This window comes from Triticum aestivum, chromosome 7D (assembly GCF_018294505.1).
Source record: "Triticum aestivum cultivar Chinese Spring chromosome 7D, IWGSC CS RefSeq v2.1, whole genome shotgun sequence".
NCBI lineage: Eukaryota > Viridiplantae > Streptophyta > Magnoliopsida > Poales > Poaceae > Triticum > Triticum aestivum.
The window spans coordinates 632,253,670-632,324,263 of NC_057814.1; the positions used below are offsets into that span (position 1 = coordinate 632,253,670).

General features: G+C 46.1%; 1 protein-coding gene across 1 annotated transcript; it reads right to left on the minus strand.

Moving 5' to 3' along the window:
- Positions 1-38,041: 38,041 nt before the first annotated feature.
- On the minus strand, positions 38,042-42,332 carry LOC123167940 (uncharacterized). The gene is made up of 4 exons (XM_044585796.1): positions 42,278-42,332; positions 39,525-39,680; positions 39,125-39,321; positions 38,042-38,695 (listed from the first exon to the last, which is right to left on the minus strand). Exons 2-4 carry the CDS (start codon positions 39,673-39,675, stop codon positions 38,159-38,161), a joined length of 885 nt encoding a protein of 294 aa, XP_044441731.1. The 5' UTR covers positions 39,676-39,680; positions 42,278-42,332; the 3' UTR covers positions 38,042-38,158.
- Positions 42,333-70,594: the final 28,262 nt, after the last annotated feature.

The window sequence follows — 70,594 nt, forward strand, 5'->3', positions numbered from 1 at the left end:
AATTGATGACGTCGCTTTGAATGATGCATACTGAATGCAAAAATAGGCTGGTGTTCAAATAGGTTTAAAAAACGTTGAAGTACCCGTGTAACAGATGAGTTCTCGTCCGAAACCCTGATACTCCGAAAGAAATTGTCCAGTTTGTACACGAGGTGCGTCCAGTTTTCGCCGTGACCCTCTCTACTCTTTTGCACATGCTATGCGGGCGAAATGATGATACCCCATTCCAAGTTCCAACATTTTCCGAGTTCATTTTGTAGTGATTTTCAATTTCACCGTCATTTAGCTCTCTAAACAAATCGGTAAATGACTAAAAACAGCAAATGATGTCAGAACATGTTGGAAATTGATGACGTCGCTTTGAATGATGCATACTGAATGCAAAAATAGGCTGGAGTTCAAATGACTGAAAAACAGCAAATGATGTCAGAACGTGTTGGAAATTGATGACGTCGCTTTGAATGGTGTGTACGGAACGCAACAAAGTCTGGAGTTGTAATAAGTTTAAAAAAATGAAGTGCCCATGTAACAGATGAGTTCTCGTCAGAAACCCTGATACTTCGAAAGAGATTGTCCAGTTTGTACACGAAGTGCGTCCAGTTTTTGCTGTAACACAAGAAGTCCGGAGTTGTAATAAGTTATTAAAGATAAAAAAGAGGCACAATGCTCGTTAATTAGCTTCAAGCCTTTCGGAATAGTGCAAACTGCACTGCACATAGCTCCGTGCAGTCTACACTATTCCTCAAGGCTTAAAGCTAAGCAACGTGCAGATGAGCATTGCGCCTCTCCTTCATCGTCTCTGCACTCAGGGCTTATAAACCGCTCCTAGTGCCTCTCTCTTCGCGAGGTGGGACTAAAAAACAGCTTACTAAGAAACTATAGTACCGGTTCATGGCACGAACCGGTACTAAAGGTGCCCGTGGGGCCCCAGCCTGACCACAGCCTGACGCAGCATCATTAGTACCGGTTCGTGACACGAACCGGTACAAAAGGTTGCTCACGAACCGGTACTAATGATCTCCGCCCGCCTAGCCGTTGGAACCAGCACTAATGGACACATTAGTGCCGGCTCAAAATCAAACCAGCACTAATGTGCTTCACATTTGACCCTTTTTCTACTAGTGATAATTCTAATTTGAACTACATCTGCATGCAACGCCTAACCATAACGGTTTGAAAAATCATATTTTTGTGTACTTATGTGCGAGTTAATTCCATGTGCAGTAAATTAGAAGGAATTTTCAAACATATTGGTCTCAAGGCATGGGCACATGCATGGAGTGCCATGGCATTTTTATTCCAAAAAATAAAAAAATGATCAGAAAACATGAAACCCTGCTTGATTTAATGTCATGCCACAAAGATGATATGGTAAAGAAATTGGCATGTTTGACGAACGTTTGGACAGCCACCCCTCACAAACCGGAGCAACTCGCTAGAAGGTTCGTGGTTCCGAGAGGGAACAATGCATGTTTGATGACGAACGGGAGATAGCTTCCTCTTACGGCCTTCAATTTTTTCCTGCGTTTAATGTGCACTAATACAACTGCCATGTGAAAATTTGGAAAATTTCAGGGGTCATTTGACCTTTTAAAGACATTTAAGTGATTTTCTAACCATTAAATGACCGTAATTCAAATTTGAACTTCTACAGGCAAGGCCTAACCAAAACGGTTTGAAAAATCATATTTTTGTGTACTTGTGTGCGAGTTAAAAAATTATCAGACGATGTAAATATCTGGTGTTCAAAAAAGAAAATGTAAAGATCTGGCAAGAAAACCGGCCCCACACGATTGGCACTCTATCTCGTGGCTCGAGGTTTGGTAGGTGATTGGTGGGGATCATTAATCAGACACGGTTCTGTATTGGAAACCGTCAGCTATTATGTTCACACACGGATTTTGTTGCGGGAATCGTGTGTAATTCAAACTACAGTACTCGTGAATTCCGGCGACCGGCGTGTGTACTGTCCCCGTCGATCTAGATTCTGGCCGCCAATAAATACTACCTTGCTCACGTCGTCCCACCTGCATTCTCATCTACATCCTCCCCTCGCTCGCTCGCCCTCTCTATCTCTCTCTCTCTCTCTCAAATCTCTGCCATGGCGCCGCCGGTCTGCCCACGCCCTAACGAGGAGTTGCCGCCCCCTGAGGACGCTCACTCGATTAGCAGCGACGAGGACCCCTACGCGCCGCCTGGCGAGGTTGCGCCGGAGCCCCCAACTTTCGATTGGTCTTGGGGCTAGTACAATCTTTGTCTGTGGAAGTCGCTGCCGCCGGCTGAGAAAGCCAGGCAAGTGGCATTCAAGAAAGAGATGGCGGAGGAGGAAGCCAAGTACCAGGTGGCCTATGAAGCCCATGATGCCTCCTGGAAAAAGGAGGCGGCATAGCTTTGGGGGCAGGCGCGTCGTCGTGCCGAGGAGGTGTACGAAGACGGGTACTTCGCGAGGAAGGTCATAGGCGCTGGCCGCCTCGTCGCTGCGTGGAGGTGGGCCGATAAGCTCCAGCGTGCCACCGACGAGGAGCTCTGGTGGGCACCCAACAAAATGGCAAGATCGGCCGCGCACGTCCGCCAGCAAGAGGCAGATCGGTACGTCAAGCGCTGCAAGGCGGAGGAGTTGGAGTACTGCCTCCGCACTAGGAAGACGCCGCGCACCAGGGAGCTGCTGGCGAGGGGCTGCCGGAATACTGACCCAGGAGGGATTTTAGTTTTAGTATTGTTTGTTTTCAATTTTATGCATTGTACCTAATAGTTAAGTATCATCACGTAGATGTGATGATATTATATATATATATTCTGTGATGAACTAATGAACAATTAATATATATATTATGAATTCCATTTTCTATCTGTTTTTGTATACGAATTTGAATCTAGTTGTTATCATCCACATATACAGAATGGAAAGCGTATATACGCACATTGAAACAAAACATATAAGAATGGAAAACAGAGTACACACATTGAAACAGAGCAATACTATGATTGCTGTGAATACATAGCTATCCACGTCGAAACGACTTTTCAAAATAAAAAGCGTCCATGAGACCATGACCAGCAGAGCTTGCCTAGGGTAGCTCTTGGCTCTGCCTGAACTCGTGCAGGCGTTCGTCCAAGCGGTCGACACGCTCACGGTACATCTGGAGCGCGATCTCGAGCTCCAAGTTGGCTATTTCATCGGAGATCACTAGCTCGAGCATGCGACGGCCATGTTCCTCTACTGCGCCCAGGTGGACACCCGGGCCAAGGAGCCTATGGACCAGCGCGTTGGCATCCAGCGGGCCGCGGACAAGGCGAACGGCAGCACCCATGCGAACGGCCCGGTGGGCGTCCGGTGCAAGTACGGCGCGGCCGGCCTCTCGTGCAAGTACGGCGCTGAGGGGCTCTGCCCACTCCTGGCGAGGAATGGGGGTACTGATGGGACGTGTACCCAGCTGCGACGTCGTGTCGACAACAGGCAAGTACCGATGGATCCGCTCTTGCTATGCAGCGCGCCGCGCCTCTCGCTCTACGGCGCTCCAACGGTCTCGCGTACGGCGAGCCGCAGCCTATCGGCGCGGACACACCTAGCTTGCTCTACGGTGCGCCATCGATCATGTTGTGCGGTGAGCTGCAGCCTGTCGGCGCTGACATGCCTATCTTGATCCGCGGCGCTCAAGCGCCATGCGCTAAAGGTCTGCTCAACCCTGGTGATGACGTGTATCACGGCGTCGTCCATCGGGTTGCTGGGGAGCGCCTCGGCCTCGACGGGCCGTGGCGCCTGCTCGTTTTCCTCGTCGACGAGGTTGATGGCAGAGGCGGCGCTTTGGTGGCACTGGTACAGCGACATCCTAAACAAACGGTTTAAAACCCCTTTCCGCGACGGCATTTGGAACCGTCGCCAAGTGAGTGTGGGCGATAGGGGGGTCCTTCCCACATGACCCAGAAATCGTCGGGGATAGGCCCTCGTGGGACCCAGGCTGGGGCCGTGTGCGATCGGGCGAGGCATGGAAACCCAATCATTTCCATAGGTATGTACATCCCACACGGTGAATCCCAGAAATCATTTCCGTAGGTATGTACATCCCACACGGTGAATCCCAGAAATCAGTAGGTATGTACATCCCACACGGTGAATCCCAGAAATAATTTCCGTAGGTATGTACATCCCACACGGTGAATCCCAGAAATAATTTCCGTAGGTATGTACATCCCACACGGTGAATCCCAGAAAATCATTTTCGTAGGTATATACATCCCACACAGTTCTTTGTGTGGAAACGTTTGTGCAAGGTGGCCTAACACAAACAGTTCGTTGCCGGAAGCCATGTGTGATTGTTAGTTGATCGAACACGCCTACTTTCTAGAAACCGTGCGGGTTGTCTGAGTTCATCGACCACGGTGCCGTGTGAGTAACCGTTTGCAATTGAAAACCCCAATAAGCAGGGTAATTAGCCTGTTATTGATAATCCATGTACTAATCAAACTGATATTTCTTATAAAACATGCCAGATATTTCATATCCGTATAAAAGCAACCCAGATTTCATAATCGAATTACATCAGATAGCTTTGGCACTCAGTTACGCCATTACACAACAGCACCAAGTTTCACATGCAGCATCAAAAACCTTTGGAAAGTAGCATCATACACGGTAAATAGACAGATGAATTTCATCTGGGAAACTGCAGAAGCAGAAGGCAAATATTAAGCCTTCAGTGATGTTGAATGTCCTTGCAAGTTTAGGCCAGTGGCTATGGATAATTGCCCGCCCAACCTTCGGCCTCTTCAGCAGGACTTCAATATTGTATCGTGGGTGTTGAATGAATACCTTCCTCGCCTCTTGACCATGCAGGTGGTTTGCGAGGTAATCATCGGTGAACTGCTTTGAAAAGTACTGAAAACAAAGCTATGCATAAATCGCTGTTGTAAATTTTGTAATGGCGCAAGGGGTAAAAACAAGGTAAAATAGTTGGTACCATCCTATAGTTGACTGATGTCTTCTTCATTGTGCAAACAAAGATCTTGCTGTTATTCGTCGCAAGTTTCTTCATCCTAACAATCTTTCTGAGTTTCTTGACTTGACTGATATTCATGGACATCTCATTTCCCCATATGCAAAATGGGTCGAACAGTGGGTCTAAGCCTCTGACAGCAGGACCTACATGTGCAAGACCAAATTGTAAGAAATCTAAATATTAGAATGATTCATGCAACTGCACAATAATGTGCTATTAGCCAAAGGACCCTGCTTGAACAAACCTCGATGGTAAACCGCAGTGTCTCCCATTGTTTCCCTGCAACACACATAAGGAAGATCTTGATCAGGTTAACTGGGAGTTGCCATACTATCAGTAGAATATGTATTGAGTACAGCCAAATTCGATTGGTGTCACATGCATAACAATACAAAAGTTTACCCATAGCAAATGAAAATCAAATTGCAGAACTGAACCAAATAGTTAAATGGACAGCGGACCAAATGAACCAAAATAGTTAACTAAGCACGACATTGCAGAATAGAAACATGTACTAGAAGATAAGACAGTTAACAAAACAAAGAATGCTTGAGAACATTACAACGAAATGTAGCAATTGTTGGACCAAAGTGTTAACGGAACATTATATTTCAGAGGACCAAACTGTTAACTGAACATCAGATTGCATATTAACATTACAGAGGACAAATCACTAGAAGGCACTGGCGGTGGCCTCGAGAAAACATCACGAACTGTATTTTAAAGTTGACAGCCGCGCGGCGGTGTCGACGGTGCCTCGAAGACGAGGTGCTCCTCCAAGATCTGGCGGTCGACACGCATGTCAGCCATAGTGACCTCGTTCGCGCGTGCAGCCGCATGCTACTCAACTCCACGTTATACTGCGTGTAAAATGGCTGTGGGCGGTGCTTAATTGGAGGAGGGGGGCAGTGATTTCGATGGAAGGTGTCGCTCCGTTAGTCAGGGCATGTGGGACGGGAAAGGAGGAGGATGGTGTGGGTGGGGTGTGGATTACCTGACCATATAGACGAGGTCGCGCAGCAAGAAGAAGGGTCGGCGGCGAGGAGGCCGCGCAGCAAGAAGAAGGGTCACCGGCGAGGAGGCGGCGCTGCAAGAAGAAGGGTCGCCGGCGAGGAGGCGGCGCTGCAAGAAGAAGGGTAGCCGGCGAGGAGGCGGCGCTGCAAGAAGAAAGGGTCACCGGCGAGGAGGCTGAGCTGCCAGTAAGCAGCAGTGAAGGTTTGACTTGGAAAGCAAGGAGGAACAGTGGAAATGTTGCTTTTGGTAGGAGGGAGGGGGCGGGGAGATAGATATTTCCGCGGTGGCAAAAAAAATTTTGCTCGGTGCCGCGAGAAACTGGCGCAGAAGTGTGGTTCAAGCGGGGGCGGTGGACTGTAGACGACGAAGCTTCCTGCGTAAGCCAGACAAGACGGTGCGCCAAGATATTTTATATCGCATCCCACATGATTCTTTCTAGTAAACTGTTTGTGGTATACCTGATTTTTTGATTATGTTTTGAAAGACAAAATGGTGTTACAAAGGGAAAGGATGGTGTTTGAAATGCTAGATCATTTACGTACAGTGAACATGCAACTAGTACATGAGTGTCGTGTTTAAATTTGGAATTATTCCGGGTTCGTTTGGCATTTTTATGCATTAATTGAGTTTCTGGGCATTTAATGTGCATAATTCAAATTTGAAGTATAAGCACATGCTCCAATGCACCAAAGTTTGCTGAAAAATCACATGTGTGTCTTTGGGTGAATTTATAGGTCCCATGCAAGAAATGAGATAAAATTCAAAGATTTGGGTGTCGTGGCTCGGCCGGAATGATTGAGAAACTTGGTTTTTTAATTCCTGTAAATCCAAAACACGGCTGAAAATCATGAAACTTGGCATGGTGTCATGACATGGCACCAACATGCTGCAGTAAATTTTTTGGCCGAATTGGGACAAACTTTGGTGTAAGCTTCTTGCAAACCGGAGCTTCCCTCAAGAAGGCTCCCGGTTCCGAGAGGGAACGTGTCACCTCCATGTGCGAAACAACATACGTACATTGCCTTCTCCCGCTTTAATTCTTTTACACAGGCAGATTAGACAAAATAGAAGTATCATGCTAAATTTTGGAATTATTCCGTGTTCGTTTGGCCTTTTTATACATTAATTGAGTTTCTGGGCATTTAATGTGCATAATTCAAATTTGAACTACAAGCACGTGCTCAAGTGCACCAAAGTTGTTCGAAAAATCACATGTGTGTCCTTGGGTGAATTTCTAGGTCCCATGCAAGAGATGGGAGTGAAATTCAAACATCTGGGCGTCGTGGCTCGGCCGGAAAGATTGGGAAACTTGGTTTTTTAATTCCTATAATTCCAAAACACGGCTGAAAATCATGAAACTTGGCATGGTCTCATGACATGGCACCAACATGCTGCGGTATTTTTTTTGGCCGGATTGGGGCAAGCTTTGTTGTAGGCTTCTTGCAAACCGGAGCTTCCCTCAAGAAGGCTCCTGTTTCCGAGAGGGAACGTGTCACCTCCGTGTGCAAAACGACATACGTACACTGCCTTCTCCCGCCTTAATTTTTTACACAGGCAGATTAGACCAAATAGTAGTATCGTGCTAAATTCTGGAATTATTCCGTGTTCGTTTGGCCTCTTTTATACATTAATTGAGTTTCTACGCATTCAATGTGTATAATTCAAATTTCAACTACAAGCATGTGCTCCAGTGCACCAAAGTTTTTTGGAAAATCACATGTGTTCCTTGGGTGAATTTCTAGGTCCCATGCAAGAGATGAGAGTGAAATTCAAACATCTAGGCATCGTGGCTCGGCCGGAAAGATTGAGAAACTCATGAAACTTGGCATGGTCTCATGACATGGCACCAACATGCTGCGGTAATTTTTTTGGCCGGATTGGGACAAGCTTTAGTGTAAGCTTGTTGCAAACCGGAGCTTCCCTCAAGAAGGCTCGTGGTTCCGAGAGGGAAAGTGTCACCTCCATGTGCGAAACGACATAGGTACACTGCCTTCTCCCACCTTAATTTTTTTACACAGCCAGATTAGACCAAATAGAAGTACCGTTGTAAATTTTGGAATTATTCCCGGCTCGTTTCGCCTTTTTATACATTAATTGAGTTTATGGGCATTTAATGTGCATAATTAAAATTTGAACTACAAGCACAGGCTCCAGTGCACCGAAGTTGTTTGAAAAATCACATCTGTGTCCTTGGGTAAATTTCTAGGTCCCATGCAAGAGATTGGAGCGAAATTCAAACATCTGGGCGTCGTGGCTTGGCCGGAAAGATTGAGAAACTTGGTTTTTTTAATTTCTGTAATTCCAAAACACGCCTGAAAATCATGAAACTTTGCATGGTGTCATGACATGGCACGAACATGCTGCGGTAATTTTTATGGCCGAATTGGGAGAAGCTTTGGTGTAAGCTTCTTACAAACCGGAGCTTCCCTCAAGAAGGCTCGTGGTTCCGAGAGGGAACGTGTCACCTCCATGTGCGAAACGACATACTTACACTTCCTTCTCCCGCCTTAATTTTTTTACACAGCCAGATTAGATCAAATAGAAGTACCGTGCTAAATTTTGGAATTATGCCGGGCTCATTTTGCCTTTTTTATACATTAACTGAGTTTTTGTGCATTGAATGTGCATAATTCAAATTTGAACTACAAGCACGTGCTCCAGTGCACCAAAGTTGTTTGAAAAGTCACATGTGTGTCCATGGGTGAATTTCTAGGTCCCATGCAACATATGGGAGTGAAATTCAAACACCCGGGCGTCGTGGATCGGCCGGAAAGATTGAGAAACTTGGTTTTTTAATTCCTGTAATTCCAAAACACGCCTGAAAATCATGAAACCTGGCATGGTGTCATGACATGGCACGAACATGCTGCGGTAATTTTTATGGCCGAATTGGGAGAAGCTTTGGTGTAAGCTTCTTGCAAACCGGAACTTCCCTCAAGAAGGCTCGTGGTTCCGAGAGGGAACGTGTCACCTCCATGGCGAAACGACATACGTACACTGCCTTCACCCGCCTTAATTCTTTTACACATCCAGATTAGACCAAATAGAAGTACCGTGCTAAATTTTGGAATTATTCCAGGTTATTTTGGCCTTTTTATACATTAATTGAGTTTCTGGGCATTTAATGTGCATAATTCAAATTTGAACTACAAGCACATGCTCCAGTGCACCAAAGTTGTTTGAAAAATCACATGTGTGTCCTTGGGTGAATTTCTAGGTCCCATGCAAGAGATGGGAGTGAAATTCAAACATCTGGGCGTCGTGGCTCGGCCGGAAAGATTGAGAAACTTGGTTTTTTAATTCCTGTGATTCCAAAACACACCTAAAAATCATGAAACTTGGCATGGTCGCATGACATGGCACCAACATGCGGTGGTAATTTTCTTTCGATTTGCGAAGGCCCACACATTAACAATCAACAAAGTCATTTTGGAACAAGTGTTGTCACGTTACAAATCGGAAACACGAGTATTATTGAAAACGTGGGCGTTCGACTTACCAATTACGTGCGGCTGATACGTCTCCAACGTATCTATAATTTCTGATTGTTCCATGCTATTATATTACCTGTTTTGGATGTTTATGGGCTTTACTAAACACTTTTATATTATTTTTGGGACTAACCTATTAACCGGAGGCCCAGCCCAAATTGTTGTTTTCTTGCCTATTTCAGTGTTCCGAAGAAAAGGAATATCAAACGGAGTCCAAACAGAATGAAACCTTCGGGAGAGTTATTTTTGGAATGGAAGCAATCTAGGAGACTTCGAGTAGACGTCAGGGAAGCTTCGAGGAAGCCACGAGGCAGGGAGGCGCGCCCTACCCCTGGGCGTGCCCCCACCCTCTTGGGCCCCTCGTGGCTCCCCTGACCGACTTCTTTCGCCTATATATATCCATATACCCTAAAAACATCGGGGAACAGAATAGATCGGGAGTTCCGCCGCCGCAAGCCTCTGTAGCCACTAAAAACCAATCGGGACCCTGTTCCGGCACCCTGCCGGAGGGGGGATCCCTCACCGGTGGCCATCTTCATCATCTCGGCGCTCTCCATGATGATGAGGGAGTAGTTCACCCTCGGGGCTAAGGGTATGTACCAGTAGCTATGTGTTTGATCTCTCTCTCTCTCTCGTGTTCTTGATTCGGCACGATCTTGATGTATCGCGAGCTTTGCTACTATAGTTGGATCTTATGTTGTTTCTCCCCCTCTACTCTCTTGTATTGGATTGAGTTTTCCCTTTGAAGTTATCTTATCGGATTGAGTCTTTAAAGATTTGAGAACACTTGATGTATGTCTTGCATGTGCTTATCTATCGTGACAATGGGATATCACGTGATTCACTTGATGTATGTTTTGGTGATCAACTTGCGGGTTCAGTTGAACTTATGCATAGGGGTTGGCACGCGTTTTCGTCTTGACTCTCCGGTAGAAACTTTGGGGCACTCTTTGAAGTTCTTTGTGTTGGTTGAATAGATGAATCTGAGATTGTGTGATGCATATCGTATAATCATACCCACGGATACTTGAGGTGACATTGGAGTATCTAGGTGACATTTGGGTTTTGGTTGATATGTGTCTTAAGGTGTTATTCTAGTACGAACTCTAGGATAGATCGAACAGAAAGAATAGCTTCGTGTTATTTTACTACGGACTCTTGAATAGATCGATCAGAAAGGATAACTTTGAGGTGGTTTCGTACCATACCATAATCTCTTCGTTTGTTCTCCGCTATTAGTGACTTTGGAGTGACTCTTTGTTGCATGTTGAGGGATAATTATATGATCCAATTATGTTATTATTGTTGAGAGAACTTGCACTAGTGAAAGTATGAACCCTAGGCCTTGTTTCCTAGCATTGCAATACCATTTATGCTCACTTTTATCGCTTGCTACCTTGCTGTTTTTATATTTTCAGATTACAAAAACCTATATCTACCATCCATATTGCACTTGTATCACCATCCCTTTGCCGAACTAGTGCACCTATACAATTTACCATTGTATTGGGTGTGTTGGGGACACTAGAGACTCTTTGTTATTTGGTTGCAGGGTTGCTCGAGAGAGACCATCTTCATCCTACGCCTCCTACGGATTGATAAACCTTAGGTCATCCACTTGAGGGAAATTTGCTGCTGTCCTACAAACCTCTGCACTTGGAGGCCCAACAACGTCTACAAGAAGAAGGTTGTGTAGTAGACATCAAGCAGTTTCTGGCGCCGTTGTCGGGGAGGTGAGTGCTTGAAGGTATATCTTTAGATCTTGCAATCGAATCTTTTAGTTTCTTGTTTTATCACTAGTTTAGTCTATAAAAGGAAACTACAAAAAAATGGAATTGAGTTTGCCTCATACGCTTCATCTTTTTAATATCTTTCGTGAGCATGATGGAAAGGAAAATTGTGCTGAAATGTTAGGAGAAGAATGCATTAAAATGTTTGGCACTAAATCTTTGAATGATGAGCATGATTGCAATGTTGTTAGTATGAACTCTTTGAATATCCATAGTACTAATGATGATTGAAATAGTCATGATGAAAATGTCTCTTATAAGCATGTCAACTTTTGTGGAATACATAGAGGTTGCAAGTACACTCCAATTAGGGAAAATAGATTTTGCAAGAGGCATAAGTATCTGGAAACTAAATGGTTGCAAGAAAGGCTAGATGTTTGTGCTGAAAATTTAAACTTTCTTTGCCGTACTTGTGAACTTTGCAATGAACGTGATCATTTGAATACGCAATGCAAATTGTTTCATGATCGTATCGTGTCCAAAAATTGTGATGACTTGATTTCCCTTGCACATCATAATTAAATTAGTTTGGTTTTGGGTTATGAAGAAATGAAACGTATAACTAAGGATCTTCTAGAATTTGTCCTTGATAAAGTTCTTCATTTTGATCTAGATGAATTTTTTATGTATTGTGCGGTGAATTGCATTGAAAACCTTATATTGCCAATTAAATAAAGAAAATAAAACAAATAGAAGATGAAGAGAATACTAATGAAAGGGAAGAGACTTCCCAATATCCTCCTATTATTTCTTATGATGAATCAGGTAACGAGGAGGAGCTTTCTATTCAACCAATCTCATTAATAAGGAGCTCAAAAAAGAGGGTTAAACCCACACATGATGTGAAGAAGAAAAAGAAGAGACGGAAAAACAAAGGTAAAAAGGTATCTCTCCCAAATGATGTTGCTCCTATTACGCCTTGTGATGATGATAATTGCTATATTATTGGTGCTATCCATACTATTAATGATGAGAGTGATTATGCTTATGATATGAAAAGGACCAAGCGCTATGTTTGATGAGAATGACATGTTTGAGAATATATTTGCTGCAATTAATGTTTGTCCCAAGCTTGGGGATGCTATGTTTAATGAAGATGATATTTTTAGCCTCCCAAGTTTTGATATGCAAATCTGTTATGATGATAGCATGCCTCCTACTTATGATGATTATATTGATGAAAGTGGGTTTGGAAGAGTGTCAACTTTAGGTAGTAATGATCCCACTATTTTGGAGGATGTTGAATCTTATTGTGATAATTATGAAAGTGGATTTGGAGAGGTCATGAGTTTATTTAGTAATGATTCCACTATCTTGGAAGAGGTTTCAATTGATTATGATGAGAACAAACTTGCTACTTATGATGATTATTGTGATGAAACTTATGCTATAAAAAGTAGTGATGATTATATTTATAAAACTTGTCATGATTATGATTTCCCTTTTTCTGAACATTACTCTTTTAATATGGAAACAATTTATAGTATTCGAGTTTCTTATGATACTCCCACTATTCTGAATGAGAAGAATTTTGCTTATGTGGAGAGTAATAAAATTTCTATGCTTGTAGATCATGAAAAGAATGCTTTAGGTGCTGGTTATATTGTTAAATTCATTCATGATGCTACTGAAAATTATTATGAGGGAGGAATTTATGCTTGTAGGAATTTCAATAATACCAAGCTTCCTCTCTATGTGCATAAAGTTTTGAAGTTATGCTTGTTTTGCCTTCCTATGCTAGTTGATTATTGTTCCCATAAGTTGTTTGCTCACAAAATCCCTATGCATAGGAAGTGGGTTATACTTAAATGTGCTATTCATATTCTTCCTGATGCTCTCTTTATGTTTCAATTCTTATCTTTTATGTGAGCATCATTGAAATCATCATGCCTAGCTAGGGGCGTTAAACATTAGCACTTGTTGGGAGGCAACCCAATTTTATTTTTGTTCATTGCTTTTTGCTCCTGTTTAGTAATAATTAATATATCTAGCCTCTGGTTAGATGTGGTTTTATGTTTTAATTAGTGTTTGTGCCAAGTAGAACCTTTGGGAAGACTTGGGTGAAGTCTTTTTGATCTTTCTGTAAAAAACAGAAGCTTTAGCACTCACGAGATGTGCTGCCATTTTTTACTGGGGAGTGATTTTAGGTTGATTCTTTTTGTAGATGATTAATAGATAAATTCCTCACGTCCACCAATTTATTTCAGAATATTTTGAGTTCCAGAAGTATACGTTTGATACAGATTACTGCAGACTGTTCTGTTTTTGACAGATTCTGTTTTCTATGTGTTGTTTTCTTATTTTGATGAATCTATGAGTAGTATCGGAGGGTATAAACCATAGAGAAGTTGGAATATAGTAGATATTACACCAATATGAATTTAGAATGAGTTCACAACAGTACCTAAGTGGTAGTTTTATTTTCTTATACTAACGGAGCTTACGAGTTTTCTGTTGAGTTTTGTGTTGTGAAGTTTTCAAGTTTTGGGTAAAGATTCGATGGACTATGGAATAAGGAGTGGCAAGAGCCTAAGCTTGGGGATGCCCAAGGCACCCCAAGGTAATATTCAAGGACAAGCAAGAGCCTAAGCTTGGGGATGCCCCGGATGGCATCCCCTCTTTCGTCTTCGTTCATCGGTAACTTTACTTGGAGCTATATTTTTATTCACCACATAATATGTGTTTTGCTTGGAGCGTCATTTTATTTTCTTTTGTTTTGCTTGCTGTTTGAATAAAATACCAAGATCTGAAATTCTTAAATTTTAGAGAGTCTTCATATAGTTACATAATTATTCAACTACTCATTGATCTTCACTTATATCTTTCGGAGTAGTTTGTCATTTGCTCTAGCGCTTCACTTATATCTTTTTAGAGCACAATGGTGGTTTTATTTTGAAGAAATAGATGAACTCTCATGCTTCACTTATATTATTTTGAGAGTCTTAAACAGCATGGTAATTTTCTTTGATTATGAATTTAGTCCTAATATGATGGGCATCCAAGAGGGGTATAATAAAAACTTTCATATAAAGTGCATTGAATATTATGAGAAGTTTGATTCCTTATGATTGTTTTGAGATATGAAGATGGTGATATTAGAGTCATGCTAGTGAGTAGTTGTGAATTCGGGAGATACTTGTGTTAAAGTTTGTGATTCCCGTAGCATGCACGTATGGTGAACCGTTATGTGATGAAGTCGGAGCATGATTTATTTATTGATTGTCCTCCTTATGAGTGGCGGTCGGGGACGAGCGATGGTCTTTTCCTACCAATCTATCCCTCTAGGAGCATGCGTGTAGTACTTTGTTTCGATAACTAATAGATTTTTGCAATAAGTATATGAGTTCTTTATGACTAATGTTGAGTCCATGGATTATACGCACTCTCACCCTTCCAACATTGCTAGCCTCTCTAATACCGCGCACCTTTCGCCGGTATCATACACCCACCTTATACCTTCCTCAAAACAGCCACCATACCCACCTATTATGGCATTTCCATAGCCATTCCGAGATATATTGCCATGCAACTTACCACCGTTCCGTTTATTATGACACGCTCAATCATTGTCATATTGCTTTTCATGATCATGTAGTTGAGATCGTATTTGTGGCAAAGCCACCTTCATAATTCTTTCATACATGTCACTCTTGATTCATTTCCATCCCGGTATACCGCCGGAGGCATTCATATAGAGTCATATTTTGTTCTAAGTATTGAGTTGTAAGTAAATAAAAGGGTGATGATCATCATTATTAGAGCATTGTCACAAGTGAGGAAAGGATGATGGAGACTATGATTCCCCCACAAGTCAGGATGAGACTCCGGACAAAAAAAAGAGGCCATAAAAAAAAGAGAAATACTAAATAAAAATATAAAAAATGAGAGAAAAAGAGAAGGGACAATGCTACTATCCTTTTAGTACACTTGTGCTTCAAAGTAGCACCATGATCCCCATGATAGAGAGTCTTCTATGTTGTCACTTTCATATACTAGTGGGGATTTTTCATTATAGAACTTGGCTTGTATATTTCAATGATGGGCTTCCTCAAAATGCCCTAGGTCTTCGTTAGCAAGCAAGTTGGATGCACACCCACTTAGTTTCTTTGTTGAGCTTTCATACACTTATAGCTCTAGTGCATCCATTGCATGGAAATCTCTACTCACTCACATTGATATCTGTTGATGGGCATCTCCATAGCCCGTTGATACGCCTAGTTTATGTGAGACTATCTTCTCCTTTTTGTCTTCTCCACAACCACCGTTCCATTCCACCTATAGTGCTATGTCCATGGCTCACGCTCATGTATTGCGTGAAGATTGAAAAAGTTTGAGAACATCAAAAGTATGAAACAATTGCTTGGCTTGTCATCGGGGTTGTGCATGATTTAAATATTTTGTGTGATGAAGATAGAGCATAGCCAGACTATATGATTTTGTAGGGATAGCTTTCTTTGGCCATGTTATTTTGAGAAGACATGATTGCTTTGTTAGTATGCTTGAAGTATTATTGTTTTCATGTCAATATTAAACTTTTGTTTTGAATCTTATGGATCTGAATATTCTTTTCACGATAAAGAAGATTACATTGATAAATATGTTAGGTAGCATTCCACATCAAAAATTCTGTTTTTATCATTTACCTGCTCGAGGACGAGCAGGAATTAAGCTTGGGGATGCTTGATACGTCTCAACGTATCTATAATTTTTGATTGTTCCATGCTATTATATTACCCGTTTTGGATGTTTATGGGCTTTACTAAACACTTCTATATTATTTTTGGGACTAGCCTATTAAGCGGAGGCCCAGCCCAAATTGTTGCTTTCTTGCCTATTTCAATGTTTCGAAGAAAAGGAATACCAAACGGAGTCCAAACGGAATGAAACCTTCGGGAGAGTTATTTTTGGGACGGAAGCAATCTAGGAGACTTGGAGTAGACGTCAGGGAAGCTTCGAGGAAGCCACGAGGCAGGGAGGCGCGCCCCCACCCTCGTGGGCCCCTCGTGGCTCCCCTGACCGACTTATTTCGCCTATATATATCCATATACCCTAAAAACATCGGGGAACATAATAGATAGGGAGTTCCGCCGCTGCAAGCCTCTGTAGCCACCAAAAACCAATCGGGGCCCTGTTCCGGCACCCTGCCGGAGGGGGGATCCCTCACTGATGGCCATCTTCATCATCCCGGCGCTCTCCATGAGGAGGAGGGAGTAGTTCACCCTCGGGGCTGAGGGTATGTACCAGTAGCTATGTGTTTGATCTCTCTCTCTCTCGTGTTCTTGATTCGGCACGATCTTGATGTATCCCGAGCTTTGCTACTATAGTTGGATCTTATGATGTTTCTCCCCCTCTACTCTCTTGTAATGGATTGAGTTTTCCCTTTGAAGTTATCTTATCGGATTGAGACTTTAAGGATTTGAGAACACTTGATGTATGTCTTGCATGTGCTTATCTGTGGTGACAATGGGATATCACGTGATTCACTTGATGTATGTTTTGGTGATCAACTTGCGGCTTCAGTTGAACTTATGCATAGGGGTTGGCACGCGTTTTCGTCTTGACTCTCCGTTAGAAACTTTGGGGTACTCTTTGAAGTTCTTTGTGTTGGTTGAATAGATGAATCTGAGATTGTGTGATGCATATCGTATAATCATACCCACGGATACTTGAGGTGACATTGGAGTATCTAGGTGACATTAGGGTTTTGGTTGATATGTGTCTTAAGATGTTATTCTAGTATGAACTCTAGGATAGATCGAACGGAAAGAATAGCTTCGTGTTATTTTACTACGAACTCTTGAATAGATCGATCAGAAAGGATAACTTTGAGGTGGTTTCATACCCTACCATAATCTCTTCGTTTGTTCTCCGCTATTAGTGACTTTGGAGTGACTCTTTGTTGCATGTTGAGGGATAGTTATATGATCCAATTATGTTATTATTGTTGAGAGAACTTGCACTAGTGAAGGTATGAACCCTAGGCCTTGTTTCCTAGCATTGCAATACCGTTTATGCTCACTTTTATCGCTTGCTACCTTGCTGTTTTTATATTTTCATATTACAAAAACCTATATCTACCATCCATATTGCACTTGTATCACCATCTCTTCGCCGAACTAGTGCACCTATACAATTTACCATTGTATTGGGTGTGTTGGGGACACTAGAGACTCTTTGTTAGTTGGTTGCAGGGTTGCTCGAGAGAGACAATTTTCATCCTACGCCTCCTACGGATTGATAAACCTTAGGTCATCCACTTGAGGGAACTTTGCTACTGTCCTACAAACCTCTGCACTTGGAGGCTCAATAACGTCTACAAGAAGAAGGTTGTGTAGTAGACATCAGGGGCCACGCGTCCCCTTTTTTTATTGGCTTGGAGGTGCCGTGCGTGGTAGCTATTTGAGTACGGGAGGCGTGCGATCAGACCCCTGCGCGTGCTCATCGGGAGGAGAGCCCTTTGACCGCTACCCGCCGCGCACCTCCCTCCCAACGTCTCCATTAATGGCGCCCGAGCACCTGTTCTACGGCGTGGCTATATGTCTCACTGGAGTAAGATTTAAGAGAGAAAAATGAAAATCTGCAAAGGAAGTTTTGCATGGATCTTGATGTAAGATCCGACGGACCTACATAGCATCGACTGCGACTTATAGCAAGCATGATGAGTATAAGGACGATGACAGTGGATAATAATTGTCTTGCATATTTAGAAACATAATTAAAAAAAGCCACATGCGGCAACTCCCGAAATACACAAGGGCAAAAGAAGAAGGAAGACAACGATCTGGCTCGCTGATCTCTACTTTCTTGATGCGTTGCTACAGGCCGCGGGAACTAGTCTCCGCGGCGAGTGGCGACGAGCTCTTTCTTGTCCTCAAGATGCTGCTTGAGAGCATCCACGGATTCCTCCACCAGCCTTCTGCGCTCGATGCGCGACATGGCATTCTCGTCCATAAGTTTCTCGACGATGACGCCGGTCCTCTTCAACAAGGTAGTGGTCTGCTCCTGCTGCTCCGCACTTCCGACGATCTTCGCCCTCAGTAGGCCGCGCTCGGCCCGGACCTTCGCATTGCTCTCATTTATTTGCCAGATGACGTCGGTAGACTGTTCAAACGAGGCTTTCAGGTCATCCTGCAACCTCTCCCACCTGGAGATCTGATCCATCTGCCTAAGGACGAGGGAACGCATGCGCCTGTAAGAGTCCTCGCCTGCCCGCGAGGCATTTTCCCAGGCCGCCGCGGCGCGGGGGAACATCTCTGCTGCATTCGCGGCGCGGCGGGACATCTCTTCTACATCCGTGGCGCGGCCGGAACAGTCTGCTGCATCGACGGCGCGGCGGGTCCTCCGTGCTGCTTCGGCGGCGCGGCGGGACCTCTCTGCTGCTACGGCCGTGCGGTGGGACATGTTGGCTGCTTTCGCGGCGAGGCGGGACATCTCTCGTGCTCCCGCTTCAGGCTCGCCTCTCCCTGGTGGCAATCTCTCGACCCAGAGCTAATGCTGGCCATGGCGGATGCAAGGGAACGATGATGAATGACTTGTTTTTTTTACTTTTTGTGGATGGGGAGTTGAGGAGAAATGTGCAGTCATCTTGGAGTAGTAGTATTTATAACCGCGTAGTAATACGCTCCTAAGTGGGAAACCATTTAGGTTTTGATTGGTGTGAACAGGTTTGCAATTTGGAATGTGACGGGACGCGACCTCCCTGTTCTTCTAAAAAAATTGTGACGGGACGCATGCTCAAACTTTACTAACGTTTATAAGTGCGACACTATTCCCGGAAGGCGTAACGTGGGCACGCACGCCTTCTCGGCCACGTACGTGGCGTTTGCACCATAGGGTGCACCGCAATAGGCAATGTCAGCACACGTCTTGTTCCAACAATCGTGCGCGCTCGTTATTACCATCGCGCATGCTTCTTTTAATTAGAATGGGTGTGCCCGTCTAGCGCACACACGTTGATCTATCTAATTGTTTCAGTTTGTTGTGGCTAATTGCAAACAGTTCATCCATGTGAAGTGTATGCCATCAATCGCAGACACTTTGAAATTGCTTACCCGTTTCTGTTCTGTTGCCTAATCGCAAATAGTTAATCCTTCTGAAGCCTATGCCCTCAATCACACACACCTTGATCTGGCTGACCGTTTCTTTTGTGTTGCCTAATCACAAACAGTTCATCAGAGTGAACCGTATGCTGTATATCACACACACCTTGATCTGGCTGCCCGTTTCTTTTGTGTTGCCTAATCACAAACAGTTCATCCGGGTGAACCGTATGCTCTATATCGCACACGCCTTCATCAGGCTGCCCGTTTCGTTTGTTCCGCCTCATCGCAAACAGTTCATTGGACTGAACCGTATGCCCTGGATCAAACACGCAACTAAAATCTGAACCGTGTTTGATGCATCCTCCATTGCAAACGTTTTGCACCTTTTTTGGCGGGTTTTTTACATCCCCGTTTGTGATTGATGCATCGCACACAGTTTCATGAAAGGGTCTCTGATCGTAGTGTCGCGTTAGCAGCATCCTGCAGTAGTGTGGGTTGGCATGCTTGGAAAAGGTGGATGTGCTACAGGCTGCGCTTGTCGCCTCCGTGCGTCGCGCGCCCCCTATGCGCAATATAGCAGGGTGGCGGGAAACAGGTGAGTAAATGGCGGGAAACGTTGCGTGTTCATAAAACGCCATCAATTAATGGAAACTTAGCATAGAAGGAACATCGAACTAGCACAAGAAGTGGATGATGATCAGATGAACACGGACCGCACTAGGGAACCCGTCGGTGATGAATTCATCAATCCAAAAGGGTTGAATACTAGCAAGCATTTTTCCACAACACACACGGCCTATTCCATCACAAATAGGTCGGATGGATCAACTGTATGCCACGTATCGCACATTGTCAACAAGTAATGCGGTAGACCTTCTTTAACATGTGTTAAAAAAACAAGGACCTCGATGTTAAATTAGCTGAGGGAATGGGTCATTTCGGTCAATTCATTTCGGTCATTTGACCGAAATGACCCATCCTATCAGTTAATTTAACATCAACACAACTTCCCATCGAGTCACCCATCTGATGGCTACTCCAGCCTGAGCACACTTAACTTGATAGTTTTCTTACATGAGCTACTGGTGGAACAGCTAGTCCTTGCTGATAGGAATGCCTCTTCGCATCCTTATGGCGTATCCGGATGACCGCCCGTCCCACAATGGCCAATAGATGTTGTGTAGACAGAGCATATCACATACGTATTATTAGAAGCAATCGTGTGTGTTATTATCGGTCTTCGCACACTTTCTGATTACATACCTTTTTGTCGCGTATCACACACATCTTGTTATATTAAACTGTTCCAGTTCTCTTGCCTAATCACAAACAGTTCATCCGAGTGAACCGTATGCTGTACATTGCACAGACCTTGATTAGGTTGACTATTTCTTTTGTGTTGCCTAATCACAAACAGTTCATCCGAGTGAACCGTATGCTGTACATCGCACACACCTTTATCTGGCTGCCAGTTTCTTTTGTTCCTCCTCATCGCAAACAGTTAATTGAGTTGAACCGTATGCCCTGCATCGCACAAGCAACTAAAATCTGAACCGTATTTGATGCATCCTCCATCGCAAACATTTTCCACATTTTTTGACGGTTATTTTACACCACCGTGTGCGATTATGGCATCGCACACAGTTTCGTCGAAGAGTCTCTAATCGTAGTGTCGCGTTAGCAGCATCCTGCAGTAGTGAGTGCTTGATTTGGGGGGGCAGTCCTAATTGCAGAATTAGGATTCTTATGAATTGGGAATAAATTCTAGGGTTCTTAAACATGAGGTGTTGCTACTGTTGACGTGCGTGTATCCCTCTGCCTTCTATTTAGCTAATGCATACGGAAACATGACTTAAACATGATCAATTTTAATCAACTTAACATGCATATTTGGGCTAACCAGGGGCTAAAACTTTCAATCTTGATCATGAACCCTAAACCTGATATTGATCTAAACATAATATCGATCTACTGATCAACAATAAAGGGATCTATTGCAATGAAAATTGGCGACTGATACCATTGTTGGAATAATTATGCATCTATGGGATGCCATTAGCAGGATCAAATTGCATCTACATCACCTCACAACATGAACAGAGAAGGGTTTAGGGAGAAGACAAAAAGGAGGAAGTCTCACATTGTCGCGGCTAATCAACGGGCTAGGGAGATGCCCATCAATTGATGTCAATGCAAGTAGTAGGGATTGCCATGCAACGGATGCACTAGAGCTATAAATGTATGAAAGCTCAATCAAAAGAATCTAAGTGGATGTGCATCCAAGTTGCTTGCTCACGAAGACCTAGGGCATTTGAGGAAGCCCATTGTTGGAATATACAAGCCAAGTTCTATAATTAAAAATTCCCACTAGTATATGAAAGTGGCAAAACAAGAGACTCTCTATCATAAAGATCATGGTGCTACTTTGAAGCACAAGTGTGGAAAAAAGGATAGTAGCATTGTCCCTTTTATTTCTTTTCTCTTTTTTTGGGCCTTTCCTTTTTTTATTTGGCCTTTCTCTTTTTTTGGGACATTGCTCTATTTAATGATGATCATCACACTTCTATTTATTTACAACTCAATGATTACAACTCGATACTAGAACAAAATATGACTCTATATGAGTGTCTCCGGTGGTGTACCAGGATGGGCAATGAATCAAGAGTGACATGTATGATAAATTATGCATGGTGGCTTTGCCACAAATACGATGTCAACTACATGATCATGCAAGGCAATATGACAATGATGAAGTGTGTCATAATAAATGAAATGGTGGAAAGTTGCATGGCAATATATCTCGGAATGGCTATGGAAATGCCATAATAGGTAGGTATGGTGGCTGTTTTCAGGAAGATATAAGGAGGTTTATGTGTGATAGAGCATATCATATCACGGGGGTTGGATGCACCGGCGAAGTTTGCACCAACTCTCAAGGTGAGAAAGGGCAATGCATGGTACCAAAGAGGCTAGCAATGATGGAAAGGTGAGAGTGCGTATAATCCATGGACTCAACATTAGTCATAAAGAACTCACATACTTATTGCAAAAATCTACAAGTCATCAAAAACCAAGCATTACGTGCATGCTCCTAGGCGGATAGATTGGTAGGAAAAGACCATCGCTCGTCCCCGACCGCCACTCATAAGGATGACAATCAAAGAACACCTCATGTTTCAAATTTGTCACACAACGGTTACCATACGTGCATGCTACGGGACTTGCAAACTTCAACACAAGTATTTCTCAAATTCACAACTACTCAACTAGCACAACTCTAATATTACCACCTTCATATCTCAAAACAATCATCAAGTATCAAACTTCTCATAGCATTCAATGCACTTTTTATGAAAGTTTTTATTATACCCATCTTGGATGCCTATCATATTAGGACTAATTTTATAGCCAAAGAAAATTACCATGCTGTTCTAAAGGACTCTCAAAATAATATAAGTGAAGCATGATAGATCAATAATTTCTATAAAATAAAACCACCACCGTGCTCTAAAAGATATAAGTGAAGCACTAGAGCAAAATTATTTAGCTCAAAAGATATAAGTGAAGCACATAGAGTATTCTAATAAATTCCGATTCATGTGTGTCTCTCCAAAAGGTGTGTACAACAAGGATGATTGTGGTGAACTAAAAAGCAAAGACTCAAATCATACAAGACGCTCCAAGCAAAACACATATCATGTGGTGAATAAAAATATAGCCTCAAGTAAAGTTACCGATAGATGAAGACGAAAGAGGGGATGCCTTCCGGGGCATCCCCAAGCTTAGGCTTTTGGTTGTCCTTGAATTTTACCTTGGGGTGCCTTGGGCATCCCCAAGCTTAGGCTCTTGCCACTCCTTTTTCCAAAATCCATCAAATCTTTACCCAAAACTTGAAAACTTCACAATGCAAAACCCAACAGAAAATCTCATGAGCTCCGTTGGTATAAGAAAACAAATCACCACTTTAAGGTACTGTAATTAACTCATTCTTTATTTACATTGGTGTTAAACTTACTGTATTCCAACTTCTCTGTGGTTCATACCCCTGATACTAGCCATAGATTCATCAAACTAAGCAAACAACACACGAAAAACAGAATCTGTCAAGAACAGAACAGTCTGTAGCAATCAGATTTGTTTAAATACTTCTGAAACTCCAAAAATTCTGAAAAACTAGGACAACCTGTATAATTTGTATATTGATATACTTCAAAAAGAATTGGAAATTTATCAGGTTCTGGTGAATTTTAACAATTATTTTCTTGAGCGCAAAGTTTCTGTCTTTTTCAGCAAGATCAAACAATTATCACCCAAGAAGATCCTATTGGTTCTACTTGGCACAAACACTAATTAAAACATAAAAACACATCCAAACAGAGGCTAGATGAATTATTTATTACTAAACATAAACAAAAAGCAAGAAACAAAAATAAAATTGGGTTGCCTCCCAACAACCGTTGTCGTTTAACGCTCCTAGCTAGGCATAAAAGCAAGAATAGATCTAGGTATTATCATCTTTGGTATGCAATCCATAAGTGGCTCTCATAATAGATTAATAAGGTAGTTTAATTTTATTCCTAGGAAAGTGTTCCATGCCTTTCCTTAATGGGAATTGGAATATAATATTTCCTTCTTTCATATCAATAATTGCACCAATCGTTCTAAGGAAGGGTCTACCAAGAATAATAGGACATGTAGGATTGCAATCTATATCAAGAACAATGAAATCTATGGGCACATAATTCCTATTTGAAACAATAAGAACATCATTAATCCTTCCCATAGGTTTCTTAATGGTGGAATCCGCAAGATGCAAATTTAAAGAACAATCATCAAATTCACGGAAACCTAACACATCACACAAAGTTTTTGGAATCGTGGAAACACTAGCACCCAAATCACACAAAAGCATTCATGATCTTTAATTTTAATTTTAATAGTAGGTTCCCACTCATCATGAAGTTTTCTAGGGATAGAAACTTCTAATTCAAGCTTTTCTTCACAGGATTGCATTAAGGCATCAATGATATGTTTGGTAAAAGCTTAATTTTGACTATAGGCATGAGGAGAATTTAGCACGGATTGCAACAAGGAAATACAATCTATCAAATAGCAATTATCATAATTAAATTCCTTGAAATCCAAAATAGTGGGTTCATTGCTATGTAAAGTTTTGACCTCTTCAATCCCACTTTTACCAATTTTTGCATCAAGATCTAAAAACTCCAAATTGGGATGCCTTTTAACTAAAGTTGACTCATCTCCTGTCCCATCTTTATCAAGATTCATATTGGAAATCAAAGATTTAATAGGGGACTCATCAATTAATTTTAGATCTGCATCATTATTGCCCTCTAGCTCTTCCGGTTTGGCGGCCATCTTATTAACTAAGGTGGCCTGCTTATCCGAAATTTGGGCTATTAAGTTTTCAAGATGAGCGAACTGAGATTTCAAACCATAAAATTCCTTAGACATATCATCGAGCTCTTTATTAATGTACTCCATAAAACTTTTTTGTTCTTTAAGCTCGTTTCTGAAGAAATTATTATGCTCAAATTGCAAGGACATAAAACTTCTAACGTTGTTTTCAATTTCTTCCAACCTTCTAAGGTGAGGATCAACGCTTTTTGGCAGAGCCATCGTGACAAACTATCCAACACACAAGCACACAAGAAGCAAGCGAAAAGAGACGGACGGAAAAAGAGGGCGAACAAAACGGCAAGGGTGAAGTGGGGGAGAGGAAAACGAGAGGCAAATGGCAAATAATGAAATGCGAGGGAGAAGAGTTTGTGATGGGTACTTGGTATGTCTTGACTTGAGCGTAGATCTCCCTGGCAACGGCACCAGAAATCCTTCTTGCTACCTCTTGAGCATGCGTTGGTTTTCCCTTGAAGAGGAAAGGGTGATGCAGCAAAGTAGCGTAAGTATTTCCCTCAGTTTTTGAGAACCAAGGTATCAATCCAGGAGGAGCCTACACGCAAGTCCCTCGTACTTTCACAAACAATCAAGAACCTGGCAACCAACGCGATAAAGGGGTTGTCAATCCCTTCACGGCCACTTGCAAAAGTGAGATCTGATAAAGATAATAAGATAAATATTTTTGGTATTTTTGTTGTATTGATGGAAAAGTAAAGATTGCAAAATAAACGGCGACAGAAATAGCAAATTGATAGGAAAATAATATGATGGAAAATAGACCCGGGGGCCATAGGTTTCACTAGTGGCTTCTCTCAAGATAGCATATTCTACGGTGGGTGAACAAATTACTATCGAGCAATTGATTGAAAAGCTCATAGTTATGAGAATATCTAGGCATGATCATGTATATAGGCATCACGTCCGTGACAAGTAGACCGAAACGATTCCGCATCTACTACTATTACTCCACACATCAACCGCTATCCAGCATGCATCTAGAGTATTAAGTTCGTAAGAATAGAGTAACGCATTAGGCAAGATGACATGATGTAGAGGGATAAACTCAAGCAATATGATATAAACCCCATCTTTTTATCCTCGATGGCAACAATACAATACGTGCCTTGCTGCCCCTGCTGTCACTGGGAAAGGACACCGCAAGATTGAACCCAAAGCTAAGCACTTCTCCCATTGCAAGAAAGATCAATCTAGTAGGCCGAACCAAACTGATAATTCGAAGAGACTTGCAAAGATATTAAATCATGCATATAAGAATTCAGAGAAGAATCAAATAGTGTTCATAGATAATCTTGATCATAAACCCACAATTCATCGGATCTCGACAAACACACCGCCAAAAGAATTACATCGAATAGATCTCCAAGAGAATCGAGGAGAACTTTGTATTGAGATCCAAAGAGAGAGAAGAAGCCATCTAGCTAATAACTATGGACCCGAAGGTCTGTGGTAAACTACTCACACATCATCGGAGAGGCTATGGTGTTGATGTAGAAGCCCTCCGTGATCGATTCCCCCTCTGGCGGAGTGCCGGAAAAGGCCCCAAGATGGGATCTCACGGGTACAGAAGGTTGCGGCGGTGAAATTAAGGTTTCGTGGTGCTCCTGGATGTTTTCAGGGTATATGAGTATATATAGGCGAAGAAGTAGGTCGGTGGAGCCACGAGGGGCCCATGAGGGTGGGGGCGCGCCTACCCCCCTGGGCGCGCCTCCCTACCTCGTGGCCGCCTCGTTGCTTCCTTGACGTCCAATCCAAGTCTCTTGGATTGCGTTTGTTCCAAAAACGATCCTCGCGAAGGTTCCATTCCGTTTGGATTTCGTTTGATATTCCTTTTCTACGAAACATGAAATAGGCAAAAAAACAACAATTTGCATTGGGCCTTCGGTTAATAGATTAGTCCCAGAAATAATATAAAAGTGCATAATAAAGCCCATTAAACATCCAAAACAGATAATATAATAGCATGGAACAATCAAAAATTATAGATACGTTGGAGATGTATCATCACTATGTCAATAGGTTAGTACCAAAAATTAATATAAAATGACTATAAGATGATTATAAAACATCCAAGAATGATAATATAACAGCATGGAACAATCAAAACTTATAGATACGTTGGAGACGTATCAACTGCTGCATGTGTTACATGGTGTGTGCTGCTGCTTGTGTCTGTATGTGTGCGCTGCTATGTTTGTGCTGCTGCGTGTGCTACTCAGTGTGTGCTGCTGCGCGCGTGTGTGTGCTGTGTGCCTATGTGTGTTGTGTGGCTGCTGCTGCGTGTGCGCACGCTACAGTGTGTGTGCGCATGTGCGCGATTGCCACTGCATGTGTGTGTGCACTACTGCCCCGCACTGATGTTGTGTGTGTGCGTGCTACTACCCCGCACACACACATACCACATGAGGGGTAAAAGGGTCTTTTCAGGTGTCATTTAGACTAAAAAATGAACGGAAGTGTCATAAAGGGCATAATATTTAGACTCGTTGTTAGATAGGGAAGAAAAAGTTTTTCCTTGTCGAATAAGGAAACAAAATTTAAGATAGTGTTAAATAAGGAATTGTTTCTATTTATAAAACTAATGAAATTATTGAAACTGGAAACTTTGAAACACCTATTAGACCTAGCACTCCTAGATATGAATTGCCTGTTGTACCTGAAGGTTATGTTATGGATGGAGAGGTAGCTAGGGACTTTCTTGCTTGTAAAGATAGAGAGGATCTTAAGAAACTACAAGTCAAGTTGAAAGAAAATCTTTGAATGCTAGAATGAATATGATCCTAAGTTTGCTACTTCACCTATCTTTGTTATTGATAAGGATTATGAATTCTCTGCCGATCCTGAGTTAATTACTTTGGTTGAATCCGATCCTTTCCATTGTTATGAATCTGAAACTATTGTGGCACATCTTACTAAATTAAATGATATAGCCACCCTATTTGCTCATGAGGAAAAAATTCGCTATTACTATATTCTTAAGTTGTTTCCTTTCTCATTAAAGGGTGATGCTAAGTTATGGTTTAATTCTCTTGCTCCTGGTTGTGTGCATAGTCCACAGGATATGATTTATTACTTCTCTGAAAAATATTTTCCTGCTCATAAGAAACAAGCTGCCTTAAAGGAAATATTTAACTTTGTGCAAATTTAAGAAGAGAGTCTCCCACAAGCTTGGGGAGGCTTCTCCAATTAGTTAATGCTTTTCCTGATCATCCTCTCAAGAAAAATGAAATACTTGATATCTTTTATAATGGACTAGTCGATGCTTCTAGCTACCACCTAGATAGTTGTGTTGGTTGTGTTTTTAGGGAATGAACTGTTGAACAAGCTAAAGTGCTATTTAATAATATATTGAGTAATGATAAAAATGGACTTTTCCTGAACCACCACCAAAACCAACTCCGAAGAACAGGGGTATTATATTTCTCAGTCCTGAAGATATGAAAGAAAAAGGTATTAAAGCTGGAGATGTCAAGAATTTACCACCTATTGAAGAATGACATGGACTTAATACTCCGACATAGGTAGTAGACATGGACTTAAAGCTGGATTTGATGAAGGTGATATTCCTCATAATAAGTCTGCTAGTCAATGCTTCCATGAATTTGATAACTTTATAATCAAACAAGAAAACTTCAATGCATATGTTAGTAGACAGTTGAAAAGAAATGCTTATATGCTTGAGCACTTGATTGACTATATGTGTAGAACTATCAATGATCTCAAGTTTGTTAGTAAACATGCTTCCATGGTAAAAATTCAAGTAGAACAAGTTCTTAAGGCACAAAATGATTTGCTTAATGAAATGAATAATAAGATGAATGATCATGCTACCAGAGTTATGGCTAGAGGTGGTAAAATGACTCAGGAACTTTTGTACCCTGAAGGCCATCCTAAGAGAATTGAGCAAGATTCTCAAAGAATTAATACTGATGCACCTAGTCCTTCTAAAAATAAAAAGAACAATGATAGGACCTTGCATGTTTCTAGTGAACCTGTTGTGGACACACCTGAGAAACCAAATGATATTTCTATTTCTGATGCTGAAACACAATATGGTGATGAACATGAGCCTAGTGATAATGTTAATGAGGATGTTCATGTTGATGCTCAACTTAGTAATGATAATGATGTGGAGATAGAACCTGCTGTCGATCTTGATAACCCACAACCTAAAAATAAAAGATATGATAAAAGAGACTTCATTGCTAGAAAACGTGATAAAGAAAGAGAGCCATGGGTTCAGAAACCCATGCCCTTCCCCCCTAAACCATCCAAGAAAAAGGATGATGAAGACTTTGAGCGCTTTGTTGAAATGCTTAGACCTGTCTTTTTGCGTATGTGTTTGACTGATATTCTGAAAATGTCTCCTTATGGTAAGTATATGAAAGATATTGTTACAAATAAAAGAAAGATACCGGAAGTTGAAATTTCCACCATGTTTGCTAACTATACATTTAAAGGTGGAATACCAAAGAAACTAGGAGATCCATGAATACCGACTATACCATGCTCCATTAAAAGGAATTATGTTAGAACTGCTCTATGTGATTTAGGCGCCGGTGTTAGTGTTATGCCTCTCTCTTTATATCGTAGACTTGATTTGAATAAGTTGACACCAACTGAAAATATCTTGGCAAATGACTGATAAATCAACTGCTATACCCATTGATACGTCCATTTTGCATGATGTTTTCCTACTGTTATTTATAATGTTTTTATGCATAATAATGCTTCATGGAGTAATTATAATGCCTTCTCTCTCATAATATGCAAGATTTGCACAAGGAGGGAGAATGCCAGCAAATGGAATTCTGGACCTCAAAAAGCTACGTCAGAGTTACCTATTCTGCACATCTCCAAATGAGATAAAAATTTACGGAGAATTGTATCAGAATATATGAAGAATAATGGAGCAAATAACTACCAGAGGGGGCCCACCAGGTGGGCACAACCCACCTGGGCATGCCAGGGAGCCCAGGCGCGCCCTGGTGTGTTGTGCCCTCCTCGGCCCACCTCCGGTGCCCCTCTTCTCGTATATAAGTCATTTTGACCTAGAAAAACATAATAAGGAGAGCACTTTCAGGTCGAAGCGCCGTCGTCTCAAGGCGAAACTTGGGCAAGAGCACTTTTGCCCTACGGTGGAGCAATTCCGTCAGGGGGGGCGTCCCTCTCGGAGGGGAAATCATCATCAACATCATCACCAACAACTCTCCCATCTTGGGGAGGGAAATCTCCATCAACATCTTCAACAGCACCATATCCTCTCAAACCCTAGTTCATCTCTTGTGTTCAATCTTTGTACTAGAACCTTAGATTAGTGCTTGTGGGTGACTAGTAGTGTTGATTACATCTTGTAGTTGATTAGTATATGGTTGATTTGGTGGAAGATTATATGTCCAGATCCATTATGCTATTTAATACCCCTCTGATCTTGAGCATGATTACCATTTGTGAGTAGGTACTTTTGTTCTTCAGGTCACGGGAGAAATCTTGTTGCAAGTAATCATGTGACCTTGATATGTGTTCGATATTTTGATGATATGTATGTTGTGATTCCCTTAGTGGTGTCATGTGAACGTCGACTACATGACACTTCACCATATTTTGGCCTAAGGGAATGCATTGTGGAGTAGTTATTAGATGATGGGTTGCTAGAGTGACAGAAGCTTAAACCCTAGTTTATGCGCTACTTCGTAAGGGACCGATTTGGATCCAAAAGTTTAATGCTATGGTTAGATTTTATCTTAGTACTTTTCTCATAGTTGCGGATGCTTGCGAGGGGGTTAATCATAAGTAGGAGGTTTGTTCAAGTAATAATAGCACCTAAGCACCAGTCCACCTACATATCAAATTAGCAAAGTAGCGAACACAAATCAAACCAACATGATGAAAGTGACTAGATGAAATTCTCGTGTACCCTCAAGAACGCTTTGCTTATTATAAGATACTGTTTTGGCCTGTCCTTTGCCACAAAAGGATTGGGATACCTTGCTACACTTTACTTACCGTTACTTGCTCGTTAGAAATTATCTTGCTATCAAACTACCTGTTACCGCCAGTTTCAGTGCTTGCAGAAAATACCTTGCAGAAAACCACTTGTCATTTTCATTCTGCTCCTCGTTGGGTTCGAACTCTTACTTATCGAAAGGTCTAAAATTGATCCCCTATACTTGTGAGTCATCAAGGCTCTTTTCTGGCGCCGTTGCCGGGGAGTGAAGCGCTCTTGGTAAGGAAAAATTATTACTATGTGCTTAAATTTATTGTCATTTGTTACTATGGAGAATCATCCTTTGAGGGGTTTGTTCGGGGTATCTTCACCTCGAGCGGAACCATAATTTGTTGCTCCTCAACCTACTGCACCTACTGAAAATATTGGTTATGAAATTCCTTCAGGTATGATAGAACAACGGCTAGCTAATCCTTATGCAGGAGATGGAACCGAACATCCTCACATGCACTTGATATATGTGGATAAATTTGTGGGTTATTTAAGCTTGCAGGATTACCCGGAGATGAAGCTAAGAAGAAGGTTTTCCCTTTATCTTTGAAGGGAAAAGCATTGGCATGGTATAGGCTATGCGATGATATTGGATCCTGGAAATCGATTGAAATTGGAATTTCACCAAAAAAATATCCTATGCATCTAGTTCATCGTGATCGAAATTACACATAATATTTTTGGCCTTGTGAAGGAGAAAGTATCGCTCTAGCTTGGGGGAGGCTTAAGTCAATGTTATATTCATGCCCTAATCATGAGCTCTCGAGAGAAATTATCATTCAGAACTTTTATGCTCGGCTTTATCGTGATGGTCAATCCATGCTCGATACTTCCTGTACTGGTTCTTTTATGAAGAAGGCTGTTGAATTCAGGTGGGATCTTTTGGAAAGAATTAAATGCAACTCTGAAGATTGGGAACGCGACGAAGATAAAGATTCAGGTATTAAGCTTGAGTTTTATTGTGTTAAATCTTTTATGAATACCGATGTGTTTCAAAAGTTTAGCACTAAATATGGACTTGACTATGAGATAGTAGCGTCTTTTTGTGAATCATTTTCTACTCACATTGACCTCCCTAAGGAGAAGTGGTTTAAATATCATCCCCCTATTAAAGAAGAAGGTAAAGAACCGGTCATAGCTAAAGATGAAACTATTATTTACAAAGTTGATCCAGTTGTGCCTACTGCTTGCATTAAAAAACCACCTTTCCCTATTAGGATAAATGAACATGCTAAGGTTTCAACTGTGGTTCACAAAAGTAATATTAGAGGACCTAAACCTACTGAACAAATCAAAGTAGAACCTAGTGTTGCTATGTTTAAAGATCTCTTGGTAGAAAACATTGATGGGCATGTTATTTACTTCTGTGATGAAGCTGCTAGAATTGCCAAACCTGCTGAAAAAGACAAACATAGACCCGTTGTTGGCATGCATGTTGTCTCAGTTAAAATATGAGATCATTGTTATCATGGTTTATGTGATTTAGGTGCTAGCGTGAGTGCTATTCCTTTTACCTTATACCAAGAAATTATGAATGACATAGCACCCGCTGAAATAGAAGACATGGATGTTACTATTAAACTGTCAGTGTTAGGTTTGGTGATGAGTCTCATGAATTTAATTTCTCCAAGATTAATAGACAACCCCATAAGAAATAATGACCTAGTAAGGATGAAATAATTGGTCTTGCTTCTATTGTCGTGCCTCCTACTGATCCACTAGAACAATATTTGCCGGACCATGAAAATGATATGCATATGAATGAAAGAAATTAAATAGATAAAATAAAATCTTCTTTGAACAACGACCTCTGCTTAAACACAATTTGCCGATCGAAACTCTAGGAGGTCCTCCTCCACCTAAGGGTGATCCTATGTTTGAATTAAAAAAGTAGCCTGACACTTTGAAATATGCTTATCTCGATGAGAAAAAGATATATCCTGTTATTATTAGTGCTAACATTTCAGAACATGAAGAAGAAATATTATTGAAATTCTTAAGAAGCACCGAGCTACTACTGGATATACTCTTGATGATCTTATACGCCCCGCAGTACACAATGATCACACCTTTAGCCAGGGGCTATCATTGCACGCCGCCTGCACCTCAACGGAACTAAGGGCAAAATTCATGGTGGTATTTTTGCCACTCGCCTGACAAGTCATTTTAATGTTCAGATACGCCAACATGATTATCCTTTGCCCCGAGTTTATCTAGATCACCAGGCGACGGAGGATCACCAGTTTACTGATCCTACTGACTCTTTTGATAACATTCGTTACAACTTGGTTTTCAGTGTGGAAACTCATGATGTTATCCCGTTGCCTGCATCTTCTTTGTTTGATTCTTTAGCCAGGAACAGATACAGGGTCATGCCCGAGGACATTGTCGCCTACCAGAACAAGCAGGCAGCGGCAGAGGAGGACCCCTAGGAGTGGGACGCTCAGGTGCCGCCGCCTCAGCACTTTCACATGGGACCGGGCGGCTACTACGGGTGGTGATTACCAAGCTAGGCCAAAAGCCTAAGCTTGGGGGAGTACGTATTTCCACCGACATTATATTCATGTTCACACATTTCATTCCAGTTGTCAGTGTCCACCCTTTTTCATTGTATTATCCATGCTAGATTTATTTTCTCGCTTTTTTCTTGTGTGTTTGAAAAACTTGGAGAAAATCCAAAAATATTGCTTGCTTCTTCTCGTTTTTTCTTTCTAGCTTAATTTAGTTGTAGTATTAAAGAAAACCCAAAAAGATTTCTTAGTTCTTCTTTTGCTTGTTGGGAGCTTTCCCGTGTAAATAGTTTTTCTCCTTTTTGTTTTTCCTTCTTTAAATTTCTTTCTTCAAGAAAAACTAAAAACTCCAAAAATATTTCAGTGTGTTTCTCTGAAATTCTTTTCCTTTTGTTGAGTCGACTAAAGGGAAGACCACGATGAAAATGTTCAGTGGCTCTAATAGGCACTATTGTTGATCTAACAGAGAACCCATATTATTTTGTCTTTCCCTCTGAATAAAATGTTGCATATTCTAGCTTAGTCAATGACACTCTCGCACTATTATTATTTTCATATCATTCGGTCGTGCAAGTGAAAGGCAATAATGACGATATTTGATGAAGTGATCGTGGCAGAGAAAAGCGGGTATGAACTCAACTTGTTCTTGTTTTTGTAAATATGTTTAACCTAGTATCCATGATTCAGCATATTATGATCAAACATGTTTGCAATGACAATTAGAGATTATAGTTTCTCATGCCATGCAGGAGTAGCTAGGAGTGGATTATGATTTATATTGGGTGCCAATATGCCTTAAAATGATTGTGATGTAGTATGATGATATAGTATCCTCCTCTGAATGTTTCAAGTGGCTTGATTTGGCACATGTTCACGCATGTACTTGAATCAAAACCAACATAGCCTCCACGATATTTATGTTCATGGTGTATAGATCCTACTCATGCTTGTATTCAATGTCTATTATTCATAACACATGTTCATGACCGTTTTCGCTCTCTAGTTGGTCGCTTCTTAATCTATTTGCTAGGCTTCACCCGTACTAAGCGAGAATACTGCTTGTGCATCAAAATCCTTAAACTAGAGTTATTCTAGATGAGTCCACTATATCTACCTATATGCGGTATTACCCTGCCATTCCAAGTAAATTTGCATGTGCCACCTCTAAAATTTCAAATGAGCATCTGTTTTGTATGCCTGGACCACTCATGGAGCGACAGGGGATGGTCAGTATCTTCCATGCTAAGCAGGTTATTCTTATGATGAGTGTTTATTCACTCGTCCTTGCTTGAGAGGGGCTGGTAATAGGGATGCTCAGTCCCGAAATAAAAATTTGCAAATAATTAAACAAAACTCCCCCAGGACTATTGTTGGTATGGTAGGCACCCGTGAATTCGGTTAGTCATGGCTTGTGTTTGATGGTGGAGGGGGAGTAAACCTTTACTTTTTTCGCTTGGGAACAGCCGCTAATTTGTTTAGCATGGAAGATATTGAAAACTCTTGGTCGTAACGTTGACAGGAAGGGTGTACCTCCCAAAATTTTATTTATCTCTGATTTAAGCTTTGAGCTTTGGCACTTCTGCAAATCCCTGCTTCCCTCTGCGGAGGGTCTATCTATTTACTTTTATGTTATTTTACTTTTAAGTTGAGTCATCACCTTCTCTAACAAGCGCCAGTCCTGAGAGCACTATTGTCATCCTCATGCATTGTGCATAGTTAATGTTGAACGCATCATGACTAGATCTCTTCTACCATGAATTACAATGTTTAGTTGCTGCTTGAACTTTGGAAGTGCTCTGCATTTATGTTTTGTGGCCTCAGAAAGCGCTAGCGAGAACCACTGTTGTCATATTATATCATGATTGTTTTGACAAAGTGTTGGCATTTGAGATATCTTATTATTGCCCGCTTGTTTCTTATGCCATTGATATGAGTTAATATAATTTTTAAGAGTTATTGTTGACATGGTTAGTCATGATCTTTGCTGAAAACATGGGTGCTACTTAAGCTTATACATGTAAATAAGAACAAAAGAGTTCGTAAACGTTTTTCTTTGTCACTTTCAGTTTGTCAACTGAATTGCGTGAGGACAAGCAATGGGTTAAGCTTGGGGGAGTTGATACGTCTCCATCGTATCTATTTTTTCTAACGTTTTTGCTCCTGTTTTCACTCTAATTTGCATGATTTGAATGAAACTAAGCCGGATTGGCGTTGTTTTCAGCAGAACTACCATGGTGTTGTTTTTATGCAGAAATAAAAGTTCTCGGATTTGGACGAAACTGTTTGGAGAATTATTTCTCAATAAATAAAAAATACTGGAACCAAGAACAACTAGAGGGGGGCCCTGACTGCCCACAAGACACCAGGACGCCCCGCCCCCCACTAGCACGCCCTGGTGGGTGGTGGGGACCTCCTGGCACCGCTGGCCCTAATTCTCACGCTATAAAATCCTATTTTTTAGAAAAAAATAAGAGAGGAAGTTTCATCGCGTTTTACGATACGGAGCCGCCGCCACCTCTTGTTCTTCATCGGGAGGCCAGATCTGGAGCCCGTTCGGGGCTCCGGAGAGGGGGATCTTCGGTCTTCGTCATCACCAACTACTCTCCATCACCAATTCCATGATGGTCCCCACCGGAAGTGAGTAATTCCTTTGTAGTCTCGATGGTCGGTAAGGAGTTGGATGAGATTCATCATGCAATCGAGTTAGTTTTGTTAGGACTTGATCCCTAGTATCCACTATGTTCTGAGATTGATGTTGCTATGACTTTGCTATGCTTAATGCTTGTCACTAGGGTCCGAGTGCCGTGATTTCATATCTGAACCATTTATGCTTTTACCATTATATCTATGTTCTAGATCTGATCTTGCAATTCATATGCACCTGCTACGTTTTATGATCCGTAAACCCAAGAGTGACAGTAATTGGGATACTTTCTGGTGATGACCGTAGTTTGAGGAGTTCAGTATTCACTATGTGTTAATGCTTTGTTCCGGTTCTCTATTAAAAGGAGGCCTTAATATCCCTTAGTTTCCTTATGGACCCCGCTGCCACGGGAGGGTAGGACAAAAGATGTAATGCAAGTTCTTTCCCATAAGCACGTATGACTATTTACGGAATACATGGCTACATTATATTTATGAACTGGAGCTAGTTCTGTGTCGCCCTAGGTTATGATTGTTATATGATGAATATCATCCAACAAATTCACTGATCCAATGCCTATGAGTTTTCCACATATTGCTCTTGCTAAGTTATTATTGCTATTGCTGCTGTTACACCTGCTACAAAACTGTTACTGTTGTTACCGTTACCATCGTTACTGTTACCACTGCTATCAAAACTATCGTATTATTGTGCTACTGATCACTTTGCTGCAGATATTTAATCTCCAGGTGTGGTTAAATTGACAACTCAACTGCTAATACTTGCAAATATTCTTTGGCTCCTTTGCGTCGAATCAATAAATTTTGGTTGAATACTCTATCCTCGAAAACTGTTGCGATCCCCTATACTTGTGGGTTATCAAGCACCTTCACCACTAACTTCGCGTCTTCTAATTTTTGTTTTTACCTTCTTGTTAGTATTTTAGTTGATTACACTTTTATTCGAGTTTCCCTAGCAACTTCGAGAGTAGACTATTTCCAAACTCGGGTTTGGGTGCGTACGTGGTTGTGTGAAAGTGACAACGTAGTTGTGAGGTTTGTGGTGCCTTCTATCAGCTCCATGTGGGTTCGACACTCTACTTATCACAACGAAAGTGCTACAACAGGCAACGGCCGGGCTCCTCCGACCGCAGCACGTTGAGGCTCAACGGCCACGGGCTGGTTAGGGCCGCGCCACATCCCTGGCTGCTTCTGACACCGGAGTTGCTCGGCCACATCATCAGGTGGAGGGCGTCGAGGCAGGGTTGGAAGGAGAACTAGTGCGCCGAGGGAAGGGGGAGAAGTGGTGCGGCGAGGGAGGGCGGTCATGCCGGATTTTATAGCGGGGAGGCCGGTGGCCGGCGTAACACCGCGACGCAACCCACTAACTGATCGCCCACTATGCCACGTGACACAAACCGCTGATCGGGCCCACTACGCACATGACGTGGCGGCAAGGCAACACACGTACGGCCGGGCCTTGTATACGTATTATACGTACATAGGCGCGTACCACCGCGGACGGGCGCATACCGCCAAGGACGGGGCAGGCAACTACTTTTTAAAATAGGACTCTGATAAATGCCACACGTGTGGCAAGAACACATGTCAACTCCGAACGTTTTTTATGGCAAGTTTAGTGAGGCGAGGATGACAACTTTAGTTGTCAAGTATGGCAACTTTCTTTTCGGATGGCAAGTTTTTGGGTCTTTTAGGTTGTTTTTTTCTTTTCGGTTGGCAACTTTAGTTGTAAAAAACGTCAGTTCGGATTGTTTCGTGCCACACATGTGACACTTATCATTTGGGTTAAAATAAAGTCATACTGTCCTTTTTTATAGGGTTCGAGCTAATTTCGTCCGTTTTTTATCTTGAGGAGGTCTATCAAAGTAGAAGTGTTGCTCAAATACACGGTGATATATTTGTAAAGAACAAGTGCTGCAAAACTATGGCATATCAACTTATCAGGATTGGAATTTGCAGATTCGTCTATTATCATCTGTCCTAACAAAATTTTCTAGGTGAAGTAGTCAGTATATACACGAGGAAAATGTGTTTTTTTTTTCTGTCAAGGACAAGCCCTGTCATTCCTGCGTCTGACAAAAACGGGAAACCAGGTTACCTCAGTAACAATTTAAGCTGTTAATACAATCAGCAAAATCGTCAAAATTGTACTGGTTCAATTCATGATTCACTTCGCCAGGTTACCTCAGTTACAGACCGAATCTGTTGGCACTGTTTCAAAGTGAGGTACAGGAAAAAGAAGACGCACAGTACAGATCATCGATGTCCATCCAATCAATCGGTGGCTCCAACATGGGCTTTTTCAGCTCCAACATGCGCTTTTTCAGCGGGGGCTGGAGAAAATCAGCATTAGGATCATCTAGAAACATCCTCTTCCTCTTCCTTGAGCTTAGCACAGCACGGATCCTAGTCATCCCATACAGGCGAATTGCATTCTGAGGGAGCAGCCTACCTCTGGGCCCAAGCTTTTTCCCGTAAGAGTTTTGGAACTCCCAGCTGGGCACGAATGTCTCAACACCATAACCGATACAGTTGACGGCATGGGTGAGCATTTGTTCATGTCGGTATTTCTTGTAACTCAGGATTGGTTTGCACTTGTATTTAGCAATGTAGTCGTAGTAGTCCTCGCCACAATGAAACACAAGAAGAAGGGGGCCACTACGCATTGTTTCGACTGCCCGCTGGACGGCCTCCTGGTTTAAGGAAAAAAATGACTTTCCCCCGTCCACCACATACCGGACACCATCAAAATTCTGAAAAGAAACAACATCAAATGTTGAATATTTGTAAGCTCAACGGCAGATGCCTAAACGCTGATAATTATATTAAGTGCACAGGGCCCCAACCGTATAGAAGCTCCTGTAAATTGTAAGTCAACCATGATGGGACAGCACAGCAGCAGAGTAGTAAATGTTGATAACTAAATCTGCTTGGTTTCCCTTTTACCACTCATGTATCTAATGCATTCATATTTTACTGGAACGTCACTCATGATGGTTAAAAACAACAGACTGACTTCTTTTGTTTTTGCAAATAATAACAGACTGACTCAGCACAACTGGTATTACTGTTAACAAAAATGAAGCATGTCGGAGTAAAATTGATTTGTGATGAGACATTGCTCGTAAACCAGATTAGTCATTGGGTAACGAGAATCAATAGATCAAAAATTTGGCAATCACCTGATTTTTGTAATCATCCTCACACAGGATACCGGTAGTGCTGACCACTTCCATGCAACGCACTGTCCTGTCAGTTTCTCCACTGACTAGCGATTGCTCCTTGTCCTGAAGGTCCTTGGATGACAACCGGACAATTATTCCATTAAGCCTCAGGTGGGATTCCATCCATGCCATCATTGCCTCATAAATACATGTAGCTGCAGTGAAAGATTAGTAAGTTGCAATTGATGGATTGATTGTTAGATGTATTACGACAAATGGTATGGCATACATTCCGGATTCCAAAATACTACTCACTCCGTTCCATAATATAAGAGCATTTTTTACACGTGTAAAAAACACTCTTATATTATGGAAGGGAGGGAGTAGTATACTAGGTAGAAATGGATATGGCACTTACGCAATCCTTTTTGATCCCGCTCCGGCGGTAGAACTTTTATCCCACCAGGTGTTTTCTCCTTGTCCAGTACCCTCACCCTGTCCCACGTAACCCTCCTATGCGCTTGAAAGTACCGATGGTACAACGAATCTGCAGGGGGAACAAAGGGCATATCGCCTGTCCTGCGTAATCAGTGAAAGTCAGCTTGATAAATAATATTTCTAGGATTAAATTAAAATTTATGGAAGTTACTTGATACAAAGAAAATAAGCGTCAATTGGGACAGGGCAATGCCAACTGATAGATTTAAGGGTCCATAAATATCGAGTAATATATTTATTTCATCTCAATTGCACTTGACCTAAATCAAGATTAATATTCTTTTCAGAAAGGAGGATATACCACCGGCTTTCTCTACACTGGTTGATGGACAATCATGTATTATTAATTATAAAACAATGCCAAACAAAGCCCAGTATTGTGCCAATCAAATAGGCTTGCAAAAATAAAATAAACCAAGGCCATCCACGAATGACATGCCTCCATACAACATCTCCCAAACAATGCTAGATCCGCCTAATCCAGCAAGCATCGCTGCCGGCAAGTACCCTAGATCATGGTTTTCGAGACGAACGACTAGTCGCGACTAGCTGCAAGGTCGAATCAACATATCACCTCGACTAATTGGCTAAGTCGAGCAACTTAATCAACTAGTTTTGACTAGTCCAGCTTTTTGAGTCGAATGTCCTAGATCGCCTCAGTCCCCCCTCCCCTCCCCCCGACCCATACCTATCCTGGCTTACGCGACCCTCTCTCTTGGCCACCGCCGTCGTCCTACAATCCTGCCAGCCGGCACCGCCGCAAGCTGGTCTGCTCCTCCCCTGATTGCTGCTCCTCCACTAGTTGTTGTTGTTCCTCCCCGTTGTTGTTGTTGCTGGTCTACTCCTCCCTTGGTTGCCATCAGCTCCTCCTGGTCTGCTGCTCCCCTGGTAACTACTATCCTCTCTGTACCTATTGCTTAACTCATGTCGACTAGTAGACCATGAGTCTTGACTAGTCACAACTAGTCAAGAGTCGCTACCCTAGAACGACTCGCCGACTCGAAAGAGACGCCTGGAGGGGCCACACGCCGAGGTTGATCCACGCGACGCCTGTCACTCGCCATATCAGCATCTGCTAGTGTGCCATGCACGGGCTCTAATGCCCCCAACCCACAGCTCTGCCACCAAATATCGCCGTTGTGACATCTTATTACGCCCATAGGTTGCAAGGCCATCCGAACACAAGTGCGGCTCCTTGGAGAAGCTCTTCGCACCACAAGCACTCGCAGCCGACACAGTCTAGAACAGCTGCATGCAACCGACCACGGGTTGAAGGCCTACATGGGCCTAGATCCGCCCCAACGACTTTGAGTAGACGATCCTTGTGCCACCATCAAGCAACCCGACGCGCTCATTGCCGTCACGCGTACCAGATTCGCTAGATATCCCATATTCGACACATGAGCCGACGACGTCAGGGCAGGTAAGCGCACCAGTTCCCCACGTCGCGGGAGGTTTTCACTGACAGGACCGGCCATGCTTATGTGTCATCCCCTACAACAGCTAGCACCAACTCCGCCCGAGCCAGGGGCCATGTAGGCACGAAGATCCTCCGTGTCAACGGCGTGCGAAGTTGGCATTGCCAACACGCCCGTCGTCAGTAGAGGAGACAGAGCCGGTGGAGGTGACCCTCCTAGTGGATGTAGGTGGTCTACGCGGCCGCCTCTGGAATTGAAATGCCCCCAATGAGGATCACCAGCACAAATTGTATGAGCGCAGGCCTAGACCAACGGGCTCCGGTGTCCTCTGGCGAGCCACACGCCGTCATAGCCGCGGGCGTGCCTCCACCGCACTGGTTGAACCAGGTCCCATGGAGGAGCCAGCGCCAACGGAGCAACAACCCGGTCAAAAATGAAGATTTTTTGTTATGTAGAGATCTGGGCAGTCCCCCTTTCGAAGAAAAATGAAATTCTTTTTGTGATCACCATGAACTTGGACATAATCGAGGAAATTGAATTACTTTAGCAACCGTTTACAAAAGGAAGCTGCTTTGAGACCCAAGAAAAACACACTTGCTTACGAGCAACAAGGGGGCTCATAAGCAAGGCAGACAAAGAAAGGGGTGTATATGAGCAAAGGCAGATGAACTAGTTGGGACAAGTTGACGAATGACGATACGATACAGGTAGGGGAATGGGGTTTTCAGATGATACAAGTCGTCTCCTTGTCCGGTGGGTGCCGGGCCGGGCGAGGAGGAGTGAGGTGAGGGGGCGGTCGCTGCCGTGCCGGCGCGGAGGAGGGCGGGCATCAAGAGGAGGGGTTCCACCGTCTTGTTTTTGGATCCGCGCCGCCGTCAAGGGGCGGCCACGGAGGTCGTCTCCTTCTCCACGGTCGCTGCCGGGCCGGGAGAGGAGGAGTGAGGTGAGGGGGCGGTCGCTGCCGGGCCGGGAGAGAAGGAGCGAGGGCAGGGGCGTTCCCTGCATCATCCGTCCGTGCGCCTCTCGTCGCCATGAAAAGCTGGCTGATTTCCCCGTCCAAAATCGCTTCTTCCAAGCAAGGAAGAGAGCTGCCGCTCCCACGCCATGGAGGTCCGTCCCTGCGTCTCTCTCTCTCTCTCTCGCTCGATACAGATCTCGAAAGCATACAGGACAAGATACGGATCTAAAAAGCATACAGAACAAGATACGGGCCGCCGCCGCCGCCGGCCGTTTGCGGTGAGGGAAAGCAACGTACCCAGTTGAAGGCCGCCGTCGCCGTGCTCCCGCCGCTGCCACCGCCTCGCCCCCGCCGCCGCCTTGCTCCCCCGACTCGATCCCGCCGCCGCCGCCCGCCCCCGCCCCCGCCCTCCCTCCTCCCTCCCGCAGTGCGTAGGCTCTCTGTCTGTCTCGGCAAATGGGTTTCTTCAAGAAAAAAGAACGGAGGGGGAGGAGAGAACGGGGGGACCGAGGACAGACGCTCGCCGACTGGTGGGCCGCGCTCTCGGTGGGGGCAAGGCGTCAGTGACCAAAGTGTCCGCGTAGCGGGTGTCCGCCTTTCGGTATGTACGTACGTACGCCCAGCCTTTTACCCGTCCTCCGCCGGTCGCCATGTGCAGTGGGATGGATGGATGGATGGGTGCGAGGCCGTCCGTGTCAACAACACCCCGCCTCCTCTTTCAACTCGATTTTGAATCCATGTGGTGGGAAGGGAAAATGGTGTCAAATGTCAATGATAATAATATGTAATCTTCTGTCTTTTTTTTCAAACATTTTTTCCCAGGAAATTGCTTTCCCCACCAACTTTGTGTTTTGGCGGGAAAGGGGGACACGCAATGAAGGGGTGGGGAAATGGCAAAGGTTGTGACGACTATCTCGGCCCATTTCCATTTCTATCGGGAGGTGAGCCCAACCAGCAATAGATAATTTTTTTTTCTTTTCTTGCGAAATAACCAGCAATAGATCATTGGTGCATTTACCACCACAACTAGCGAAATCTAGCCTCTAAACGTTTGCGGACGCGTCCGTAGACAGTGGCCGGTCAACACGTACGTATTCGATTCCACGGAAGAATACCTCATTTTTAAATCATCAAATCCACATAATTATACGCAATGTAAAACTAGTCTAAATTTCTGTTGTCCTTGTTATTCCTCCGTGTCCCTATCCGGCAGCCGGCTGAGCCCCTCGGAGTGAAGGTGCGGTCGCTGGCGAGGTACAGTAGGACATGGGACACGGATGGCTCACGGGACTCGAGGTGCCGCCGTCTCCCATGCCCTACTCTTTCTCGTCGAAGCCCGTGGCCTCAACGTCACCGGTCAATGAGGGACGTGACCGGGTGGTCGAACCCGGTGGCATGCTACTCCGGCCGCCTCCACCACCTCGGCCGCCAGAACTTCCGCAGCCATCCACGCATGGTGCCTTGCATGGCGAGCCCGCCTCGCTTCCGCAGCGTGCTAGCCGTACACCATGCCGGCGTTTACCTTCGCCTCGGAGCCTAGCCTCGCATGGACGACGTGCCACCAAAAGGGCCACGCCACCATCTCGGAGTTCGTGAGCCAGACGGACCGCACCGAGTCTAGCGTGGCAGGGGTATATCGCCTCCCACCACGAGCCCCGACGGATCCAATCGCTATTTGGCGGACATGGTGGACTCCCGCCGGAATGGGTCCATCCGCGGTCGGGCACACTCCTCCCGTGAGTGGGAGGGAGACGCGTGGACCGCCCTCTCCTCCTAAAGAATGCAAGGACAAGGTCCCAGTCGACGGATCTGGACCTGTCGGAGTCATATCCACTGCCTACCATGTTAGAGACAACCGGAGTTAGCCGGAGAAGAGTTAGGGGCGGAGAGGAGTGGAATGGAACGAAGTGGTTAGGTTTGGTTCGCAGTACTGTAGATGTGGATGAATTTATGTGGGATCGGGTGAGCCATAGTGGACCGAATCTGACATGGTGGACATGCCTCCATGTCCGTCCCACATATGGGCTAGATATGGGGTTTGCCGGCCAGCCCGAATGTTTGGTCTGCTTTTCGGGCGTCGGTTGAGTGACAAATTACATCTGAACAGTGACCAGACAGGTCGCCCGAGCATTTGGAACATCCAGTTGTAGATGTTGTTAGTAGGCAGCTTTTAATTTCTTGGCTCGACGTTATTCGACTCCAAACAAAAACCTTTCTCTGCGTACTGTTCTTATTTCTTATTGCCCGTCTCTGCATGCACGCCTCTACGTGGTTTTTTTTGTCTTTACCAAGTCTCCACGTGATCTTTGTATAAGTGAGGATGGACACAAGGGCACAAGGCACCATCAACACAAATTGGTTGGTGCTCCCGGGAGTGCGCGTTCCTGCGTGCGATTTTTTTTTTTTGAAATGCCAAAAAAAATTAACGAAAAATTTATGTATTCTTTGTCACATCCAAATGCTACATGCAAATTTGTAGGCAAAAAGATAAAACATTTTGGCATGTGCAAAAAACAAAATAAACATCAAATGTTACCCTAAAATATCACCCTAAATTTGTTTTTTTTCACCAGTAAAACACCGCTGCTCCGTTTCGCATGCAAATTTTCAAGGATGCTTATGACACTAACATGAACATCTACAAAAAATCATTTTTCTAAAATATTTAATATATTTTTCTGTTTACTATTTAACTCTACACGGAGGTCTCATATACAGACAAACTTAATCTGTATACGATCCGAGAGGCCAACCATGGGCATTAATTTTTATACAAATGTTTTTACACATAGAAGCATTTCCCCAGTACACACACAAAATGATTGGACTGAAGGAAAAACCGCACAGGATGAGGCGCGAGCAATATGCCAGCAAAGAGAAGACAGAAGTTGCATCCTGTATCACCACTTGCATATGTGAACTCAGAGCATATACAGTCTGAGCACATCAAAATTGACACCTCAAACACCCGCGGACGCGTGGGTACTTCTCATATTGATCCATCCGCGGTCGTATATCTCAGTTTCGGTCCTCATATCCATTATTTTTTTGCAAAATCGGTCCACGTATCCATGCAACACATGCAACGTACGAAATTAACTTAAGTACATCAACAAACTAGCAACAAAGCCTACTTAAATAAGCCATAATTCACAGGTAAGGATCATCGGACAACCAAAATAAATAGTTTCCATCGGCCGGACAGTACTTAAACATAAGAAAAAACCTAAATTAAACAGGGAAGAGTGGAGGAAATGATGATTTCCTTGCCGGCCCCTTCCTCTTGTGGTCGGCAGTGTTGCTTTGGCCCTCGGTGTAAGCGTCGACCATCGGAGCTGGATCTGTCGTGGACATCTAAGGCGTCGTCCGACATGATCTGCCCGGACAACCTCCGGAGCAAGTGCCCCTGCTCCTCGGTGTGCCGCCTCGCCTTTGCCTCCGTTGTCGCCTGCGCCGCTGCCTCGCGCTCCGACGAGCCGGAGCACTTTGGGGTTCTTGCGTCGGAGCCGTTGTGCGTCACACTCCGTCAGGGAGGGGCAGATGACTTACGTGAGGAGCGCATCCTCGGGGTCCAAAAGCGTGCACATGCTTGCTCGGTGCATCGCTAATGCCTCGCCTGTCGCCGCCTCTCCCTCGCCCGTAGCTGCTCGCGTTGTGCGGCCCGCGCCTCTGACTCGGGTGTCCTCGAGCAGTCCGGTACCGACGAGGGCACGAGCACCCTATCATGGCCGTGGATGCCCTCCGGAGGTGGCTTAGAAGGGGTGGGGCGGAGCGGGCAGAGCTGTTGTCGGTGTTGCGCGTCGAACGGGAGGTCCCAGCAACGTAGCTCGCACTGCGACGTACGTAGGGCGAAGGGGGACGACGCGTCAAACGTCAGTAGTCGCCGTTGTTGCCGCCCCAATCTAGCCGCGAACGGCGCAGTGTGATGCGAAGAGCTACTGCATCCATGTGGGGGTCATCGCCGCCGGAACCCGAGCTGCTGCGGTCAAACTCCATAGATCGTATTGGGAAGAGGAGGGGACGGAGACAGTGAAGTAGACTGAATTGACTAAGGTCTAGGGTTCGTCGAACTGGGATATTTGTGGGGTCGCAATGGGCAAAGGTGGGTCGGACTGACATGGCGGACGAGCCCAGGCCGCCTCTTATGTATGGCAGATATGAGCGGTGCCGGACAGCCCGGGCCTTTGGGGCCGGTTTGAGGCGCCCGATTGGATCGGTTTTTCGACTGACCAATGACCTGTCCGCCCGCCCCGGCGTTTGGGGCCGGTTTGGGGCACCCGAGTGGGTCGGATTTTTTTGACTGGTCCGCCCACCCGGGGGTTTGAGGCCGGTTTGTGGCACTTGACTGTAGATGCTCTCAAGGAGACAAAAATCAAAAGGCATTGTCAGATCAAATAAACCAAAAAAATTGCCAAATAAAAAAAACCTACATTTATGCTTACCTCACAGCAGGACATTCAATGAGCCTAAAATAACATAATGGCTCTACGTTAACGCAGTCCCTATCCACTCGATTTGATGACCTAGAACTACGTTGGCAAAATTAAACTGCATAATCAGACTCTACTGTTTTGATTATCACCAATAAATATGCAGGTACCATTAAAGGCATAAAGGAATGGGTTGGATATCCAATACATCCCAAAATGATCATAAACCAAATCCTTATCCAGCAACCACTGGTTATTAAACTATAGAGCATACAGAGATATCGTTTGAAGATCAGTTATTTCTGTTGCATCTTGTTTGCACTATGAATTGTTTGTTTCGGTGACTTTGATGTGTAATTGGGCTGATAGTTCTCTCTACTGAGCTTAGCTGAACTCTATTGTTCCTTGTCAGAATAAGGAGATATTTCAACTAACAATCTGATTGTAATTCTGCTTCACACCACGCACATCTCATCGTCCGCAATGCGCACCTCTCCACCCAGAGGTCTACGGCCGACTGTTGCCTCTGACCACTCCACAAGGCTCTGCTGCTGAGCCACATGAAAGTAGAAGGAGACTCATAATGCATAAGAATGAAATGACTATGCACATCAACAGTAAAATAAGGATTACTAATATACTAGTTGACCCGATGTGCCCTGGAGCAAAAAGCGGAAGCAGTCAAAGTATTTGTACCATCAGAGATCTCATAGATAGCATCCATTCAGAAAGATAATGGTTTACATTGCAATCCATGGCAGCATGGTAGTCTAAAAGCATAAGGCAATGCGAGAAGAAAGGTCTAAAGGCAGCTCAAGAGAAAGCAAAATCCTTAGAGTTATTTACAATAATTTATTTACATTGCTTTCTTAAAGCAGAGTGCAACAACATTCAGTTGACCACATGAAGTAGGTAGCTTCATCCAAACGGCTGGCCCTGTCAGTTCCTTGCTCGATGCGATGAACAAACCTGTGTAAGAATTGATTACAAATAAAATCAGATTACCTTACCATAGATTTTTTTTTTGAGCGTGAACGGCAGGTACTCTGCCTTTGCATTATAGAACAGGGAAAATGGTTCAGTTAATAGGGAAACCGGACCCGAAAACCATACAACGCACGGTTAATATGGAAAACCATACAATGGTCCAGATTATGGAAGAGAGCTTTCATCGGTATCGAAGATCGCTTCATCATCTAAGCAGCCCTTTGTATTGGCTGTGTTTGGTGGGCTGTCATCGGTGAAAATCCACATGCCTTCCGTATCAGTGAAATCATTGTCTAATTCCCAATGATATTTTTATTTTCTGGAGATTGTCTTCGGCCTGTAAGGTTGCATCGCCAAGGTGGTCTGCAGCATACTTGACACGTACGAGTGTGTGGTTAAGATTGTTATCTGCAATTGTTGATCCAGGAGTGAAATTGGTAGTAACTATATGGTTAAGCTCTCTGATCAGTGCCCAAATCGCTCTGCCAGTTGCTTCTTAGACATTCTATTATCCCATCCTTCTCTTTGAGCTCATGTTCCAGTGATTTGTTCTTCTGTTGCACTGACTGCAGTTTATCATAGTTGAAGTCTTGTAGTTCCTTTTTGTGGGGAAAATCCATGTATCTAAGAGCTTCTGTGGCAAGACAGTCTTCAGCTTCTTCTACTTCTCCATATGCATAGGCATATGTAATTATTTTTGACGTTTCATACATAGGCATATATTGATTTCTTGTCTCGACACCAATTGTCCTTGCCTTGTGTGTTGAATAAATAGGTTTTGGAAGCCCAAGTTGCTGCATCATAGCGTGTTTGTTGGTATTTTAATCTTTTGCATCATGGTAACCAGACACTGTAATAAAGAACAAACGGTAACTTAGTTTTAAAACTGAAACCAGAATTTGATTATAGGCAATGCCGGGACATTACTACAAAGAATAATAAACTGGAATTAATAACAAGCAGTCAGGCACACAGACACAATATAAATTTACAAAAACTGTTGATGGAAGTTTAACCGGTTATTACATAGCAACCATAAGAGCTAGATGTTAAGGAAGGAACTGCTGCCCTATGGCTGAATGAAAAATTGCAGCCATATTTCAGAGTCTACATGATGGGAAACAATCACAAATTAAGCATATAACAGTAGAGAAATTAAAGTATGAAACCACAGTGACAACCATAAGAGCTAGATTACGTTGGATGGTCCAATGGTATTTACAATGAATGGAAATAGTCATAGGAGACAGAAAGCAGAGAGTACCATCGGTTATATTTACAACACATGGAAAGTACCCTGTATCCATCTCCGACAAGTATTTCCGGACGAAGGGAGTAGTAGCTTAGTTCATAACCTAAGTAGGATAGTTGTATCAACAGTAGGCCGACAAAGGTCTTTTGTCAAAGCCTCGTCTTATAAACATTGAACATAACACAGCAAGTGCATGCTCAAAAGGGTGCGGAGGCAATGAGTTTGATTCCTAACGATCTTCATGCTGCTGTGATGACAGGCATCGGCAAAGGAATCTGTCTCGGCAACACAACCACCATGAAGCTCTTCCAGTCTAAGCCACAAGAGGTTGAACTGAAAGAGATAGTGAAATCTGTAAGGTAGTTGCCACATGATACTTATGATTATAGAAGAAAGGATTGAGATAGCTATGGGCATACCGTACGCACACGCCTACCCTTAGGGGTGGATGAAGTACAATGCCTTGCCTTTTTGGTGAGCTCACTTCAGAGACAGTAGGCCCTTCACAAATGTCATGGCACAAGTGGTAAGGAATTATTTAGATGCAACTGAGGTTCCTACCTTTTAGCCTTGGTTTGGTCAAGATCGGTTAATTACAAGAGCTTGTCCTTTTCCTTTCATTGCAGATATTGGTGTATTCATCTGTTTATCATGTGCTCCCTCTGTAAAGTTTGATACGACATTGAAGGAAATTCCGACAGCGCCCAAAATCCTATAATTTATCTATTCTACCCCTTCTTCCTCGCCCAGCAATTTTTGAATTTGAAAATCGGGATCCTCGCCCAGCAATTCACGCAGCCCGGCTCCTTGCCGTCCAGCGCCACCCAGCAGCTGGGTGAGCAAATTCATCCAACCTTTCCAGCGGCACCCAGCCCCTCGCTGCCCAGTTCTCCTCGCCGCACCTAGCACCTCACCGCCCAGCGCCTAGTCGCCTAGCCCATCGCCTCGATGCTCCTACTCGCCCAGGGCCTCGCCCAGCACCTTGATGCACCCGGAGCTGCTGCTCGGCCAGCGCCTCGCCTCAGCTGAGTCCGGAGATCCTGCTACACCGGCAGCTCCTCCGAGATCTGGGAGATGGTGCTCCCAGACCTAAAGTGCACTCCTCCTGCAGTAGAAGGAGCACATGATGTGCATATGCTCCAAGAGGAAGCATCAGCTGATGACAATATACCCCAAGAAGCAGCAGCAGCAGGTACTCCTTATACAAATGACAAGAAATTCACAGTTCAATAATTCAAAATTACAGTTCAAAATCACATCTACAGTTCAACAATTCAAAGTACAGTTCATACTCCAAGGAGTAGTTCAAAATTTACATCTACAGTACATATTGCATAGTGAACAGGTATTGATATTCAAGTGCAGTTCATCTACTCAACACAAAAGTGTATAATTAAACAGTGTATAATTAGAACTGGAGTGTAATTAAACAGGAGTAATTAGAACTCGAGTACTCCACACAACTGGAGTAATTAAACTCAACACACTATTTTTAGTGTACCCCTGTAATTAAAATTCTGTAATTCAGTGTAACTCACTGATAAAATTCAGTGTACCCCTGAGTAATTCTCATTCTACTCAACTGGAGTATCTGATTCTGATTCTCATTTTTTTTTACGGTGCTACGGCGGGCTTACGCCAGCCTGAACCATTTTCATTATAGATAAGATTGAGATACAACACGACGGTTACAACAGATATCCCCCGACACATAGGAGAAGGAACCAAGAACAACAGAATAGAAGATGGAATAAGGAACAACAGAAGAAGAACCAGAGGCGAGCTACGACAAGCAGCCAACACCAAGAACTTAGCATCCATCACCACCAGTGGACCGAGAAGAGCAGGAACTAGCTTTGTTGGATCCGTCAAAAGGACATCCGCCACCGAGAAGACGTAGAGAAGAAGTTGCCTGGTACCATGCGATCTCTGCACCTTGAAGAGCTAGGAGATCGTAGCCACCATCGAAGAGCATCCTGCTGCCTAGGAACATCGCGGCAGAGAAAGCCACAGACCGTGCCGAAGGACAATTTTCTGCCGAGATAGCCCTACACCTCCTCTGAGCCACACCACGGCCACCATCACAAATAGAGAGAACCATAGCACTCCGCAGGCCACCAAACCTCAGAAGCCAACGAAGGGTGCCGAACACCGAGACCTCACCACCGCCACAAGCCCCAAAAAGAGAGGTCAACCATTAGCATAGGATGACCAAGGTACTGGTCGCCGCCACAGAGCACCTCCACCGTCACCGCCCTACAAACCAGCAACCTGAACCAACACTCCAGCCCAGACATCAGACAACCAACCGCGGATCCCTGGCTCCTGAAACGACGCCCCCAAGGGGGAAACAACATTGAAGATGTCGTCGTCGTCTGATCCAGAGAAGGATCTGAGACTTTCGCCCGAAGCACAAAGAAATAGCCGGCAACGGTAGCTCCCCAATGATGCCTTCACGAAGGGACACGACGCCAGGAGACGTCGTCATCATCGTTGCCGACGAGGTCGACAATAGGCTTTCGCCCGAAGCATCCCAGCCCGGCCGACTCCGCAAACGCCGGCCCCCGAGTCCGGCAGCGCTAGACCTTCCCCTCTCCTGCCAGTCCACGGCGAGCGTCCCCGCTTGGTCCAGCAAGAGTCATCCGCAAACACAGCCGCTCACCTCGAGCACCTGCATAGACAGAGTTGGTCCTGTCTCGGCTGCCACCTGCACCCAGCCCCTCACCGCCGGCCACAACACCACACCACCACACGCCTACCCCGCCGACAGCAGCCACCACCGACCCCCCAGCCGCAACCATGGAGTGCACCAGCCGTTGGAGCCACCGCCCCAGAGGGGTCCAGATCTGGGCGAAGAGAGGCACCCAGACCAGGCATGGCAGTCACCAGGGTCACTGCCACGCCCTGCTCCACCACGCTGCGCTGACCACCACACCCGCCTACGCCACCAGCCCCCAGTCGCGGCCGCGGGGACCGCCGGCCAAGGGAAACGGGCCGCCGTCCGAAGGGAGCTGGATCTGGAGCTCCCCTGGGCAGAGCGGCGCCGGATCCTTGGAGACCCAGCTGCCCACGCCTCCGCGCCGCTCGCGCCGGCGCACTGGTCGACCATTGCCGGTGCGCGGCCCCGACCACCCGCGCCCGCCCGCGAGTCCCCGTCGCCGGCGAGCGTCCCGCGCCGCCACGCCTGGAGAAGAGGAGGGAGAGCCGTCCCCGCCGCCGCCGGCGCCGAGGGCTTTGCCCAGGGACGCCCTCTGGCGGCGGCGGGAGGAGGAGGGGGGAGGCGAGGGTGGCTGTCGGCGGCGGCTGGGGTTTCTCCCGAGCCGCCCGCGAGAGCGACACTTCTGATTCTCATTTTAATAGTTTTGCAAGGAAAGCATCAAGCCTGATTTGATCCTCTAAGTGTCCTCTAACCGTAGTTTATATAAACTTTACTCTAGCTTTTATTTAGTCTAACTTTAGTTTCAGAACTGTAGTTTACCCTAGTTTCAGAACTGTATCTTGAACTGTTGTTTACTCTTCACTTTAATTTCAGAACTGTAGTTTATGTGAACTTGATCCTGAACAAGTACTCCTCTAGTCCAGCAAGTTCAGCAAGTACTCCTTGCTCTGAACTTGGAGTAAGTTCAGGAGTGCTTACTCTCTGTAGCAGTCAGTTGTTCTGAACTTCGAGTATAAATTTGCAGTCACTAGTTTACTCTAGTTACATAATTATAGGTTCAGGATTACCAGAGTGCTAAGCCTGTAACTTTACTTGAACTTGGAGTAGGCAGATCAGATGTAGGCAGGTTTAAAATCAGCATTTATCCCAGTTTGCATACTCAAGTCGCAAGGAGTATAAACCATGCAGATTCAGTGTAAGTTTATTTAAATTCAGTGTATATTCAGTTTGCATACTCAGTTTGTACTCATAAAACAAGTGACCTGAAACAGGTTTAAACTTGTTTAAATTTGGAGTATGAAAACTTCTTTAATTCAGTGTAAACTTGTTTAAATTCAGTGTATATTACTCCAGGGCTACTCAGTGTATACTCAAGAGTACTCTAAAAACTTGCTGAAATTCAGTTTAATTAAACAGGACTGTTACTAACGATCTAGGCCACACAATGTTGCTCCTTCAAGAAACTTGAAGTTTAAAAAAGACATCCATATATAGAACAAGGCAAATAAGCATGAGTAATTGCAGAGATGAGTAAGCAAGATCACCAGAGTAAGCAAACATGTGTAACAGTACAGCATGAGTAATTTCAGACAAACATGCGTAACACTACAGCAAGATCACACATATTCAGACAACAACACGTCTGAACATTGAATGATGGTTGGCAGCTCGGCTTGGTAATTCACTCTGGAGTCTGGAGTACCTGCAGGTAGAGAAGCAAGAAGAGTGGTGAGTGCACCGCCGTCGACGCAGCAGGGGAAGATGGAGGCGCACATGGACAAACCGCTGCAGCCTGAACGAGGAACCGCCGCTGGCACAAGGATGATAACGCCGTGGACGACCCCCAGTGCCTCGAACACGAGCCCACGACCACGGCGCCCTCCACCTCGTTCCCCTGCCCCCGCTGCTGCTTCAGGGGCTTCTTCACGCACTACTGCTGCATCTTGACCTTGGAGTCGACGCCTGCAATTTGCCTCCGGCTGCGAGGACGACGCCATCGACAAAGAGGACTGAACTGTGGCTCGTCCTTGCAGATCTCGGCCGCGACCTGGATGGCGTAGGCGACGGGGATGCAGCATGCTCCACCTTGCAGGCGACGCGGAGCTCCTCCTTTGCATGTGACGCGGATAGCCGGTGTGCCCGTGCTCCTCCTTGACATCAATAAAAAAGCCAACTTTGGCTGGACCAAGGTGGCGTAGGTGGCCTAGCCTTCTGATAGTAACAGTGCAAATGAATTGTTTCCGCTACGTGAATGGAACAACATTAGAGCCCGTAGTAGGAATGCCTTGATAGCAAAGGAAGAGCTTGAAAACAGCGAACAGAACAAGCATACCTCATTGTCAAAAGGGTCAAGGGCAAGAAGCTCTCCAACAGTACTTTCAACAGGAGGTTCACGAACAGGTGTTGGCGGGATGCCCAAGTAGGTCATTGGCAGCTCTACAATGGAGCAGCCGAGGCCAGCAAAGACCGTCGTCGGCGTTGCGTTCAGCAAGGCAGCGACGCTCTAGTTGTAGTTAACAGCGGGCCAGAGGAGCGTCCAAATATGTGTAGGATTTCCTTCATAGAGGCGATGTCGCTGGGGAGTGGGTGGCAAAAAAGTACTAGATCGGCGTATACCAAGATTTAAGGAACTTGGCGCCACGAGTGGAGCTGTTGCAGGATGCCGAGAGTGGCGGCACGCCTGATCAGGCGGCATAGAATGTCGAGGACGAAAAGCTGGGGGACAGGGGTCCCCATGCCGGAGGCCACGACGGTGCCATCCTGGCTCGCCGTTGATAATGACCCGAGTGCTCGCGGAACTGAGCAGAATAGCCAGCCAATCCATGAACTTGTTGCTGAAACTATATTGGCGAAGAACCTCGAAGAGGAAGGGCCAAGAGATGGAGTCAAAAGCGCGGGCAAGGTCCAGCTTGAGGAGTACCCAAGGGGCACGAAGCTGGTGAAGGAGACGCGCAGATTGGCGGCTAGAACAAAGTTGTCATGTAAGCAACACCCTGATATGAATGCATTCTCGTTCGGACTGACGAGCTCGTCGAGCTTCGGCGCGAGCCACAAGGATAATAGCTTGGAGGCAAGGTGTATCAAATTGATTGGTCTAGTCACCAATCATTGTCGCATTCGGCCTCTTAGGACGCAGGGCGAGCAGTGCCTGATTCAGGTGGTGAAAGCCACGGCCATGTAGAGCATGTAGCTACACGAAGACATCGATGAGGTCCTTCTTGACCGTAACCCAGCAGGTGCGAAGGAACTCAGCAGTGAAGCCGTTGGGGCTAGGCGCCTTGTGGGTAGGAAAGCGCTTAATGTCGAGATCATGCAGGCCACCCGCTGGCGTGACAAGTCCAGGGAGATGTAACGAGCAACATCCGTGACAAGCAGAGCGTCAAAGTGACATATGCAGCCTCGGCCATGCCAGCATGGTCAGAAAGTATGCAGCCCTCGAATGTGAGGGTGTGGATCTTGTTCTTCTACCATCGATAGGACCACTTCTGGTGGAAGAATGCGGTGTTCGAGTCACCATCCTTGAGCAAGGCAAGGCGCGAACGCTGCCGGGCGATCGTTCTTTCCAGCTAGGCAAGGCCAAGGTATGTCACCTTCAGGTTGTTGTACAGCCAGGATTCGAGAGAGGTGAGCAGGCGATCTTAGGACGAGTTCATGGGCGATGGCTAGCTTGTGCCGAACGCAACCGGCGGAGCGCACACTCCAGCTGGTGAGCTTGCGTGCAGTGGCCTGGAGGCGAAGCCAAATGCGACGGAAAGGGTGAGCATCGTCGACAGAGTTCCAGGCCTCGATGCACAGCCAAAATTCCTTGAACCGGAATTGCCGTGATGCCAACTGCGTCGGGTTGCAGTCCAACAGCAATGGGCTGTGGTTAGAAACCACCGTCGCGAGGCAGCGGAGGTGACACTCGCCGATGAGGTCATCCTAGTCCGATGTGCAAAGGACACGATCCAGGAGGACGAACGTCGGCAGGGTTTGCTTATTCGACCAAGTGTAGCGACGGTCGTTGAGGTAAATTTCCTTAAGGGCAGATCGTTGATGCATCGGCGAAATCTTCCCATCAAGCATCGGTTGACATTGTCGTTGTTTTTGCCCTTATCGCGATAGATCATATTAAAGTCTCCGCAAATCATCCAGTGCCCAAGGCAGGCTGAGCGCACGGTCCGGAACTCATCTAAGAACGCAATCTTGTCGGCGGTGTCTTGCTGTCACACCTGATGCCAATACATCAGTGGACTAGATAGGGGATGAGAGTATATGGGCCAGAGCCCAGTGGGTGTAGTGGGCCGCTTGTGGCCTGCGTGTGTGTGGACTTGTACTTAAGCGGTGACCGTAAATAGAGCAGGCAGGAAATGAAATACGATCTGAACTCTCTCATCCCCTTCCTTCCTCTGCTCACCTACCCTGCTTCCTCCCTCACCCAAATCTCCCCCTTCATGTGTGATCGATCCCCTTCCTAGGGTTCATCGGTCGTCACAATTGGTATCAGAGGCCCCGAAATTTTTCTTCTCCGCTGCCGATCCGCGCCGTCGCCCCACATCCTCTTGGTAAATCGGTAACATCCACCGCATCAGGTGCGGATTCCCTTCGGTGAATTTGCACGAAATCCTGTGCGGGGTTCGATTTGCTCGGAGCGGGAGCAACGGCGCCATCCAAGGCTTCGGCGCAGACGCGGCATCTCATAGCCGCCATGGAGAATCAGACATCTAACCTCTCGGCCCTCATGGAGAAGCTGCTGGAGCGCTTCGATGAGGAGCGGGCGGAGGCGGGGAAGCGCGCAGAGGTGCAGGCCGCCTTCAACAGCCAGGTCTCCCACGAGCTCGCCAGCCTCTCCAAGCAGATCGGCCTCACCCAAGCCGAGGTCGACGACGTTCGGAAGGGGGCCTCCTCTTCGCCCTTGTCGGCCCTCTCGGCCAGATCTGACGTCGACAACCCGACCACGACGGAGCCGCCACCACCACCACCGCCACCGGAGCAGCGCGTCGCTCCACCTCCGAACGCGTTGCCACGACCGCAGGCACTGGCCGGCGGCCAGCCGCGCGCCCGTCTGATCAACGACGGACCACCGCTGCTTCCAGTTCCAGAGCAGCCACCACCACCGGAGCGCGCTCATCACCAACATACACGCGAGGATTACTTCACCAAGCCACCGAAACACAATTTCCCTCGCTTCGATGGAGAGTACCCGCGCGTCTGGCTGGATCGATGCCTGGCGTATTTCGAGCTCTACCGCGTGCCGGAGCACAGTTGGGTGACCACCGCAGCGCTCTATGTGGAGGGGCACGCTGCACTCTGGCTACGCGCGTTTCGACAACAACACCCGATCCTCCGCTGGGATATGTTCAGGCACGCGATTGAGGAGGAGTTTGGACCGGACGAATTTGAGTCCGTGATGCACAGCCTGTTGCAATTGCGGCAGACGAGCAGCGTGATCGAGTACAGACAACAATTCGAGGTTCTCATGTACAATTTGCTGGCCCTGGATGCAACCCTGAGTCCCAAATTCTTTATCACACAGTTTCTGTTGGGCCTTAAGGATGAGCTGCGCGCTGCCGTACGCCTTCAAGCACCCAACAGCATCACCCGCGCCACAGTTTTTGCAAGAATCCAGGAAGAGGAACTCGCAAATCTGCACCCCAAATCACGACCATTGCTAGCAGGTCGACCGCCTCCACTGCCCTACTCTGCATCAACTCAGGGATGTCCCCCGGCAGCAGCAACCATGGTGCCAACGGGGAACCCACCCAAACCGATCGCCGTAGCCAAACAAGCGGCAGATGATTTCGGCAGAGAGCGGCAGTTACGGGATTACAGGCGCCAACATGGCCTGTGTTTCCGCTGTGGCGAGAAGTACTCCAGGTAGCATCAGTGCAAACGATCAGCTCAGTTACTGACCATTGAGGTTGGGGAATATGGAGAGGTCCTGTCCGATGATGTTGTGCGCGCCCTGGAATTGTTAGATGAACCAGCGGTGGCTGACGCCGCGTGCTACCTCCTGTCAGCGCACGCTGCAGAGGGCACGGAAGTGGCAGAAACCATTAGACTGCGCGCTACGGTGGGCGGACAGAAAATGTTGTTACTCGTCGACTCCGGTAGTACACACAGTTTTGTCAGCACGGCATTTGCAGAGCGTGTGGCAGCTCCGACAGCCAAGATGCCGGCAGTGGCCGTTCGTGTCGCCAACGGCCAACGGCTGACCTGCACAACTATGGCACCCCAGCTCCGTTGGACCATTCAGGGTCACGAATTTGCCACTGATATGCGCCTATTGGAGTTGGGCGTGTATGATGCCGTCCTGGGAGTCGACTGGCTCGCTCAGCATAGCCCAATGAAGTGCGATTGGAATCTGAAATCGATCGAATTCGTCAAGGAGGGAACCACGGTACAGCTGTTCGGTGTGCGCACAGAGGAGCAGCCTACGCTAGCTACAATGGATGCTGCTATGCTTTGGCAACTGCAGGAGGCCAACGAAATTTGGGGCACGGCTCTGTTGGAAATTCAGGTTCCCGCATCACCTCAAGAGGAACCAATTCCCCCGATCATCCAACGGGTACTGACAGACTTTAGGGATGTCTTTGAGGAGCCAACCACATTACCTCCTCGTCGACAATATGATCATGCCATCACCCTGGAGCCGGGCACAACACCAATCAACTGTAGACCATACCGGTACTCACCACTGCAAAAAGATGAGATAGAGCGACAAGTTGCTGAAATGCTCCGCAAGGGCCTCATCACCCATAGTATGAGCCCGTTTGGTGCGCCGGTCCTCTTGGTCAAGAAAAAGGATGGATCGTGGTGATTCTGCATGGATTATCGAAGATTGAATGCAGTTACCATCAAGAACAAATTTCCCCTCCCGGTTATCGACGAGCTACTGGATGAGTTGGCGGGTGCGGCATTCTTCTCCAAGATCGATTTGTGTTCGGGTTATCATCAGATCCGCATGCGAGAGGGTGATGAAGCCAAGACGGCCTTCAAAACTCATCACGGGCACTTCGAGTTCCGCGTGATGCCGTTCGGAGTCACAAATGGACCTCCAACATTCCAATGCATCATGAATGCGCTCCTCTCTGGACCGAACCGTAAGTATGTTATAAGTTTCCTGGATGACATTCTGGTGTTCAGTCATACCTTGCAGGAACATGTCGAGCATTTGCGCACGGTGTTGACTATCTTGCGACAACATCAATTGTACGCAAAGGAATCCAAGTGCTCATTTGCCCAGCCTCGCATTGAATACCATGGACATGTGATTTCCAAGGAAAGCATGGCAACGGATGCCAGCAAGACCAGCGCTATGTGTTCGTGGCCTACCCCAACAAATGCCACGGAGCTACGGGGATTCCTCGGCCTCACTGGGTACTATCGCAAGTTCGTTCCAAGATATGGGATCATCGCCAAGCCGCTCACTCACTTGCTCACTAAGAAAGGATTTCTCTGGTCTGAACAAGCCCAGATCGCCTTTGACCTCCTCAAGCAAGCTATGGTCAATGCCCCAGTCTTGGCACTGCCGGATTTTTTGCGCCCGTTTTCCATTGAAACAGATGCTTGCGACACCGGAGTGGGTACGGTGTTAGTCCAAGATGGTCATCAGGTGGCGTATCTCAGCAAGGCATTGGGGGTCCGCAATCAGCGTCTGTCCATCTACGAGAAAGAGTTTCTCACTGTCATTATGGCCGTTGATAAATGACGTGCCTATCTGCAGAGAGCCTCCTTTGTCATTGTCACTGATCACAAAAGTTTGTGCAGCCTGGGAGATCAGCAGTTGGAAACAGAGCTCCAGCGCAAGGCTATGTCAAAGATGGTGGGGTTACAGTTCTCTTTCAAGTATCGCCGAGGCCAAGACAACGGCGCGGCAGATGCCTTGTCCCGCGCCGGCCACTTACTGTCTGTCGAAGCACTGTCTGTCTGTCAGCCCCAATGGCTTCAAGAGGTTGCTAACTCTTATGAGACAGATACCGATGCTCAAGCCATGTTGCAGCGGTTGGCCCTTTGCAGTCCAGACGACCAAGGTTATGAGCTGCAGCACGGAGTGATTCGCCATCATGGCAAACTATGGATCGGAGCGAACACTGCCCTGCAGACCAAGCTGATAAGTGCGTTTCATGCGAGCGCGGTGGGAGGACACTCAGGAGTCACGGCCACCTATCACCGCCTCAAGAAACAATTCACTTGGCGCGGTCTCAAACCGGCTGTGGAAGATTTTGTGAGACAGTGTGCAGTCTGTCAACATGCGAAGTCTAAACATATCCGGACCCTAGGTCTGCTTCAGCCACTACCAATACCCACTCAGCCGTGGCACGATCTGACAATGGACTTCATCGACGGCCTGCCGGCATCTGACGGATACGAGGTGATCATGGTCGTCGTCGACCGGTTCACCAAGTATGCACACTTTGTGCCACTCCGTCACCCGTACACTCCTACTACCGTCGCGCGCGCCTTCTGGGACAACATCATCAAGTTGCACGGAGTGCCCCATTCCATCGTCTCTGACAGGGATAGTGTTTTCACCAGTAAAATGTGGCGGACAATACTTGATGCTGCTGGCACAAAATTGAGTTACTCCACAGCCTACCATCCTCAGACCGATGGGCAAAGTGAGCGGGTGAACCAGTGCCTTGAAATGTATCTTCGTTGTGCTGTCCACGAGACACCAAAGCAATGGCGCAAGTGGCTGTCAACCGCGGAGTTCTGGTACAACACAACTTACCACTCCTCACTCGATACTTCACCATTTCAAGCCTTATATGGACAAGAACCAAACTTGGGAGGTTTGCCTACTTTGGCCACCAACTTACCTGACGATACAGGAACAGAGTTCGACAGGGCGACACACAACACAAGGCTGCGTGCCCAGCTCGCGCGCGCGCAGAATCGGTGCAAGCAGAAGGCAGACAAGCACCGCTCAGAGCGTTCCTTCCAAGTGGGAGAACAGGTTCTGCTCAAGCTTCAACCCTACGTTCAATCAACTGTCGCCAACCGCCCCTGTCCCAAGTTGGCATACAAGTTCTTTGGGCCATTCACAGTCAAGCAGCGCATCGGCACCATGGCGTACAAGCTGGCGCTTCCGGAGGACAGCCGCATCCATCCGGTCTTTCACGTCTCCCAGCTCAAGCCGTTCACACCAGATTACTCTCCAGTTTTCTCCGAGCTACCACGCACTCCAGACCTCACTGCTACTCCGTTACAGCCCATGACCATCCTCGCCCGTCGCCTCGTCAAGAAAGGTAACTCCTCGGTGCTGCAGGTTCAAGTCCAATGGTCTTCACTTTCGCCAGACTCTGCAACCTGGGAAGACTACTCCGTGCTGCGTCACCGATACCCGACGGCTCCTTGCTGGGATGAAGACGACGCTTCCGCTCAAGGAGGGGCGAATGTCACACCTGATGCGAATACATCAGTGGACTAGATAGGGGATGAGAGTATATGGGCCAGAGCCCAGTGGGTGTAGTGGGCCGCTTGTGGCCTGCGTGTGTGTGTGGGGACTTGTACTTAAGCGGTGACCGCAAACAGAGCAGGCAGGAAATGAAATACGATCTGAACTCTCTCATCCCCTTCCTTCCTCTGCTCACCTACCCTGCTTCCTCCCTCACCCCGATCTCCCCCTTCCTGTGCGATCGATCCCCTTCCTAGGGTTCATCGGTCGTCACACTTGCAGGCCATAAACGATGGTGATCCAACAGGAGGTGGCCTTGTTCGTGGTGACCTTGGTAAAGAGCGCGTTCGTGGTGAACAATGGGTCGGTGATCGTTGTTAGGAATAAGCAACTTGTATTCCCATGAGGCCATAGGCCGATATATATACATGTACAGGTGTGGAACATATGCAGGAAACCCCTTATACAACGGGATAAATACAAAGGGGTACATGACTTATATTATAACTCTAACACCCCCCTCAAACTCATGGTGGATGAACAACACTGAGTTTGGAGAGATAAAAGCCATGTTGTGCTCTAGTCTGGGCCTTCGTCAGGAAATCTGCCAATTGTAACTCAGAAGGCACATACTGAAGAGCAATAACCTGATCCTGCACAGCAGCGCGCACATAGAAAGCATCAACACCAATATGCTTGGTGAGCTCATGCTTCACAGGATCGCGCGCAATGCTAATAGCACCTGTACTGTCAGATAAGAGCAGAGTCGGTGTAGTGACAGAAACACCAAAATCCTGAAGTAACCACCGTAACCAAGTCACCTCTACCGTCAAAAGAGCCATGGCTCGCAACTCAGCCTCAGCACTCGAACGGGAAACTGCAATCTGTTTCTTCGTCTTCCAGGCAATGAGAGAACCACCAAGAAAAACACAGTAAGCAGAAAGTGAACGGCGATCAGAAGGATCACTAGCCCACGTAGCATCCGAATAGGCCTGAAGCTGTAAAGAACTGGAGCTAGGAAAGAATAGAAGGTGAGAGATCGTGCCCCGAAGATATCGGAGAACACGAAGGAGATGACCATAGTGAACCGATGTGGGAGCAGAAACAAACTGACTCAGAATATGAACCGGATAAGAGATGTCCGGACGAGTGACAGCAAGATAAACAAGACTGCCAACAAGATGACGATAACGCGTCGGGTTAGGGAGAGGAACACCATCAGTAGCACGGAGGTGAACATTGAGCTCCATAGGAGTCTCAACAATGCGTTCGTCAGTAAGAGCAGCACGAGCAAGAAGATCCTGAATATACTTTTCCTGGGATATAAAAAAGCCATCAGAGGTAGAAGAGACTTCAATCCCAAGAAAGTAGCGAAGAGGTCCAAGATCAGACATAAGAAACTGCTCACTAAGACGGGCCTTTACAAAGGCAATATACTCGGGGTCATCCCCAGTGATGATCATGTCATCAACATAGAGAAGAAGAAGAGTCCGACCACGAGGAGAAAGGTGAATAAACAATGCTGGATCATGAGCACTTGCTGAAAAACCAGCAGTAGTGATCACAGAGGCAAAACGCTCAAACCAGGCGCGAGGGGCTTGCTTAAGGCCATAGAGAGAGCGACAAAGACGACATACCATGCCATCAGGAACATAATACCCAGGTGGTGGCTGCATGTACACCTCCTCACGTAGCTCACCATTAAGAAAGGCATTCTTAACATCAAGCTGAGATATAGACCAGTGACGTACAGAGGCAACAGCAAGAAGTGTACGAACAGTGGTCATATGGGCCACAGGAGCAAAAGTCTCGTCATAATCACGACCATGCTCCTGCTGAAAACCACGAGCCACAAGACGAGCTTTGTGACGCTCAAGAGAACCATCGGGGCGAGTCTTAACCTTGTAGATCCACTTACAAGTGATGGGACGGACTCCGGGAGGAAGAGAAACAAGATCCCAGGTACCAGTGCGTTCAAGAGCAGCAATCTCCTCTGCCATCGCAAACTGCCATTCAGGATGAACAACAGCCTGACGATAAGAAGTCGGCTCAAGAACAGCAGCACCAGCAGTGGGAAATCCAAAGCGATCAACAGGCGGACGAGGACGAGAACGCAAGCCATAAGTAGGCTGAGTGGAAGAGGACGACTCATCCAAGGAGGCATCCACAGGTCGTGAACGACGAGTGTAATGCTGAGGAAAAGATGGAACAATAGAAGGAGGAATCGCCAAGGTAGAATCGGGGGGTGGCGACGAAGAAGGCACCGGAGATGAAGGTGTAGAATCCTGTGACACGCTTTGCGAGGCAACCGGAGAAGATGGTTGCTGCAAATCAACTAGAGGTGGAGAAGCAGAGGGAGTGGAACGAATAGGCAATGGCGCAACGGGGGTGATAGGTGAGTCAGGAAAAGTGAGAAAAGAAATATCCTCCACTGAAAAAATCGAGGAAGATGGGCGTGGGTAGAAAGGACGAGACTCATCAAAAGTCACGTCGCGAGAGATACGCATCCGACGACCGATAGGATCCCAACAACGATAGCCCTTATGCTCATCACTGTAGCCTAAGAAGACGCACTCAACAGACTGAGCGGTCAGTTTGGTGCGTTCACGAGGGGCAAGAAGAACATAGCAAACACAACCAAACAAGCGAAGCATCGAATAATCGGGAGAACGATCAAAAAGACGCTCAAAAGGATCGCCACCCTGCAAAGCAGCGGACGGCTGAAGGTTGATGAGATAGGCGGAAGTGGAGATAGCCTCGGCCCAAAAATGAGGCGGAAGAGAGGCGGCGATCATCATCGCACGAGCCGTCTCAAGAAGGTGACGATGCTTGCGCTCAGACACGCCATTCTAAGCATGAGCACCAGGACAAGAGAACTGGGCAAGAGTACCCTGCTCAGCAAGGACTCCACGCAACATCTTGGAGATATACTCTCCAGCAGGGTCAGCTCGAAAAACACGAATAGGAGTAGAGAACTGAGTGTGAACCATGGCAGCAAAACGCTTATAGATGGATAACACCTCACTACGAGAAGACATAAAATATATCCAGGTGTATCGAGAGAAATCATCTATAAAAATAATATAGTAGCGATGACCTCCTTTCGAGGCAAAGGGAGCTGGACCCCAGACATCGGAGTGAACCAGGTCAAAAGGACACTGAGACACAGTGTCACTATGAGGATAAGGTAACTGGACCTGTTTACCAAGCCGACAACCATGACAGTCTAAAGACACACCGCCGCAGACAGATCCAAGAAGACCACGTCGAACTAAGGATGAGAGACGAGAGCCACACAAGTGACCAAGGCGATGATGCCACTGCTGAAAAGAGCTAGTAGACAAGGCAACAGAGGGGGAAAGACTGGCGGCGGTGGTAGCGGAGGGTAGGTGAAGCCAGTCAAGCTCCTAGAGACCCTGAGAGTCACGGTGTCGGGGGCCAGCACCAAGGAGAGCACCAGTGTGACGGTCCAGAACAGAACAAGAGTCAAAGTCTAGAATCACCCGACAACCGGAGTCAACAATCTGACCACCAGAAAGGAGCTGCATGGTAAGTCGAGGAACATGAGCAACATTAGGAACATGAAAAGATGAGGTGCTAAGAATGCCTCAACCATTAACCGGGAGGGAGGTACCATCAGCAGTAAGAACATGAATAGGAGAATCAAGAGCACGAATAGAAGACAAGGTGGATGAATCATGAGTCATATGAAAAGATGCTCCAGTATCCAGAATCCATGGAGATGTACCTAACTGTGGTGAAGGTGGTCTCACAATGCCAGAGGAGTCAGTAGCAGAACCAACAGAACCCGTCGGTGAAGAACCAGAGCATGCAGCAAGCAAGCACCGAAGGCGCATAATCTCCTGCTCAGTCAGGAGCTCAACTGAAGAGGTCGACGGAGATGCACCCGGCAATGAAGAGCCGGAGGCAGTGAGCAGACCACGAAGTCCCACAATCTCCTGCTCGGTGAAGTACATAGCTGAAGTAGATGACGCAGTAGCACTAGGAGAGGAGCAGCCACCAGGCCCACCACCACCTGTGGAAAACCGCCAGAGGAGGCGACATAGCATAAGCAACATCATCCGTAGAGGCCGGTGACGGAGACGAGGGCACATGCAGACAAGCCCCAAGCGCCAAAGGAAGACGCGGGTCAATAGAGTCATATGCATCAACACATCCGATGGGGGCCGTGAGAGAAGCCGGTGTAGAACGATAATCACCAAGGAAAGTCGCAGGAAGAGTCGATGTAGAGCGACAATCACCACGTGCGAGAGTCGCCACAGGGGACGATAGCACAGACGAACAAGCACCAAGCGCGGAAGAAAGGCACATGTGCGAGACGGGGTCAGTAGAGCAAACACTGAAAACTCCGTCAGGAATCACCGGGCAGCGAGGGACAGCAACATAGCCCGACATTTTTTTTTTAGCAAAGATCAGACCGTCCAATCGAGATGCTCGATCTGAGCAGAGATCGGCGGCCGCGGGAAGGGGATGCGAAGTCCAGGCGCTGGAGCGCGGGAACGGAGGGAGCAGCGGGCACCCGGTGGGCGGCAGGAGCTGCCAGGCGGGAGCGGCGCCTGAACACAGGGGCGACAGGCGGGAGCGGCGGGAGCGTCGGCGGCGCAGAGGGAGTCCACGGGGAGAGCAGACGAGCGGGAGCTTCGGCGGCGCTGAGACGAGCGGGAGCTTCGGCGGCGGCCGACGAGCGGGGGCGAGGCGACCGATGCAGGGCGCCGAGACGCCGATGCAGGGCGCCGAGACGAGCGGGAGCGCGGCGGGAGACCAAGGCCGGCGGCTGACGAGCGGGGGCGCAGAGGGAGCTGCGCACGACGTGTGACGAGGAGGCCGATGCGTCGGCCGGGGCAGCGGATCGGGCACGAGTTGCGGCGTGCGAAAAAGAAACCTAGAGCTCTAATACCATGTTAGGAATAAGCAACTTGTATTCCCATGAGGCCATAGGCCGATATATATACATGTACAGGTGTGAAACATATGCAGAAAACCCTTTATACAACGGGATAAATACAAAGGGGTACATAACTTATATTATAACTCTAACAATCGTCACCTCCCTGCTCTTCCATGAAAGGAGCACACCACCGGGTGTGCCGTTCGCGGGAGATAGACATAATCGGCAAACTCAGAGCCAAGGGTTTCAAGGACAACAGACGAGCGGATCAATGCCTTCTTAGTTTCTTGAAGACATACAATCAATGCATCTGCAGAGTGGAGCACGGGAGCGGACCGTCGAGCACCAGGCGCGGGCATTTAGGCCCCGCACATTCCAGATCACGATCTTTAGGTTGCAATTCATGGTATGTGTTGGGTCAACGAGGTGGTGGTAGCGCGAGTCTAGGATGCCATGAGGCCCACGACAGGCACCGGCACGAACGGTGGTGGGCTGGGATCGGCTGGCGAGCTCTCGGTTGACAAGGGTGGCGATGGCGGCAATCACGTCAGGGAGGGGTGCGGCAAATAACCCATCATAAGGACGCATCTCCGCAGCAGTGATCGTCAAGTCAAGCCCAACGATGGCCAGCATGCGCAAGATATGCACCTGGGCATGACACTCAGCAGTGTGGGTGTCAATACGTGGGTGGCGTGGTTCTTGTTGAACGGGCGCGATGCGGCGTGAAGTTGATATCGGGGCGGCGCGCCCGTTTGACAAGGTTTGGGATAGCTGTGCAAAGTTTGCGGGTTGGCCACGTCAGGACCTCGCCAAGCGACCAGGTTGAAGGCTGCGGGTTGCGTGCTCTGGATCATCGCAAGATCACAGGCGGCGAGGCAAAGCAGCTTGCGGGCTGACGAGCAAGTGAGGCTGGGAACGGTAGGCTGGCACTCGAGCCCTGGCGCGGCTTCTCAAGTTGTCGCAACTGGGCTATTGGCCGAATTGAAGATGCATGCGGCCCTCGGAGGAGATTGGGGCAACAGGGGTGGGTGGAGTTTGAATTCCGGCTGCATCCGTTGTGCTCACAACCACCATATCCACTTTGTCGCAGGGGTCCATCGCTGCAGCTAGTCCAGAGTGGCGATCTTCCTCGGACGTGCCAAGCACAGGAGACGACTGTGAATCAGGTACTTGGCTGCCCTCAAATGTGCTTTGGTTGTTTCCAGACCCCGACAAGACGTGGCAGGTGTGCCAAGCTCGGGATCAGCGTGGCCTAGCACGTGAGAGGGCGGGGAGGGTGCGCATCTCTCAGTATGGGCAGCGTGCTGGCTATGGGTTGTCGGGGCTACGACAGCAAGACTGGTCTCGGGTGTGGAAGGCGCCAGCGAGCAGGGCTCCGGTCTCCATGCTAGAGGCGGTCGAGGAGGCAGCCAATGGGCTAGTGTCAGCTGGTGCCATGGGGCGGCCGACCAGTCCAGGGGCATGCATGTGCCCAACCATGACCGTTGGCAGTGACAGCAGGAGTACGGAATGGGAAATATCCATCTCCTATAGACATTAGAAACAAAGGCATAGTCTAAGAGAACAAGCCACAAGCAGCAGCACAAACTTTATGGGATATATAGATCAGTGAAAGAGCAAGATAATGTATGCTTCCTTTTTCGAACAGGCGGAGCGATAGGCCTCGCTGGCATCAGAGGCACTGGAACAGCAGCACGAGCAGTACGCCGTGGAGGCACACTGCGCCGTGAGGGCATTATTGCCAGTACGAAACTACAGGAAACCAGCAAACAAACCAAAAACAATCCCTGAGTATTTTCAAGGAGGCAAAAAAAGGAATAGGAGGTTTGCTAAAAAAGGGAAACAGACGGCAAGAAGGCCCAAAGGCTCAAAATGAACATAGTGGAGAAGGCCCAAAGGCTGACGCCCAGGCAAGCACATGGGCATTCCATGGAAACAGCCAGGGCCCAATGAGACAAAGTGGAGAGGGTTGCAAACACCTTTCGTTGGATATACAAAGGAAGAACATGATCTCTACCTTTATTTCATTTCATAAAACATTATCTGGCCATAAGCATAGGCCTTGTACAGGGCAATAAGAACACCCCTCAATAGAATGTAGCAAGACAGAACGCAACCGAACCTAACTAAATATAATACGCAGAAGCTAAAAGACGCGAGTACAAATGCCAAATTAGGTGGTGCCCGTAGCCCTCCACAAGAGGAAATAATATCTGGATCAGTAGAGGAACGGCGCACGTGATGAAGATCCCTCTCTAAACAGGCTGCATAGCGAATTGCAGATGCAGCAACAGCAATGGCAGAACCAACGGAATTCCTATAGAAAACAATATTCATAATTGTAGTTTCTAACGACAAAGCCATGCAGCCCTTGCATAACTGTAGTCTCTAACGACAAAGCCATACAGCCCTTTCTAAAGGCACACAGAGCTCCAGAAGAACCTCCTTTGTGCCAGCAGGAACAGGAATCTCAACCTCTACCCAGTCAGCATGGTCCTATCCTCGGTCAACTCACATAAGTAGCTATAAAGAGGAGGCAAAGCACAACATGCCGCCAAGTTTTCCAAAACAGGAATTACGAAAGACATAACAGGACACATCCTGGGCACACAAAATAGTAGGACAATAATAAGCATCACACAAACAGTAAGAATAGTAGTAAAATGGAAGGAAATAGTAATGAACACAGAACACGATGCGTGGAACACCCAATCAGGAAAAGGAATGAGTTAACCACTGAGCATGAAAGAAGTATAATGAAGTAAAGCCAAAGGAGAAAGCTCAAACCTTAGCAGGAAGATAGGACACAGCGTGCAAGGCAGCAGGCAGGTGGAAGACCAGTAGGACCTGCAACACAGAAACAGTCGACGCCGACTCTGGTAGTTATCAGTCACAAACAAAATTGTGGTAGTTTTTTGGAACCCTAACGCGAATTGTGGTAGTTTTATGCTATTTACTCAGGATTGACAGGACAACTGAATAATGAACAGTGCGACATGGAATAAAAAGAACAATTTCACTATCTAAAATGTATTTGTGAATAAGAGTAAAGTGCATTTATGTAGGACTGACAGGACAACTGAACAATGAACAGTGCGACATGGAATAAAAAAGAACAATTTCACTATCTAAAATGTATTGGTGAATAAGAGTAAAGTGCACCTAAAAAGAACCTGGTCCATAAGCCATCAGATGACGTCAGAGGAAGTGCCAACTGAGAACGTACACCTCACATATGTATATGGACTGAACTACACTGGGCACCCTAAAGCTAACGTCAAAGAACAATTAAACAACCTAAAAACAGGAATGCAACAAATGGAAAACAACATAGTAAATAAGGTCTAACTGACGATGAGAAGACCTAGCAGAGAATCATGGTAGAGGACCTCAAACTGCAATGCATGCACACACACATCCAGAGGCTTTCGAAAAAAAAAGAATCAACAGGTAGAAACCAACCAATAGAGCGGGAAGGAACCTAACTTTGATGTCCAACGGCACAGAGAACCCAAGAACCAACTAATCAAACAAATCCTACTCAAAAAGGAAGAAGATGCAGCCCATGTTAACACCGGCATTCCATCAAACAGGTGAAGAGCATCTCAACAGAAGAACTCACATTGGCAGAAGAGCAACTACCGGCGGTACAGTAGCAGGGGAGGCAGAGAACCGAAGAAAGGAGAGCAGCACAAACGATCCTGCAAAGGGAAAAGGGGAAAAAGCAAGAACAGGGAATCAATCAGTGTGTCCATGCAAACGGCAACGCAGCAGCCATCACGTGGAAGAAAATGCGGACGCACACCTAAACTGTACGCAACAGCAGCAGCAGATTACAAAGAGGAGCAGATGGCAGTAGGCGCCCAAGATGATGCTTCGGATGAAAAGTACATAAATTCGCTTCTAGCGTCGATCAATGCTTGTGTTCAGTGGATAGCATGGATAGGAGGTTGATTCGGCATTTAACGTTTACTTGGAGTCATACAAACAAATAGTTTTGCAACACTAACAAGTTGTTTCTGGGATATGAAGGTATGCTCGTGATCGGCTCTACCGTAGTTGACGAAAGGTTAGAAGACGAGACCCCCATCGCTTGGGGGGTGGAAGGAGCGCGGACACCAGAGTATGAAGAGCAGGCATCAGCTAGCCATGAAGGAGTGTGTCTGGGTCTCCAGCGGAAATGCCGTGGTAGATTTACAGATATAGTGCAACACTGTTCCGGTCAGTGTCCCACGACGAGTAATGATGAGTGAGTGTGTCAGGAACCTGACCTTGGGCAACACCAGCGACTTTCGTTCCACCTCGGATACGGGAGGAGGCTAGGACCTCCTTATAAGGGAGAGTGCCACCCTCCCTTTAGGTCGGTCTTTTTGGATGTGGGCTCTCCGCTTGTAGTGGAGTGTCCGATGCGCCCCGGAAACGCCGAATGTATGCCGATGGACCGAGAGCTGGGCCTGAGCTGCTAGCAGTGTGGGTCCCAGTAAATATGTGTACCATGATTTCGGCCCTAATTAACCAGTATACCTGCATTTCTAATCTCAAGGTGGTGAGGAGGGTGCTACAGCAGCAGATGTGGGTAGGCCTCTGCAGCTAGCAACAGGCAACTGTCGTCATTGCGAGCATGTATCAGAACATGTGTTGTTGAATCTCGTGTTGACCATTGAATTTGGATCGGTGGTGGCGTGAGGTGAATGCTTGACGTCAACTACCAAGGACATTGCTAGGGATCGTGGTCACTGTACTGGATCATGTGGCCAGCCTGGGATTACTGAGTACCTTCTGAAGTGTAGAATTCCATACATGATCATTTCTCCAGGAGCGGAAGCAGCAAGGGTGGGTGTTGCAGGGAATCCACCAGGTGATACTCCAGTAAAGAATGAGTGGGGAAAAAAGTTCCCTCACTCAGTTGGTCAGGTTCTACGACAACATGATGGCCTGTTCCCAACAGGGCTGGAAATGTACGGCTGGTAAGTGATGTGAGGATATGTGCATGAAATA

Coding starts and splice junctions, on each gene's coding strand:
- LOC123167940 (XM_044585796.1), bottom strand. CDS start 39,675: ATGCCCTTTGTTCCCCCTGCAGATTCGTTGTACCATCGGTACTTTCAA. Junction 39,322..39,524: donor GCGGGATCAAAAAGGATTGC/GTAAGTGCCATA, acceptor CTTTCACTGCAG/CTACATGTATTTATGAGGCA. Junction 38,696..39,124: donor AGGATGATTACAAAAATCAG/GTGATTGCCAAA, acceptor GTTTCTTTTCAG/AATTTTGATGGTGTCCGGTA.